The 72,089-nt window shown below is 41.7% G+C and overlaps 2 protein-coding genes across 3 annotated transcripts in view; one reads left to right on the top strand and one right to left on the bottom strand.

Moving 5' to 3' along the window:
• LOC139919904 (GRAM domain-containing protein 4) overlaps positions 1–13,372 on the top strand; it is a 55,810-nt gene extending 42,438 nt beyond the window's left edge. Inside the window, exons 13-19 of the mRNA XM_078282917.1 lie at positions 301–410; positions 1,182–1,336; positions 6,238–6,385; positions 6,662–6,755; positions 7,911–8,001; positions 8,098–8,166; positions 9,595–13,372. Coding sequence (XP_078139043.1) covers positions 301–410; positions 1,182–1,336; positions 6,238–6,385; positions 6,662–6,755; positions 7,911–8,001; positions 8,098–8,166; positions 9,595–9,702 — 775 coding nt within the window. The 3' untranslated portion in view covers positions 9,703–13,372. The remainder of the gene's footprint in view (positions 1–300; positions 411–1,181; positions 1,337–6,237; positions 6,386–6,661; positions 6,756–7,910; positions 8,002–8,097; positions 8,167–9,594) is intronic.
• Positions 13,373–35,936: 22,564 nt separating this feature from the next.
• On the bottom strand, positions 35,937–68,106 carry LOC139919907 (ceramide kinase-like). 2 transcript variants are annotated; one of them, XM_071909783.2, is made up of 14 exons: positions 67,863–68,106; positions 60,947–60,985; positions 51,822–51,962; positions 51,033–51,155; positions 48,324–48,449; positions 48,168–48,234; positions 47,373–47,518; positions 43,471–43,545; positions 42,242–42,394; positions 41,585–41,690; positions 41,270–41,352; positions 39,593–39,798; positions 38,390–38,607; positions 35,937–36,024 (listed from the first exon to the last, which is right to left on the bottom strand). In XM_071909783.2, exons 1-14 carry the CDS (start codon positions 67,993–67,995, stop codon positions 35,937–35,939), a joined length of 1,704 nt encoding a protein of 567 aa, XP_071765884.2. In that variant the 5' UTR covers positions 67,996–68,106. The 2 variants fall into 2 exon arrangements, with proteins under 2 accessions (XP_071765884.2, XP_078139044.1); XM_078282918.1 differs by lacking the exon at positions 60,947–60,985.
• Between the last annotated feature and the right edge of the window lie 3,983 nt (positions 68,107–72,089).

The following is a 72,089-nucleotide window of genomic DNA, read 5'->3' as shown; positions in this document are numbered from 1 at the left end:
AAGTTAATAAAAAATGGGAGGTCAAAAACAATTAATGAAAGGTGATTACATAAAAGCAAGTACATAAAAGTGAATTTTAAGAAGTGCTTTAAAAGGTGGAACAGATGGATCCAGTCTCAGCTCCTCATCAGGTCCTTCCAGAGTCAGGAGGCCTGATGGGAAAACCACCGGTCCACTCACACTCCGCTTGTCCCGACCTGCTTTTTAGCCTCTTTTCCTGTGTTTATACTGTTCATTGATTGTGTGTGTGTGTGTGTGTGTGTGTGTGTGTGTGTGTGTGTGTGTGCGTGCGTACTCCAGCCTGTTCACGTGGGTGCAGCCAGAGATTACCCAGAAGCTCTACATCGGCCTGTGGGTGGCCTTCATCTCCTCCTGCCTGCTGCCATACAAACTACTGGGCTTCATTATAGGTAGATACACTCCACTCTATACCATACAAACTAATGGGCTTCATAATGGTTATGGACATATTTTCCTTTAAGATAATTCTGAAAAGTAAAACTACATTGAAAGCACCTCTCCACCAGGGAGCTAATTTTTGATCTTTCTTGTTTTTTCCTCTTTGTTTATTATTATGCATGTGCACTACACTGAAGGGAACTGCTCAGTCAGTACACAGCTGTTTGTAAGCCTTGTATAAAAGCCATAGTGGCCATTGAGGAGTGTTTTTTACTGCGACTACAGGTAGCTTAGTGCCACTGACGCCATTGCATCACCGTCATACCCATAATGCTCTCTCTCAGGTGTTACTAAAGTATTATCTCACCCCAATAGCAGATTTTAAGAGAAATAGTTTTAGATTCCACACTACAGGGTGTCCGGTAAAGTCTGAAATCAAAGGGAAACTAAACAAATTTCAAAACTACTCATTATTAGTGGGGTTCAAACCTGCTACGAAGCCCTGGTGCCTTAGACCGCTCAGCCGTCCCAACAGCTAGTGTGTGTGTGGGGAAAGCAAATTATTTTATCATCATTTAATGACAGGTTTCTTACATGAATCCAGAACAGGTTAGTAGTACAATCTGCATCCCATCAGCTTCCCTAAACACAGTTAACTATAAATGTTTCCTGCTGTCCTTTCTCTTATTCTGCCCATTTATAGTTTTCACAACTTTCATCATCTATGTTCAGTCAGAAACGGGCTGGTTCCTTCCTCTCTGAGTCCTCCTCTTCCTCCTCAGGTCTGTACGCGGGGATCAAGTTCTTCATCATCGACTTCATCTTCAAGAGCTGCCCCAAGCTGAGGGACAAATACGACACTCCGCACATCGTCTGGACCAGCTTACCCACCGACCCCCAGCTGAAGGAGCGCGGCAACGCCACGCTGTCCAGACGGGTGAGTTCGCACGCTGCGACGTTTCACTGTCGCCGGGGAAGTTCCAGTTTACAAGGAGAAAAACACAATGTGCATCATACACAACAGCGGCCAAACATCCAACACATGGACCAGTTCATTGGTCTCCAGTCATGCAATCTCGGTTTGACAACAGTGCCGTCTAGCAGGTGAAGCTCTCGGCCAGATAGCCATACATTTTTGCTCCGGAAAGTAACTTTGCGCTTCTGACTTGTTGCTTCCGTTTCAGTCCGGCACCCAACAACAGATAGAAAGTAAACACGGAGTTGACGGCTGATATTTTCAGCCAACTTCTGCCACAACTTTCCAGCTTACAGTCAATTGCAGAGTTTAAACCGCTGCAACGTCCTTGTTTAAAGGTCCCATATTCTCCACTGTCCAGTGTTTTATTTTGTGTCTTGAGGTCCATTCAAAGCTGTGTGTGTGGTGTCATGAACCAAAAACACTCTCAATCCATTTCTCCACGTTCATTTTCCAGCATCTCTCTGAGCCTTACCAAGAACAGGCTGTTTCTGTCGCCGTGTCTTTAAGGCTCATTAATATTAACGACCCCTCTGTTCCGATTGGCTAACCGTTTCGAGAGTGAAACGTGAGACGCCGCGGCCCGGCGGCTACAGGTAGGGAAAACTCTCCGGTAATAAACAACGACAACCGCTCGACCGCTTTGAAAAAAACACTTTGTTAGTCTATTATTTCTTACATAAATGATAATGAGCGAACCTTTGTGACGCCACAAAGTTACGGAAGTCCAAACGGCTCGTTTAGAGGCTCGCTTTTCTAATATGGATTGTGTGGATTTAGTTTTGATACTTTCACCATGTTTAGATAGACCATCCAACTCCTTTATCACCACAGAGGGAAGAAGAGTCCTGGTTTACACAATTTGGGACCTTTAAGGTCTTCATTAGCTAAACACAATATTTTTGCCTTCCGACTGGTTTCAGGGAGACTTGAATCCCCGCCTAGGCGTCTAAGCTCCTCCCTCACCAATCGTGATTCGACAAAGCGTTTGACTGCTGGTCCTGCCCTCTAAACCAGTGATTCTCAACCTTTTTCATATCAAGGACCCTAATTTAGTCCACATTAGGGCCACGGACCCCCATTTGATGAGATTTTCTCTCTCAAACTCAAATCTGAGAATATTTTTATTGTTAGATATGATTTTGTCCAGAACTCCATGACTGTCTGTATTGTAGATAGAGAGATAACAGAGAAACTATGATCAAAACAGTCATTCTTCTACATTCTCTACGAGCGTTAACTTATTGTAAATGAAATAATGGTGAAGTTTAAAAATTCATAAATTTGCTGCGGACCCCCTGGAACCCTCTGAAGGACCCCTGGTGGTCCCCGGACCCCACGTCGAGAACCCTCGCTTTAAGCAACCGAACGCACACGGCGGAAAAGAAAAAAAAGCTTTATTTCAAATGCAGATTCTGTCGAGAGACGTTACCAGTCGTGCCGTGTAGGTCCAAGAGTGTATGGAGTATGGAGGTTTTCATTCCAACCAAACACTTCACCAACTCATTCCACCTGTTGGTCCCTCCTCTGCTCGGCTGAAGCTGAGCCAGTTAGTGAAATGAGCTGCTGTCGTGACTGGGTGGAGTGAAAACCTGCAGACTCCTGGGCCTGCAAGGACCATGACTGGAAATATGAGTTCGCTCTGTCTAGTAACACAAACAAATAAGAACAGCATAGAAAGGTGCTGTCACCAGTCTGGTCGGTCTGTGCTCGTGGAGAGGTTGTGTGCCTGTCTGTGAGTGACATAAATCATAAATGGGATTTTTCATATTTTGTCAGGATTTCGCTGTGCGCCCAATTTCCTTTTTTTAAGCCTCCGCGCCGGCGAGAGCCGTGGCCGGAGGCGTTATGTTTTCGGGTCGTCCGTCCATCCGTACGTATGTATGTACGTACGTCCGTCCCATTCTTGTGAACGCGATATCTCAGGAATGCCTGGAGGGAATTTCTTCAAATTTGCCACAAATGTCCACTTGGACTCAAGGATGAACTGATTAGAATTTGGTGGTCAAAGGTCAAGGTCACTGTGACCTCACAAAATATGTTTTTGGCCATAACTCAATAATTAATACGCTAATTATGACAAAATTTATATAAAAATAGGATAAAATGATGAAGTGATGACATTTTATATCCAAAAGTTCAATGGTCAACTTCACTGTGACATCGTAATGTTTTGCTTACCACTGTAGCTGAGAAAACGATCTTGGGTCATTCTACAAAAACGGTGGAAGTGCTGTCACTTACTTTTGCAGACACCAAAATCCTTTAAGTTGACCTAATAATCACATTAATTACATATGTTCAATAAATAAAGACTGTCCTTGCAATGATAAAACAAAGTTTATTGGCGGAAGCATACAACCGCAAGGTGGTTATTTCTATCACATGCTGCCAAAAGGCATTAGCAGTGAAACCGTGAAAATGACCTATGAGGTTTTCTCCTGGTTTGTACTGAAGTGGACTGTATATCATTTAAGAGCCTTGATGGGTGTAATTTTTCTGGATATTAAATCTAAATCCTTGTCATGAACTTTGACCTTTAAAACACAAAATTAGTGACTGCTTTTTGCCTTTGTAGGGCAGAATACATAAACCTATACACTCATTTATGCATGCATATACACATACAGCACATACATAAATACACTTTACATTCACCCCTCCATCAGCTCCCTGTGAGAATATATTATAGAGACATACCATTTTTTTCCTCAGATTTCTGTTTGTTTGTTTCTGATGTTTCAGGTCAGTTCAGAATCAGCATCAAATCCATATTGATGACAACAAAGCGTTGCTGTCACCTGCTATTAAAAATGATTGACAGCACAAAATTCAACCGTATTCTGGTACTTTGTAAAGGAATAAGAGCTAACTGAAATCCTTAGTTGACAAAATAAAAGCACCTTTGCTGATTGGATCCTACATATTTGAGAGATCTTCAACTTCAACTTAGGCTTTAATTCCAAAATGGATATCGTAGTTTCGGAAATGAACGAATGAGTTAGACAAACTGGTCCCAGCAGCTGGACTGGTGTCTCTCCTCTGGTTTCAGTCATCTGAGTTGTTGTGTTTCTCTCTCTCAGCTCTCTGGCTATGAAAAGGTAGGATCCTCCTAGTGTGCACTTTGGTTTGACAGTGTGTGTGTGTGTGTGTGTGGGTGTGTGTGTGTGAGTGCGCATGTCCAAGGTGTGATGACCAAGTGTCTTTGTGAATCAAAGTGATCAGAATTTGCCTGTAAAGTTTTGCATCATTGCATACAAAATTTTACTCAGTTTGACATGCAGATTCAAAATATAATTCACAATGAGCATCAACCTCCTCTTGTTTTTGTGTGGCAATTGTTTTGGTCCACTTTCATGGAGACACGCGGCTGTTGTGGTGTGTGTGTGTGTGTGTGTGTGTTTGGATGTGTCTTGTGTTTATTGGAGTTACTGAAGGTGATTTAAAAGTCAGTAGCTTGTAGTGTAGTTAGTGATGTAGTGTTGTTGGTGAAGCCTTAAAGCAGAGCCATGCATAACATTGGAGCGGTCAAGCCCCCCAGAGGCTGCATCTATTTCTATGTGTGTACCGTATTTCCTCTAATATTGGCCCGGGCCTTTATTTACCTCAACTGCAGAGGGTACCAGGCCTTTATTGGAAGCAAGCTTATATTAGAGACAGGCCTTTATTTCTAATTCCCTCTGTTTGATAAGTATATTTGCTCATATTTTAGTACGAAGCCTCCTTGTTTTCTGATCTGCTTTTGTTGAGGTTCGTTAGGTAGCCGTTTTTTTGTTACTGCAATGCATTATGATAATTACGGTAATTGACGACGGCACGCTCCAGAGACTTCCGCCAGGCACCAGGAGTTTACCGGTATCCACCGTTGTTTTTTCCTTGGTGTTTTTTCCCTGGCCTGTATTTGGGGCCGGCCTTTATTTGTTCGTGTCGACCACGGCCCCAGCCATTATCGGAGACCCGGCTTTTAACTGACTACCGGCCACTATTAGAGGAAATACGGTATGTAGGTAAAACCCACCCATTTGGTGCTCCAACTAAATTAAAGGAATTGTTCACCCAAAAATGAAAATCTGGTCATTATCTACTCACCCTCATGTCAGTCGAAACTCTGGTGTAGTTTGTATGTCCACATAACAGCGAGTTTGCTAGCGCTGCTTCGTATCGGCCTTCTCCAAAAGAACTAAAGTGTCCCGGTCCTGGTTCTTTGGAGTTCCAAAAAGGTCAAAAAATGACCATAAAATAACTCCAAACAGGTCGTACAGCATAATTCAAGTGTTCTGAGGCCAAACAATTGCACTGTGGGTCCAAATGTCCAATATTCACCTCATTATCTCCTACAGAGCTCATTGTGTATTCAAGTACTTTTTAGTCAGAAATAACAAAATGGACCCTGAAATAAAAGGTGTTTGGTGACTATTTTAGAAACCAAGTATACAGATGCGGAGCTGCGTTAGCTAACTTGCTGTGTGTTATGTGGACATACAACTTGTTTTGACTGACATGAGGGTGTATTTCTATTTTTGGATGAACTATTCCTTTTAAAAGAACGGCACATAAATTATTTGCACATAGTCTTTGACCCAGGTCTGAACCATAAGAGACTGAGAGATGGGGGTTGTTCTTGAGAAGATTGGCAGTGTTACTTCACGCTTTGCACACCCGCCCAGCTCCACCGGCAGCCAGCGAGCAGCCGAACCCGCTGCACCGCTCACCGGCCGCTCGCTTCTCTCCAGGAGTGACACTGAGGATGCACAGCTTCTTCACCACCGCAGTAGCTCTCCCTGCAGCTGATTGGCTAATCCAACACGGTCAAATGTCCCTAATGCCCCGCCTCCCCCTGTGTTTCTGTCCATTTCCTGCAGGTTCCTGCAGCCGTGGCCCGCGGTAGCTTCGCCACGGGCTTGCCTTTGGGCATCAGTCGAGAAGAGGACAGCGGACGGGCCTACAGCACCAAGAAAGGGGCTTTTCACGAAGTCTTCAACCTGTCGGAGAATGAGCGACCCCTAGCAGGTAGGAGGAGGAACTACAGGGTTGGGATTCAAAAGCAACAGCTGCTTTTTTGCCTGTTTTACTTGTGATTTACTCAAATGGGATTTCCGAGCATGCAGCATTTAGAAAAAAGTCTGAAAAAAAATGGTTGAATTTCACTGTTTTCTCAAGTTTCAAGTTTCGAGTCTACATTATAGTTACCATAATGAGGTGTAGCAATAGGCAGTGTAAAATGTATGTTGACCAGGTTTTTTTTGTCTTGTTGTTTATTAATCTGTTGGCATTTCTCTAACGCAGTGTGTGAGAACGGCTGGCGCTGTTGCCTGATCAACCGAGACAGGAAGATGCCAACCGACTACATCCGTAATGGAGTGCTCTACGTCACTGAAAAGTAAGTCGCCTCCTCCGTAAGATGTATAAAACATCTTGTCCTCTCACTTTCATTTTACAAAAAAGGTTGTGCAATGTAAATGGAGATTAAGAAGGCAATAATTTGTGAAACAATTAATACTTACATGTCGACAGTGGTGGTCAAGACGGGCGTAACGCGATGAGCCGGTGCTTACCGGTTGTCGAGCCTTCAGTTTCACTTTCCTCTCATGATGCTCACACCTCTTCTAAAAAAAGAGGTGTGTGAGGTGTGTTTTAGCGGCTGGGAGTGATTTGTGCTCTACTTGTCCCTTAGCTATCGACTAGCAGCTAACCTATATCTCTCTAATGTCTCATTAAATGGTGCATTGCCTCCCTCATCCTCTTACAGCATATGCTTTATTCACAGTGCCGTACAGTACCATGAGTGCTACATTAGGAGCCTAGAAAAATTCCATGTTTTCTAATTCATTATTTTGTTATTGTGCTCAACGTTAGCCTTTGACACTGAGTGAATAGACTGGACCATGGACTTATTTCACCCCTGGCAGCAGCTTAATAACCCCATAATTTATAACTTGTATTTTAAACTGTGCAATACTGATTCCGGTAATAATTTTGTGCAGTAATTCAAAAACAAAGGGGAAGGAAAAAAGCAGGAGTGAAAGGCCCAGGTCACCCACCCACAAATTTCTTATTTTTCTTATTTCTATATTATTGTTGTTATATATTGCAGTATAATGCACATACTTTACATATTTTTATTTGCACATATTTTTATAATGCACATACGGTACTTTACATATTTTTATTTTATTGTGGTATAATGCACATATTCTACATATTTTTATATTTATTTCTTATTTCTATTTTTCTTACAATTTCTCTATGCCTATATATATTTCTGTGAGCAACTGCAACGAAACCCAATTTCCCCTCGGGGATCAATAAAGTATTTCTGATTCTGATTTGTGACAGTGGAGAAGGGGCCAAGCCTTGATTTGTTGTTGTAATGACATTGAACCACAAATTGTGAACGGTCGGTGCCGTGCTGTTCCCACTGAGATTCATTGGGACTTGAACCCCTCACCCTGGCAGTGTTGGTGCCGTACTCACTGAGCTATACAGGAATTTTCTGTACTAACAAAGTCTTCTTGTATTTCCTCCACCTCCTCAGTTACCTGTGCTTTGAAAGCTCCAGCTCCAGATCCGGCTCCTCCAAGAAGAACAAAGTCATCAAACTGGACGACATCACCGATATTCAGAAGGTACAGAGCATTATTTTTTATTCCCTTCTCTTTTTGTCCAATTACTTGACGACACATCAGAACAATGTCTTCTCTTTTCATCCCATAATGCCACAGTACAAAGTCTTATCGGTGTTGCCTGGATCCGGAATGGGCATCTCCATAGCCACCCCATCCACCCAGAAGGTATGAGCTCAACCAGAAAGATTTAACTTTGTACGGGGCGGCCACACTGATCATTGTGTCTGTCCATATACGTCATTTTCAATTTATTTTCAATGAGAGGAGCCCGTTGTCTGGACAGGTCTGATGACGCGACTCCGTCAGATTTACATCCGTTTTGACAGACAGAAAGTTCAACCAATCATCGGCCTGCAATCTAAATCGGACGATATTCACTCTAAATATGAGATTGGATAATTTCAATCGTTCTTTCTAAAGGCCGATAAGGAGAACCGATGAATGACGCCAACCCAAAACAACCAAAATAATAAAATGATATAATTTAGAATCGAGGATTGTCGAGGAATAGTTCACCCAAAAATTTAAATTTGCTTATTATCTACTCACCCTCATGTCAGTGTTAACACGGGTGATGTTTGTATGTCCACATAACACACAGTGAGTTAGCTGACTCAGCAACCATAAAATTACTCCAAGAGCTTTTGACTTTATAATTTAGGGAAAAAATTCTACTGCTACAGGCCTATTACTGCCCTATCTCATACAGAGGCACAAAATCAAAAGTTGGTCAGTGTATAGAAATTGATCTAAATCGATCTCTATTGCGCCTGGTGTGTGTACCATGTCATGTTTATAATGTGGAGATGAACAGGCAGCAGACCAGCAGCACTGAACTCAATCCACAGAGTCTCCCGGTGTGAAGTGAAACTTAACATTCCCCAATTTGCTCCAAACTCACCTGTGTTAGTAACGGAATTTGTAAACAGTAACTTAATAACTCGTCTTCTGCTGCCCTACGAACTTTAACGGTAGGTACCGTTATTACCTTGTGGTATTAAGTAATGTTAGTGGAATTAGGTGATTTAACAGATAACTGTGTCGCAGTGCTTCAATGCATAGAATTGAATTGATCTGACCACATGCACCGTGGGCCTGTACAGGATCTGTGCTTGGTTATATGAAGCAGTACCACTACGAGCAAAGCCTTCCTGGCAGCCATGTTTTCTCCTTACTGTACTTACTGTCTGCCTCCCCCACCACGTTCTCGTCCAAAACAACCCAACAGACAGAAATCTATCCGTCAAAAACTCTCTTTACAGCGCTGGCTTCTTCTTTTTTTCACCTGGAAGAGCGCAGTACTCCATGCTTCAGACGGGGCTGACAGCCTTTCAGCACAACAGCACTGCGCTCCAGACAGTGTCGTAGTTAATAGTTGCGCAGCGTCAGCAGGAGCTACTGATTGGCCGGTCTAAAGAGATCCTACACCCTCCTCCCCGTCCCGCTCCTTCCCTCCCTCTTTCTGGTTTGCTTTCTGTCATCTCCTACATACCTATTCACTTTTTCTCTGCTTCCTCTTTTTCACGTCCCTATCTTTTCTCTCTTTCCTTTTGCCTCTCTCCCCCCTCTCGTTCTCCTTCTCTCTCCTCTCAGCCTTTGGTGTTTGGTGCCATGATCCACAGAGACGAGGCCTTCGACGCCATCTTCACGCAGTACATGAAGATCGTCACCATGGCTGCAGCCGCCAACCCGGAGACCTAGTACCGCCAAGATGGCTGCCTTCACGATAGACTTGAAGCGCACCGTTACGACTGCCTTTATCTGTGACTTTCCCAAGTGCACCGGTTCGGTCGCTTTACTCAACGATAACCTCTTCCAGTGCACCGAAGCGGCGGCCGTCAGCGGCGACTCGGCCCAGACGGCCGTCTTCGCCATCGACTCCCCCTCACAGAGAGCGCTAGCCCACCCAGCGAGCAACATGGAGGCTTTTTTATTCTTCTCTCCTCTGGCGGTGAGGGAGGTTCAGACGCTGGCCTTAGTGCTTTCCAGCAGAGAAGAACATAGAAGCAACACTTTGATGTTAACATGTTTGATGTTTATCTGCTCTGGGGAAAGCAGTTGTTTTGTGTGTGTGTGTGTGTGTGTGTGTGTTGGGAGAGGATGGTAGTGGTGTTATCTTCAACACTGTGGTGTATTTTCAGGATGGAGGCTGGCTCTCCGTTCCTCTCTTGGCCTCCTGTTGCTCACTGTGTCCGTCATGCAGTCGCGTGCCTGATGCTTTTTGTTTTCGGCGTATTTGAGTCACTATATTTACCAGGAATATGATTCGTTCCCTCTCAGATGGAAGGGTGAGACTGTCCAGTAACAGAAAGGTCACAGGTATGATCCCTGCTCACTCTGGAGAGAGTCAGCTGAAGGCCTAAACTGTAAATGTACCAGGCGCCGAGCCGTTGAAAACCCTCCAGCCGTTCTGTCACCATTAATTATCATGTTTTTTAAGCTTTTTGGGGGTACAAAGATTGTTTTAAAAGCAGATTAGATTCTAATGTAACAGGAGGGATTACTGCCAAATTCAATAATTCACATATGTTTATCCCTGTTTGTGAAAATGCACAATTTTCTCCCACGTAATCTTTGCGTAGCACTTTGCGTCAGTTTGTGGCAACATAAATACATTGATTGATTGATTGATGGATTGATCAGGCGTTTGAGCTCAAAATTGATACTGACATGATGACTCATACTGATATTTTTAATAAAATTCCACCTAATCGTGCTGTCGGAAAACCGACTTTCCACTATTTGTAAAATGTGACACCTACTCTGACATATTATTGAAATTATCAACTATGATTACTTACAAAATAACTTTTTACAGGATGTAATCATCTGTGTTTTTAAATATTGACCAATGAACATCTGGCTGTTTTTCAGAATGGCTGTATAGTGTTTTAGAACGAACCCTTCTCTCCAATCTATTTTACTGATAAGTACGCAGTTAGCAGTGAAAGTACTGTATCATAACCATGCTGAGTGAAGACCAGTTTCTTGCCAAATGGCTCGATGATGATCAGAGCCAAACATGAATTGGAGATGTGGAGACTATAGCTGTCATCTGCATGTGATATCTTCACTGAAATGTAAATCTTAACAAGTGATTTTAACTTGTTAAAGTCTTAAAGTCTTAATTCTTTTAAAACAAGTGTTCAAAATATCTTCCAGTGGTGTTGGATAATTTCACTTTTTCACAATTGTGCTTTTTCAACAGTTTTCTCGAAACAAGCGGCAATATCTTTTAACATGGAATACTCTGCCTTTCAAAATATTGCAACCTGTTTTTAAAAAAATTCATGAAACAACCTGAATTGTATTAAGTGAAATTGTCTGATCTATTCTTGTCAGATATTTTCACTTGTCTTGAGGGATAAAAAGGACTTTAAGACTTCATACAGGATTAAATGACTAGGTTGAATGGAGATTTGTTACAGTGTTATTTGTACATGAACACGTGTAAACCTTGCATTGATTTACATTAACTGTGTCTTAAAGGAGTTATAATAAATTACATAGACGACATAACATCCACATAGGACTCACGAAGCCTTATAGTCAGCGGACATTACAGTATGTCATTGTTTTTTACGACACTCTACATTATAGACTATGGTACTACTCAGATTCCTCAGATTATAATTACATTCTATGTGGTGGTATTAGCTGTGTTTGTACTCTATATGAATGTCCTATAAAGGTTTTGCGTCCCTCCAAGTACGAATTAATTTTATTTGAAGTGGGGGCACAAACAGAAGCGGCACACCGGCCTGAAACACTGAGATGTTTTGTCTCATCTTGGTTTAGCTTCTCTTTTTAGTTTGACACTAAATGGGGAAACTACTTTTTAGGATGCAGGCTGAGATAAACAAGTAAATTAGCTAGTTAGCTAGCTGTACTTTTAACTTTTAATCTGCCAACTAACGCTGGTCTCTTACTCTCATTTGCCATTTGAAGCTGATGTGATGTAGAGGCCGAGGCGCAGAATGTACTAACTGTGTGATAATCTTATATTGCCAAATCGTTCGTTTTTTCCTTTGCAGTTTGTCATTTTGTTCCTTATTAAAAACTGTAGTGTTTACGGTTTCTCTGGGTAAAGTTTACTGTTTGAAGCCAGTTTGAAAACTGGCCCGTCTCCTACTGAGAACAGAATTTCTCCTGATTTTGGCACCCTGCTAAATTCTGTTATGTTTCATGATTTCAGACATGAGTTTCAGCACATCCTCGGCCTTAGATGCAAGTTTCATATTTGCCCAGAATCTTCTTTGATTGGCAGAAATGTACAAAATCCTTTTTTTTTTTTGTGTGATCCTACCAGTTAAACATGAGCCTGGGTTTGTCTTTGTGCATCTTCATTTGATATTTGTCTCATGTAATAATTTTTAACTAAAAAAAAGTGGATGTGGGGATTGGAAGCCATGAAACGGGCCTTGTGTTCAGAGCATCTCAGCCTCCTGGACCGACATCATTCAGTCCTCCCAGTTCATCCAGTCCAACATGCAGCCAGTGTTCCCAGTTTGGAACAAGACAACCGCACCGGAAACACTGGGACTGCGTTGCTCTGTGGGACGAAACACATTTTTTTTACAATCTCCCAGTTCTCCCAAGGTGAATTAAACAGTGAACTGAGCAAAAAGACAAAAAATCTGCTCCATTTCGCAAACAGCAATGAAGAAACTAATGATAAACAAACATTATTATTCATTCTTAAAGTCTTTTTCTTTAAAGAAATTGAGGAAAAAATTATAATTTGGTTGATGCAATTTCACTGCAGATTTTTGCTTTTAATTTTGAGTGTTTCTTATTTCATGATGTAGTCCCAGGATCTAGATGCTCACACATCAGTCCAACATGGCCGCCTCAGGCTTCACTGGTCCAGGACTGAATGATGTCATCTGAACCAGGCTCACTCCCATTAACCCTCCCAGCCAGTATATTTGTCTGTAAGACTGTCAGGCTGGTTATCGTCTCAGCTCAGACTCCAGCTTTGCTTTGCTCTCTCATTTCTGCCAAATCGATGCCAGTTGTTGGAAAACTTGTTGCCTCTTCTAAGGTTTTGTATTGGATTTGTGTTTCCTGACTGCCGCTGCACTGCCTGTCACTGTCCTAACAGACTTTCTTTTTCACTCAGAAAGTTCCTGTCGTTGTATTTTTCCATTAGACTTGGTAATCAGTACGTTTGTGGTTTTCGGATCTGTATCGTCTCGTTCACATTATAGCTGTGGACGTTTCTCTGTGACCTGCTGTGTCTTACTGACAACGGATTTTATACAATTGTGTAATTGTACAAATTGCTGTAAAGTTTTTAAAGAGAATGATGTCTATTGTAAAATGTGTTGTAAAACATTTTTTTTAATTTAAGTAAACAAATTTAAAAGTACTGATGGTTCCTTTCTTCCCCTCCACTTTTTTATTTTCTGCTGTTGCTGGTTCGGCCACTTGGTGTCAGTAGAAAACCACAGACCGTCCGGCCACATCTTCCTTTCTTCACCCAGAGAAGGTTTCCAAGGAGCAGTTTTAATTGATTTTAGTGATTGGAAATATCTTTTCTCTTACATTTCTACTTATTCTTGCATTTCTCTTTTTATCTGAGTTTATGTGTATATGTGTTTATATACATACGGTATATATATATGGGTTTTTTGACTCTGTTTACTTATTTTTTAGTTTTAGATAACCATTTGAATTGTAATAACCCTTTTTATTTGATGTGCTCTCGGCAGCATTGTAAACGAGGTTCCCCCCTCAGTGTTCACTGAGATTAAATAAAGGTTTGGATTGGATTGGAGATGCTGAGAAGCGGCCTTAGAGAATCGATAGCCAACAGTTGCTGCCTGGAAAAGAGAGCAGCCAGCCTCGTACGCAGAGTTCTCCTTTACCACGTTCATTCAGCTTCGCCCTGCGTCATATTCATACAGTCACACACAGTCAGACTGGGAGCTGCCCAGTACAACCACAGTCTTCTACTGGTGGCCACTGAGCAGCTGTACTGGTGTAGCTGCTCACAACGCGTTGACACTTCCCCTGATTCCCTCAGCCATCTTTGAACATTCAAAAAGAAAAACTCCCAAGGTTACCTCAAGGTTTCCAAGATTTGGTGCTAAAGCCTCAGTGTATCTACAGCAGAAGTTCCTTTTCCCTGTTAATGGTTTAGGAAACTTTCAGCATGGCATGTCGGCCTAGAGAGGCCGTCACATAACCAAAATAACCCAAAAGATCACAGATTCAGTCCAACAACAGCGTGTGTGTGCCGCTCAAACAGCATGTTTACTGTCAAAGTGTCCTTGAACAAGATGCTGAAGCCCCGCCTGCTCACTCAGTACGAGTTGTTCTGGGAAAGAGCGTCAGCTAAATGCCCAGAGTGTAGGAGAGACTCTGTTCTCTCGAACCTAGACAGACGAAGCTTCCGGCCTTTTGAACTGCTCGGGTCTCATGAGGCTTTAATTATCCTGGAAGTAAAACTGCAGAACTGGTGTTGCCATATTGAAAGTGTTGCTAAGTTCACTGACATCATAACACATGAATTCAAAGGGGCTCTTTGAAACTACAAGAGGTTTCTAACCATGTATTTATTTATTTATTTATTTGTTCCGCTCATGGTAATGCACAGCTCCAGGAATAAAAAAAAAAAAAAGCAATTCACAATCAAAACACAACTCAATTTACACATTCCATGACCGAAAAGGAACAGGGAGAAGAAAATCTTATTTTCAAGTTCAAGTTTTTATTTAACACTCATATGGCAGTTTTACATCCAGAAAATTGAAACGCATGAGCATTTACAATGCACACGTCAAAATAAAAGCATGGTAATTGAACCTTATTTTATAGTTTTTCATTTAAGAGTCTTATTAAAAAAGGGATGGGTGGCTTCCTGTATCTTTCAGTGTGCGTCTTGGGAATCAGTAATTGTGTGCTCCGTCTGGTCTGTCGGTTGGATATTTGGACTCTGGTGGGGGGGGGGGGGAGCCGGTTCCTGAAGGAGGAGTCCAGACGGCTCTGTGCAAAGTCCCTACACAGTGTAGTTCCTCTGTCTTGGAGAGTGGGTAGTGAAAGGGTTTGGAGTGCGTCCTGATAACTGGAATATGTCCTGCCAATAACGATCCGGCAGGCGCGTTTTTGGACGCGTTCTATCTGTTTGGACGTAGCCTCTGTTCTGTTTCCATGCCACACTGGAGAGGCGTACTCCAGTGTGGGGTGGACATATCCAGTATATATTGTTGCTAAGTCTGAGGTGGTAACACCAGACCTTTCTTGACCATGGCAGCAGTGTGATGGTTCCTCTGTAAGTCCGACTGCATCAGGCACTTCCACAGCATCACAGGATGGCAGCTGTTGGCCGGACAGGAAGAGAGGAATGGGGGTCGGTGCTTTCTTCATGAAGGTCACAGTCATGGTTTTGCACTTGGATGGATATTTTGCCTGCCCCTTACTCAAAACATAAATAAACAATAGAAATAGATGATCTGTCAATTACAGTTCAGCCAATACTTACAGTAACATGAGAAATAAAAAAAGAATCAAAAGCCATACACTATAATTCACCATCAACTAAGGAAGCCCATTACCTGACAAGTAGTGACAAGTGGCAGGTAATGTCAGTTATGATTTCAAATTGTGTCTATTTCACTTACTCCCCTCATTCAACAGAATTTATTCAGGTCTTTGTTAAGTTTCACTTAGATGTGGGTCAGATATTAATGCCACATCTACCGTAATGTGGCACCGACCATTACCCAGCCAGTGTAATTGCAACAGGCAGTTTGGTTTAAGGGAATATCCCTGTGGCTTTAGAAACTGACATTTTCAGCCAATTAAGCCTGGAATCCTTCCCTGCTTTGCCAGCTGTTGCTGCTAATTGCAGTGTAATATATTCGTAAAGTTCAGGTCACTTTGAGAGCCGTCCAGTGTTCTCACCCGAAGAGAGAGCCGGCCGGTAATATCAGGGCTCTGGCTGTCTGGAGGAAGGCTAATTGGGTTTAATGCCATGTTCAGCTCTGGTTGTTGTATACACGCTAAGATGCTGCTCAGTGTTTGCCTTTGTTTCTTCTGCATGTTTTAAAGCTCTGCCTTGTGAGAAAATAATGTCTCTGCTGCAGGGTTTCGGTGGGTAAGAATTGGATATTTTTTTCTTTCCCTTTATATTGTCTGGAACAATTTCTCACTCAATCTGCCAACCGTCAGCATTTGTCTTCCCAAGAGAACCTGCAAACACAAAACAACCTGCCAACTTTTTCACGGAGGAACTCCCTGAGGAGTTTATTTAAGCTGTGCAGCCAGGGAGCCATTAAGCCTCAAACTTTTCCTTTGGCCCAAAGGCTGTTTCCCATCCGCCACCTCTCCTTGCTTGTTTCAGGACATCCTTCTGTTGCTTCCCAAGGGACCCATTTTGGCTTAAACTTTTCATTTTGCCCCAAAGACCCCTTCCTGTCAACATCGCTCCCTCGATAGTGCAAACACATCTGTCCTTGAGGTGTCGTTTGCCTCCATTTCGGCTCATGGGATCGTCCTCAACGTTGATGAGCTCCCAGTCTGAGTTAGGTGCTCCAGAATAGCAAATTTGTCTCACCTATCAGCCCGTGTTGTCAGGCATCACAGCATGCATCGGTTCCTCCCCGGTCCCTTCGGTTCTCCATGCTGCTCCGCACAACAAAACAATGTGTGCCCTCTGTCAGTTCCTGGAGGTGGAACATCACTTCCTGCAAGTGAAATGCCAGCTTTAATCAAAGCACAGGGGAGGCGCTGGCTGCTTTCACACACTGATTTCTATTCATCCACATCACACAAACGTACCGTGTGCATGCATGTGTGTTTTTTCATCTCTGACAGCTTGTGGAGGGAGCATCACAGTATTTGTTTTCCCCCCTCAAAATCACTCCAGTAATGGCTGTGGTGTGTGATGTTTTGATGTTTTACGTTTTATATTATAGTTATTAGGCTAACCTCCTGCCACCGAGTGAAATTACAGCCACCGTTTGGCCTTTTTTTTTATTTATTGATAGATAGATAGATAAGAATCCCAGAGGGAAACTCAAATTGTTACAGCAGCAAGACACTTAGACAAAACAAAGCACAAATCCAGGTACATAATTAGGAGAATAAAAAATAACGAATAAATACCAATGCAAAAATAAACTATGTATGTACAACATATATGTGCAAATGTAGCCTATATGTGCAAAGCAGCATGTTGTACAGTATATGTGCAAATTGTTACATAATGTACATAAGTGTCTCTGGAGGTTATAATGCTGCTGTTAGGTTAGGAGTCTGAAAACCTCTGACGACTAACACTTCTCCATTTGAGATTTGTTCTTTACATGTGAGCAGCTCTGATAGCTGAAGAATTTAATTAAATAGCTGTGCTTGCTAGTCATAATTTAGTTTATCACCTTTTTCATGTTAGACTATTTAAGTCACCGCAGCCCTCCTGTCTACAGTTTCCTTGCTCTCAATTGTGATTGAAATATCTTTCAGTTAAGTCCATTCATAGGGTAATTTTGTCTATATTTTACGTTTTCAGTGTTTACTGTAGATGACGCTCTTATCCAGAGCGACTTACAATGGGTGCAAAAGTAGAATAAGCTTAAATTCCTTGAAATGTACAGCAGGTGCGCTTCCTCTTGTAGCCCGTCTGGCTGTGTGCTCTGCTATAAAAACATGAGGAAAGACATGAAAAACATTGGACAACGGCTCTCCAAAATAAAATGGTAAACTGAGACCAGGTCTTGCTGTTTTGGGGGATTTTTGGAGTGCTGCTATCCTATGTTTTTCTCCCATGTTTTTCTCCCATGTTTTTATCCCATGTTTTTGTCCCATGTTTTTCATGGCTTTTCTCAAGCTTAAATTCCTGTCACCAACATAACAAGCAACCAAAATGAAGGAGCGCAAGAGTCAGAGTCACAGTGCTCTGGAAGGTTTAAGATATTAGTTAGTAGTTAATACTTCAGGTTTAAGCCTCAAATCTTGAACGTTGAACACAAGAAGAGCCTCGATTTACTAATTAGATTTGTATTCCGATGTTTGACTGACTTGATTTTCGTTTTTGACTTTTGTTTTCTAAATAGCAACGCACTACGAAGCCAAAGCCCATAATTTTATCCCTGAAATGTCCTTAATTTCTCATTACATAAACATTAATTATCCATTAAAAATAACATAGCTTTAATGAAGTAAGGTTATTGTCATGGCTTTATAAGGGATTTATTCATGGGTTGATACGTGGAGACACTAGTAATTAAGGGAATTTTTTTTTATCCCTTTTGTGCAGGTTTACAGGGTTATTAATGAGTTATTAATGGAAAGTTCCTGTCTCCCTGAATTGTACATTAAATTAGAAAGTAAGGAGTCAAATATGAAGGGGGTGTTTAAGGTGTTTTTGAAGGGGTCTCCTCCATTAATAACTCCCTTAACTCATTTTGCATGAATTAAGGCGTGAACTAATGTAAATGTAAGGTTATTTTAAGGGATTACTGGCTCGTAGAGATGTGTGAGGGCCTTTGCTCCACATTCCTAGATGGTCACTATTAAAAAGCAACCGATAGTGTGAAGTGCACCAGTCAGCCACAGCACCCAGACAGCAGCTGCCCCGGAGAGAAAGGAGCTGTGTGAAGAAATAAGAGCCGTGGACAAAAAGCTCAAAAGCCGCGATGTGAAGCGGCGAGCATGTGGCTGACATGGAGGTGCGCTGTTGTGTTGGAGCTTTACTATATGTTGTCGTCATTGTCTCTGGTTCGCCATCTGGAGGGGAAGCGAATCGTCCATTAATCACCCACCGGGCTCCAGAGGGACGTCATTAGCCAATCCACAACGCCGCACTTCTCTAATTCATCCCTTGGTCTCACTTCCCCAGCCGCTCGCCACAGCCTGACAGTAACTGTACTTGAGCTGCTTCTCTGAGAATTTAAATATATTTCTTTATGTATTTGCTCCTCCTTTTATTAGAATTAAGTTTTACATTTAGGATGCACACCCCCCCCCCCCCCCCCAACTCCCATCATGTTCTGATCAGTTTAGCTAAAGGAGGAAAGACTGCAGAGTTCAGATAAACCGATCGGGGTTGTTTGTTTGTCCAGGTGAGATCGATGACATTTGAACTCTGGTGGCACCAAATAACAGCATGAGACACCTGAAAATGCGAGTCTCGGTCCTCTAATAAGAGAACTGCAGTGCGGTTCGTTAGAAGCGAGAATGTAATCCAACTAAAGGAAACCAAAAACGCAAAGGATTATGGGTAGAAAGAGACGGATGGAACAGCTCCTCATGAAGGCCCAGCAGAACAGGGCTGATGCTCATATTCAGTTATTTCTTCATATGTTCTTAACTGGTATGAACACCAGAGAAGAAGAGACAGGGACTGTAATCTGCATCCCAGAGTCAAACATCCAGAGTGACCGGCGTGACCATACACCACCTGACCACCGGGTGGCAGTGTGTCCACATGAATGAACACCTGGAAAAGCTACTAGCACCTCAGCCTGTAAAGGTTAGTAAGCAAAGTGTTTTATCTCACAAATCTAAGCAGAAGCATTTTTATATCATATCAAAAGATGAAACTTATTTCTATCATTACCCCTAAGTATGACTTGAGTTAGTTAGGGTTACGTCCCGACTCAAGTTTTCATTTATTTAACCATGAGCAAAAACTTTAACCAAACTGTTTTAGTTGTCTAATCTTAACCCTTACCTTAACCTAAGTTGTTTTAGCGACAGGTTCTGCTGCTGGTCGTGTGTCGGTATCGTATGAATCAAGGCTGCATAACTTTTTATTTAGATATCATATGAATGTTGTGTTGCATTTAGCTCATATTCATCCCTTCAGTACCATGTAGACACTCAGTGAGTCTGACACACACACACACATGATGCAGGGCCAGATAAATACTAAATACTATTGATAGACTATCAGACCTGGGTCAAATGGTATTTACAAATGAAGTCCCACAAGCTACTTATCCATTTTGGAGAAAAAAAAATCATTACCTGATGTTCTTCATTTAATATCTCTGATTTAATTTGTAAGCTCTAGTCTGTTATCGTGTTATCAGTCAAAGGCTTTTACTTGCCATCCTTTAAAAAGTACCAGGGTTTGTTTTAATTCTGTGTATAGGCCTATTTATTTTGTCAGAGTAGATGTCTCTTTTTCACGCTTCATGATATCTCAACTCAGAATACTTCTTAGTGTTTGTGCGCCGCAGCACCGAGGACATAAAGCAGTGAAACATGAGAACAGCAGCAGCGTCCGTACTGTAGGACAGAAACATTTCAGCCCATGGTGATGATGTGTGTGATGTCTCCGTCTCCTGCTGCTTTTTGCTGCGAGCTTCATGTTTTACTGGTTTTATGTTCTTGGTGCTGCGACAAACAAACACTAAGACGCATTTTAAGAGTTTTGGTCCGACATGAGAGATCCTGTAGTGTGAAAAAGAGACTAGTTTCCCTGTAGGAACAATACAGCTCATCTCATCTTGTCTTGTAAATTGACGTTCAGATACTTCACTGTCTAAACTTTCTTTTACTCATATTGTTGGGTATTGGAAACCCATCTGGTGCAACAGAGGCTACAACAAACTGTAAGTTATATTTGTTAATACTGCTCTGCACTATCAGACCAGTTTCACAAATACTGATTAAATATATTATTCAAAATTGCCTTCCAAAGTCGAAATATGGTACATACAAGTAAAGCTATTTATGAATGGTTTTAGTTGCATAGCAGTGCACATATACTGTATATGTGTAACTATTTAATATGACAGTTTACTCAGGTTAGCTTCTTCTTATTATGATTATTATTATTATCATTATTATTGTTATTATTATAAACAAGTACATAGACGCTATACCAATAGTTTTAAATCTATGGTGCTGTAAAAGCCTCCAACAGTTGGTGTTACCACTTTTTTACAGACAGTTTTTTCTGTAGGTGTGTGGCTCAGAATCAGAGTTGTATATTGATACTATAGATCTCTGTCAACGATAAAGAAAAATCCACATATAATCACTTTAATGGTGATGTACTTTGCATTCTTGGGTCCATTTAGTTTGTTGTATTTTTCTTCTTTGTGGATAACCGGCCAATCGTAGATGAGGTGGCGTGATGTCCAGATACTCCCAGCAGCTACAGTGGAGTTTGATAGCAGAAAATGTTGAATGCCGGTGCAAAATGGCGGCTCTAGAAAGAAACCCTCGTTCTTTGATTGTGAGGGACTGACACCAAAACCTGATGTTTACTGTTGATGTTTTAGATCGCTGAAAAAACCCATCATAGAAGAGGCAGAGACACTTAATTTCTCCACCCACAGTATCAGGAAATATACTGCATAGAATGTACACTTAACCCTGCAGCAACAAGACATGTTGGGGTTTAAATAAGGGGATACTCTCACTTTTTCTCTCACTCTCTAGCTGTTACTAAGGCTAACACTATGCCACAATATCATTAGGCATTCTGGGAAATGTAGGAAATCTCTAACTGAAGTAGAAGTAGGCGAGGCAGGTTGAGGGAACATCACAACTGATAAGATGTCAGTGGAGGAGGAGCTGAGGATCCTTCAGTTTCTCAGTATATTTCTTCAGTATTTGTGAGATCATACGCCGGGTGTCTGACAGGTTTCAAGGGCCCAAGTAAGCAAGCAGTGTGCAAGTAAGAAAAAGGAAAAGCACCACAGTTGCAGGCATGTGTTTTTCCCCGACAGCAGAGAGATATTTTTGAGCACTCACACTAAGCACCGGCCTAATTTTCAACACGCTCTCCCCTTAAATGAATATGTAAGCCAACTGGTTATAACGGATTACACAGTTTCAAGCGGTGATCCATTTTTATCTGCAGTATGTACTTTCATTAAAATAAACAATTTGGCACAAAGCATTGTTGGCAAATATTTTTTTTTTTTGTGACAGGGAATAAAACTTTTTTCTTTTTTTACCATAGAAGAGCGCACTGTATTTCTACTGCAGTTCGTCAGTGACAGCGACAAATTGTTCTTTATGAAATTCTGTGCTAGCTCCACTTTTGAGATTTACCAACCATGTGGAAAAATGGAGGCTTTTCCAACATTGGTGAATCAGAGCTCTTCTTTTCCAGGCTGATATATCCAAACACATGACATGGGTGTGGGGGGGGGGGGTCTAGTGGTGAGAGGGACCGTCCTGTGACTGGAGGCTCACAGGACAGTCTCTGCAGCACCTCTGTGTCACTCTAGATAAGTGTCAGCTAAAATGTAAAAATATAATAAACACATAAACTTCCAGAACCACAAACATACATGCAAATAGTAGCACTGATATCTTGTGATTTAAAGGAAAAAAGTTAAAGCTGCACTATAGGCAACTTCCCACATTGGCGGCTCCAAATGGCAGCAAGAGCTAGCTAACTGTTTAAAAACTGTTTTGACTTCATTACCCAGAAACTCTGCGGTGAGCAGATAGGAGTTTTGAAACATCTTCTCAGGGCAGAAACTGTTGTGATTGGTTCAATCAGGCGACTAATTAAAAAAGAGAAGAGGCGGGCCAATTTGAAACGTCAAGCGGGACCGGGACCGGCAGAGCTGGCACTGTCAAAAACAGAGGTTAGCTAACACAATGTTTTTTTATTTGTAGGTATTTCATTCACAATTCCTATTAAATAGAAAGAGACATGTTGGCTATGTAAACAAGTTAGCTGTTAGCTAGTAGTTGCTAACGTTAGCTGGTATGGTCACAGCTGTAGAGATCAGTTAGACATAGCTAACTACATATTCTTTGGTCACGGCTTGTGTGCTAGCTAACGTTAGCTGGATACATAGCATAGTTAGTTTTGTTTAACTTGTTTTAGGCAGAAATAAACCAGACTGATCTCACAGAAAAACGTGAAATGAATACGACTTGTTAACAGCAAATTACGTGCTGGTGGAACGTAAAGTGTTAAATTTACGTTTTCCCAGCATGAAACGGTTACATGAAGGAGACACGACTATAAACAGGAAGTAGTGTGACGTTGAAATAAAACGGTGGCCAGTAAGGGTGTTGTGGGCGGGGTGGGGCGGGGCGGGGCGGGGTGGGGCGGGGCGGGGCGGGGCGGGGCGGGGTGGGGCGGTGGATGGCCGTATATGTTTGCTTTCGACGCTGGTGACCGGGTTTCGATTCCCAGCGTTTTCAAAGTACATTTCAACCGTAAGTCACATTTAAATTTTTAACAAACGTTTTTCTAATTTAACCATGACCAATCCATTTCTCTAACCTTAACCAAGTTGTAGTTGCCTAACCATAACCTTAACCCCAACCTTAACCAAGTTGGTTTACTTGCCTAAACTTTACCATAACCTTAACCAAAGTCGTTTTACTTGCCTAAATTTAACCGTTAACCGACCTTGGGGACATAATTCAATTCGTGGCGGAGAAACGTTATTTTCTCATAATACATGTCCACAGCACGTAAATCGCCGTTTTAGAGATCGTGTTCATTTCACGTATTTGTGTGAGATCACGTTGAAATAAACACCTTCACCTTGCTTCCCCCGGTGTGTAGGAAGTCTTGTCCCATCAGCCCGAGCACAGTGGGCTGTAAGACTCATGCTTGTTCTGGGGCAGATTTATTTTCTGTTCTGTTCCCAGGGCAGAGTTAAACTATTTTTCATTCAATATTATTAAGCAACAAATGATCTGTACTGGGATCAGCTGGCACCGCGGCCATGATTGCCTTTCATAATTAACCGGATGTTTTCTAATTAGCTTGCCAGCTAATGTGTGGGCTGATGGCCTCCAGGAGGCCGGAGCCCCGCCTCCTGTGGGTCGGGACTAAACAGCAGGTTAGTGATGTCACTTCAGCGCGCGACGGCGCCTCAACATGAGACTTCAACAGTCATTTGGCCGAACTCTGAGAACATTTCAGCACCGCCGCAATTGGGTGTGTGTGTGTGTGTTTGTGTGTGTGTGTGTGTGTGTGTTGGCAGTGACAGATCGTGGAAGGATGTGTGTGTTGTTTCCATCAGGGAGTCTGTCTGTGACATCTGGACTGGATCCCAGAGCCTCCTGCTGTGGGTTTTTGGCTGCCATCAGTTGAGCGACTGGTTCCCCCAAATCCCCAGCTGAACTGAAAGCACTTGTGTTGTGAGCGCCACCTGCTGTTTATTTTGGGAGTAGACTGGATCAGTTCAGACTCTGTGACCGGACTCGTTCACTGTATATCAGTGGAACCAGACAAATGAAAGCTACCTTGATGTTTTCTTTAGATAACAGTAGATTGTGAACTCAGTGATGATTTCTATACAGTAAGAGTGATGACATCACCAGAAGACAGACTTAAGAGGTTTTTAAACGGGTCCCTTGAAAGTACTCTGAGTTCCTTTTATTAAAGAGTAACTTATGTCTACCATACATTAGAAGACATTTAGTCTGACAAACTCACATTAACAACAATCTGTCTCAAGTCAGGAGTTTTTAGTCCAGAAAGTTTCTCACATGTTAAGATTCTGTTAAGACTGAGAATCAGGCAGCATCACACATTAAGACTCTAGCAGGATGTTTCAGAGATCTCCAGTGATCTCTGTGATGTTACTCCAACTTTGAAAATGTGTCTAAAACTGAAATCGCTTCAAATATCGTCTAGTGTGAGGTCAGCATTAGTAAAGTAACTAGTTACTATTTAGGGCAAGTAATAACGTGAAGTAACTAGTTCATTTCAGAAGTGACTTACCCAGCGCTGGTTGTTGTCTCTGACCTCCAGAGCTGCTTTGGATGACGTTTCCTCCTGGATTTGATGTGGTTTTTGCTATCCCATTACAGTCCGCTGAGCCGGGACGCAGGTGAACGCAGGTGGGAAGGAGGTTCTAGTTGGCTCATATATTGAAAACAGAAATGTATTTTGGTGCCAGGCCACTTGGAGATCTTGAAGTCGACCCTAAAGCTAAAGATGCTAAATGTGTAGATGAGCGATCAGCTGATGGTCTGCTGCCATCTGCAGAGCTGCTGCTGCTGTCCTTGAGAAGCCTCTTCATGGCTGTCTTCATAACCTGAAACTGCTTTACAAGTCAATAAATAACATTCAAGTATGATGAAATATCTGTGTGTGTGTGTGTGTGTGTGTGTGTGTGTGTGTGTGTGAGGTGAAATGGGACACTCTGCAGATGCGACAGTGAAAATGACCCTGCTTCATTGTCATGCTGGTCCAGATAGCGCTGTAATGTATGGCCCATATTATAACAGTGAGCAAAGAGAGAGAAAGAGAGAGAGAGAGAGTGTGTGTGTGTGTGTGTGTGTGTGTGTGTGTGTGTGTTAGGTGGGGGGGGGGTTCACCACCATGCCAGAGGCAGGGGCATAAAAGTGTTTGCGCAGCTTTATTTTTCTCCCGACTGTCATTTTTATGTAATGAGGCCATTAAACCTGTGGCGTCTCATTTGTCTGCCGCCTCGCCAAACGTGTTTGTCAACAAAATGGGGCAACGTGTCGCCATTTTGTGTCGTTGAAGGTCCTTTAAGATGAGAGGTGGTACGCTGTGGTTTTATGTCACCATTATAATATCAGTATTGATTATAGAAGGCTCATACACACACTGTGAGCCAGAGCTGTGATTTAAAAAACAAACAAACATCATCTTGACATCAAGACATCTTCTCAAGCTTTCTGTGATTGACAGCTGCAACTAATTTCTGTCATTACCTGCAATATGAATGTTACAGACATCATTTTTATTTGTTTTTTGTCCTATTCTTAGACGATATCAGAGTGACATCATCTTATTTTTGTGCTGTCAGTCATTCTGTTAGAGTCTTTTTTCAAATTGGATATTTGATGTTGGAACAAAATGCACCAGATGCAGTGTTGCTGTCTGTGGAGTGCAGTATCAGAACCTCTTATTGACAGACTGCTGTGGTGTCGAACATTCATTTCAACTCTTCAAACTCTGAACCACTGATGACTGTTGGTCCAACACTTTCCTTTAGACTTTTCTGTAGATTGCATTAAAGCGAAGCCCTGACTCAGTACATGCGGGGTAAGATGTGTGCCGATTTTGCACATAAGGCACTTCTCCGCCGAGGCCAAATTCAATTTCCAGTCCGACGGGACGCCCTGGTCGCAGGACCCGGCCACCGGCGAGGCCTCGGGGTCCTCAACCCTCTCAGCTGACTGACTGCACAGACGCTTAAATCCACAAGGACGACAGCTACAGGACTGCAGTCCAGCACCTGGACTTCATCAGGTTTACAGACTCTGTCATAACGCTGCTGATGTTTCCTGAAACCATATTATTATTCACACGTTATTTTCATACGTGTGTTTTCAAATGTGCTATGTCTTAGGATAAGAATAATGTGCGTCATGTCAATGAAGAGTTTAATTTCCAAAATGAGATATATCTAGGGCTGGGCGATATGGTTGAAATCAATATCACGATAATCATAGGGATTTTTCTCTATATCAATATATATCACGATATGGTTCACGTATGCAAAATCACGTTAAATAATCAAATTAATGTTCATCTCATTGAACCGAATGGTGATGTTAGGCGTTATGTCAAACAAAACAGAAATATTCAAATAATATTCCTACCATACCTCATTTTATCAGAGTTTTTAAGTAAAATTTGCTTGTCATCATCAATTTAGACAGCAGAAATGTGTGTCGCGATATTAAAATATCTTCATTTCATCACGATATGATTCCACTGAAAGACGATAAACGATAATATTGAATTATCGCCCAGCCCTAGATATATCTATTTGAAAAACTGACAGTGATGGCCGGCGTGAATATCAAGCACATTATGTTACTATTGAAGTTATGAGTTATGAAGTTATGAGCTTCTTGAATCTGGCCAGATGAAGAGGGGTTGTCAGTTTGGGTCTCATGAAAACACAAAAGTAAAGGTTCTGCCTGCTGGATGCCCAGAGTTGTGATGGAAGACTTTGGGTTGTTTGTAAAGCTTTATTTTCTCGTCCATGTCGTCTTCTACTTCCTCTTCCTCTTCTTCTTCTTCTTCTTCCGTGAACCCTTTACAACTCTCCCTGTACAAACAAAATACAGAAAGAAGAAGTCCAGTTTTCCACCAAGAGCCACAATTTGGAGGCGGAGTTCACCTGCGAAATGTCTCTGAAACAACACAGAGGATTTTTGAGGCCGCGACCTGAAGAAGCTTCATTCAAACTTCTGGCTGCCGTTTCATTCGTCTCGCCGACGGTCGGCCAATGTCGGGCCGTCGGTAAGCGTCGGTGTCCCTAGTTTTTGCGGTGTGTCCCGCACCGTCGGCACTAGTCGGACCCTGTCGGCGGCTTTTCGGCCGATTGAGCATGTTGGCGTCGGAGCCGTCAGTGAGAGAGATCACTCTGATTGGTAGTTTGTGTTTTGCCTCTGGATGATTGGACTGATAAATTCCTTCAACATGTGGAACTGAACAGGAAAGAGCCGAGCGAAATTTTTAAAATCGGAGGTTTCATTTATCTCCAGCTCTCGACACAGGTTCGGGAAAGCCCCTTGAGCCTGTCGCTGGAGTATCCATGATTTCACCCATTTAGTGCGGTTTCTCCTTATTTTTCGCCTCTGCCTCTTCCTTTCTTCTTCCACAACCAAAAGACCAAGGGCTGACAACGCCAGTGCCATTTGCAACTTCTTATCAGACATATGGTATGGAGAGTTATTTCCCCTCACGCAGGCGCAGAACGTACGTGGTAGTTGGCCGTCGGCTGTAGTCTTTGCGGTGTGTTCAAGTGCAACTTTTTGGACCAGACGCAGGTGAGGTGAGGCGACGCAACAGTCGGCCTTCGTCGCCGCTGGTTCTTTGACGTCGGTTTGGTGTGTCAGGGCCTTTAGGAACCGGTGTAACGGTGATGTCATGGGAGAAGTTGAGCTGCGACCTAATGAGGGAAAACACACAGAGCCAAAACTCTGAACTTCACTCTGCATGTTGACCGGTGCAGCAGCATGCCTCATTAAGCCATAAAGCACCGCCATGCTGCGGCTGGGGTTTACACTGCGCTAACAGCAGCGCTGAATCGACATCACACGAAAAACACACATCCCTTGACTCCGCAGGGGGCGACCGCAGAACCCCCCCCCTCACCCCCTCCTCTCCTACCTCCCTCCTCTCCTTCTGGAAAAATGGCCCCTTTGACAGAAACAAAACACACTGAAACCATCGGGGAGCATTTTGCCTCTGCTGCCGTCAGCAACTTTTGTTCTCCCACACTAGAAAGCGGGGAGGCATCAACGCCTGAAAACCCCCTGCAGCTTAAAGAAAGCACAGCAGCGAGGGCATGAGCGCCTCCCGGTTCAGACGGGACGGGACGGGCCCGGCTGGCTGCCTGGCATCACACCATGCCGTCGACTCCGACTTCAGGAGTCGGGGCCGGGTGCCTGGTGTTGTGCTGGCAGATTAAAGGAATAGTTCACCCAAAAATGAAAATTTTGTCAAATTTCAGTAGTAGAGTAGCCAAAACAACTGAAGTCAATGGGGACCAGTTCTTTAGAGTTCCAAAACAAAAACAGCCAAACAATCACACTGAATAGAAAGACCTATACACCATTATTTGTTGCAAATCGATCAGCTGTAGTTAAGATTTGCACTAAATTATGGTGTAAATATACTGTAAGTCTTTTAGGAACTCTGAAGAACTGGTCCCCACTGACTTCAGTTGTTTTGGAGAACTGGTCCCCACTGACTTCAGTTGTTTTGGAGAAGGCTGCTATGGAGTTGTGCTGCAGCCTCCCTGTGTGTTATATGGACAAACTTCACCTGTGTTTCAACTGGCATGAGGGTGAGTAGATGATTTTTGGGTGAGCTATTCCTTTAACTGGGAGTGTTTCTGCTGAGCTCCGGCATCTTAGGGATGGATGGGAGAATCCAGTCCAGCTGTAGTGGGAGGTTCATCGGGGCCGGAGGGGATTACAGATGTTGGATGCTGGAGTAGAGAGGCAGGAAGACTGTCAGAGTGTCTCTAGCAAGGATGTCAGTGTTGTCCCTTGTTGGCCATTGGTTGGGAGTATTTTCAGATAGAGTTCCCGCTTCTGATCGTATTAAAGCAGCACACACAGAAGCTCTACACTCTTAAAGTTGCTGCAGTTCAGATTTTACTGCAGTCGTCTTCTAAACCAGTTAGTGTGTCTGCAGCAGAGAAGACGCTACAGATCAGACCGGCCGGGGCTGCGGCGATTTACTGACGTCACCTTACAGGATTTCTGGGTATTGAAGTTCAGTTTTCAAACAGTTCAATTTCAGTTTTCAAATAGTTACACTACCAGTCAACAGTCTGGACACACCTGATTGAATGCTCTATGTTTTTCATTCTCTTAAAGCCGTTTTGATCTAAAGGCTTCTGCTGAAATGCTTGAAATGAGTTCTGAGACAAATATAAATAGTGAAGTTGATCCTATGTATGAATTTCTTTCCAAAGCCTTTGCCTTTCCATCAAGGCAAAGGGCGGCTACTTTAAAGAATCTAAAATATAAGATAGTTTTGATGAAACAATTTTTTGGTCGCTGCATAATTCCATTTGTGTTATTTCATAGTTTTGATGTCTTTACTGTTATTCTAAAATGTGGAAAATAGTCAAAATAACGAAAAATGTGGTGTGTCCAAACTTTTGACTGGTAGTTTACCAGCTTGAGACTTCATGGACAGCAGACAGCCTCCCAAAGCCTAAAAGTAACGGGCACACAGAACTTCTTTCACCTGAGAGGTTTTCTATTGAACTTACTGTATGTCTCCATTGGGAAGAAGCTGCTGCCTCGTAAAACACAACGTATTTCTATAGCTGAGCTGACTCTCATCCTCACAACCAGCCAGAGGCATGGCAGCTTTGTCATTCCTAAAGTGAGAAACATATTGTTACTGTTATATTTGAATATATTTGGTACCGTACAGATTTTACATTCTTTTTGTCCCGATAAGTTCTCCTGCTGCTGCTACTTTGCACAGCATCTCAAAGCTGCAATCCATACTTTTGTCATTCTCTCAACCAAATGTGTGTCCATATTGTCCATTTATTATTTTCTTGTTTATATTCTGTTTTTCTTTGCTGCATCCTATTAACATTTGCAGCTGCAACGGCCCAATGTCCCCACAGGCATCAATCAAGTTTCCTCTTACAGTATGTGCTCAGCATTTGGAGAAAGAGACACATGAAAATTATTTAAAATAGCACAAAATAAAACCAAAGTGTGGTACTGTTTTTTTATAGGATAGTAGGCAGCTTAATTTTCTACTTGACAAAATGATGTAGTATTCTGTAAAGTCTTTTTCCAGAGAACCAGGAAGTGACTGGCTCTCAGCGAATCAATCCCAATCCAGAATGAACTGCGGTCCAGTTTGTTTTTCATAATGTGAAAGACCCTCCATCTTTAATGAAAGAAAAGAATCCATAGAAAACAGAAAGAATAAATTGATTCCTGTAATGCCCATTTATAATTTCTGTAATTTATTTTTGGGATATTGAGTACACAGACAGACAAACGTTACAGAAACAAACCAGAAGGAATGAAAGTTCGATCGCACCGTTTGCTGATGAAACGACAGAAACCTCCAGTCTCCTGACACACACGCTGGACCGGAGCCAGCAGGGAGGCAGAGGACTCTCTTAGCATCTGATCTGATACTGGTGTCAGAACTGCTCAAATGTTATCATGCACTGTATCCCACAAAGACAAAAGATTGCATTGAAAAGCAGCTCAGAAGTGATTGATAGACAGGGATCGGCCTGATTTACAGGCAAAGACTCTGGACTGCTGGTCAGATTGAATACTTCAAGGAAAAATCCACCCTAAAACTCTTTAACACGGTTTAAAAAACAGCTATTGGTGATGTACTTTGCATTCCTGGGTCCATTTAGTAGTTTGTTGTATTTTTCGTCTTTGTGCACACCTGGCCAATTGTCCAGATGTTTCCAGCAGCTACAGTGGAGTTTGATATGAGAAAATGTTTCAGGATGTAAAACATCAGCGGTAAACGTCAGGTTTTGGTGTCAGTCCCTCAGAATCAAAGAGCGAGGGCTTCTTTCTAGAGCCGCCATTTTGCACCAAGAGACGTTCAACAATCATACAGGGAGAAATCCATCAGAGAAGAGGAGAGAGACCAGTTTCTCCACCACAGGAGCAGGAGAGAGACCAGAATGCAATGCAATGAACCAGTTAGCCAGCCAGCTAAATTTATCTGCCCGTACGCCCACCTTTGATTGAAAGCAACAAGTTCACACCCCTTCTCAGGGGGGTTGTTGAAAGGCATTCTGGGAAATGTAGGAAATCACTAACTGCAGTAGAAGCAGGTTGAGGGAAACTGGGTTCACCAGAACAGTAAATTATAAGACTTCACAGGGTGGATTTTTCCTTCAAGAGTTTCATTTCTTAATGAGATATCCTGAAAAAAAGTGACACAGACTCTTACAAAATGACAACAAAATGAAAACAAACAATTTTTAAAAGGATAGTAGGTAGCTAAGTCCTCGAGTGACAAAATGACAAAAATTTAACAGACTGGATGCTCTGGATTTATAAGATTTGGATTAAAATGTTGGCTTTAAAGCGTTACTTGAGAGTTTTTGCTACAAGGTTCAGACTGTCGGTTCCCTTCAGTCTTAGAGAAGCTACGCTGTTCCAGAGACACGTTTATGTCCCAACATGCATCGTGACGTGATGATGTTGGGTTTTGAAATTGCATTCCACAAAATAAACTGACTCCTCTTACAGGAAGATTGCTGGCATGAAAGTAAAAAGGACATTAAGAGTTACTGCTGAAGTCTTCTGCTTACAAAACTGTAATCTGTTGCTGTTCAGGACAGTTTTCCAAAATGGATCTACAGCATTTTGAAATGAAACCCCTCAACTGCACTTTTCTGAACACAATGAGCCGGACTGGATCTTCTTACTATAAACTGTGACAAGATGGGTGTCAGATTTTGTCTAAGGCCGCTAATACTGTCCACTACATATTCAGTGTTAAATCACTTGCAACACCATTTAAATTTATAAGCTGCAGTGAAAACATCTATGCCTCTTTTAAATGGCACAAATAAACTGCCATCCCTGTTTTGCCCAATAAAGCAGTGATTTGCTCATTTGAATATTTTCTAATTGTTGATTGTCTGTTGTTGAATTGTTGTTGTCGCTTGATTTAAACTGTTGTACAGCTCCAGCAGAGAGGTAAAGATAAATTACAGCTTAAATAAAGAACTAGAAGTCGACCGATTTATTGGTTAGACCGGTTAGTTTTCATGATCTGTAACTGCGGATGTGAGTGCAGATTATGGCAGATTACTATGGTGTTGAAAATAATAATAATATTCACTGTTAGCAGGAGTGGGTTTGCAGTATCAGAGGTTTAAACTGGAAGAAACAGAATCCTTCACTCTGCAGGTTCGTCTTGATCTCTCACAATACTACAAATATTCTATCATGATTCTGGTAAGTCTATTAGTAATTCTAGCTATTCAATTATAATCGGTATTATTTTGGCCTAATTTTGGCTTTACTTAGCACACATTCTTCAACTAGGATGTTTTACATTTCAGTCAGCGCTGCCGTAAGCCTATGACAGTATTAAAACACAAATACATTTCATTAATTAGCACTGGCTAAATCTAATTAAATACAGTTTAATTCTCTCCTAAATAAATACCGGTATCAGCCTTTAAACATCCATAATCAGCCGACCTCTGCACAGATCATGCTTCTCTTTATCAGGTCTGTTTCTCTGCTCCTTCGTTCTTCATAGATCAACATTAAAACCAGCAGAAACGCTTCTACACAGTTATATTCATACATTCATACTCTGAATGATTGTATACTGGTGCCACACAATATATAGGGTCTTGGCGTGTAATGCTACCTGGCTGGCCTACCTGCTATAGTTTACTTGTTAGACAGACAGGCAGACAGACAGGTACAGCACTCGGACATCAGCACAGAGCCACAGCAACAGCATCAGATCCAGATCTCAGGTATTTGGTGTAGCTGCTACCGCTCCCTCCTGTGTGTGAAGACCAGCTGACGACACTGAGGGAAACTCTGGCTTTAGTCTGGTCAGTGAGTTACAGGTTTGGACCGAAAGCGATGCAGAGCAACGCTAGTGCAACAAACACACAACACAACACTACGTGGTAACAGCTTCCTTCACCGCGGCCTCACTCCAGTGTGCTCACCGCAAAAAGTCTCCTTAACAAGTCATTTAGTCTATTATCGAGTCCTAAAGTCGTCATTTTCTGCCGTAAAATGCTGTAAAATTCTTCCGGTGGGGCTTGATAATTTCACTTGTTTCCAATGCAAATCAACTTGTTTCAAGAATTTTGTAGAATCAAGTGTCATTTTCTGTGAGTGAAAGTGAAACTGCATTATCTCACCTCATTGACTTTTTCTCGTTTTAAGAGAAATAATGTGTGATGGCTGAATATGAGACTAAATGACTTGTTAACATGGATGTTTTTTTTACAGTGTTAACCTCTGGAAAAACGACTGTAGGTTCACACTAATGCTGTGTGAAGCGAATACATAATGCACTTTAAAAAGGGCGTAACAACACAACAGAAAAGTAAAAACACAGTTGTCACACCCATATAAGTACATTATGTTAACAATTAAAGAGTAACTTAACACCAAACCCAAATCTGTGTAAAGCCTGACATCACAACCTGTTGTGCTCCATAGAAGGTGACATCACCTGGCACCCAACATCAGCCAATAGCAGATGGCAATTTCAGTAGCATGCTTTTTACCATTAGATGTCAGGCTTTACACAGATTTGGATTTGGGGTTTAGTTCCTCTTTAATGGAAATATCCGTAACACAGTATTATTGTGTACTTGCATGACTTTTCCACAGGTCGATACACGGGTTCACATGCATAAATAAGGCCATGGAAAAGTAAATCGTTGCCCCGCTATTATTATTTTTCTTCTTGACAGCTACTTCAGACATAAAAACATCGCTATGGAATGATATTGCAGCAAAACCAGAGCGAGACTGGCTGGTTACGTTTCCACCTGTCAGTCTGCCCTGCTGCACACAGCTGGTTTACTTTGGTTAGACCAATGTTGATGTTAAACTATCAGGTGACAGGGAGTCGATCTTCCACAAAGAGTCACTTGCCTATTCGCTGCATCTCTACAGACTGTAACCCCAAACACACTGAATATCTAGAGAGACTTTTCACTAAATTATGAGCTTCACTTGACACTCTGCAGACGTTTTAGTGACACATTTTAGTCGCTTGATAGGAAGTTGAGTATCAACATTGGACTGTCCAAATAAAGTACGACCATACATCTTCTTGTTGATTAACACGTGCCACTGCTCCCACCCATCTGCACCCTGCAGCTGGGCTGATTCACTTCCAGTTCGGTCACTTCAGTCAGTTTAACTGTCAGTAAAACTGCTGCAGCAAGCAATGCCAACATGTGACTCATTGTTTAGAATGGTGCCAAATGTATTTTTATTTCCTCTTTTCAGGATATTTGACTGGTGAATTTGTTGTGTGTGAGACGTCCCATTCTCTGTACTGGTCTTTCACTGTGAATCTCCTCTGGGACGACTGGCAGCATCAGATCAGGTTTCAATACAGGAAGTGTGTTTTGACCTGAGTGAGGCCGTCATCCACCTTCATAAGACACAATCTGAAATGACTTCTCCATAGAGGAACAATGAGCTCGAGTTACTGAACTGAAAGTGAAGTGACCCCTGACCCCGCTGTGGTCACATGACCATGGAATGATTGGCAGGTGTCTGGTATCCCTTTATCAGAGGTTTGGTTTTGTGCATTAAAACATGTAACAGATCATTTCAAATGCATGCAATAAAAAAAATCTACATTTCTCTAACAAAAGTGCAAAGAAACTAGCAACATTCCTTTAATGACATTTATTAAAATCTACTCATCTACTATACTAAATAAATAAAATACTCCTATTCTTGTCTACAGGCAGTGATACACAGGGCAACTTTTTGGGCAATGATCAAAGGCAACTGTGGCCACGTTGCATTCAACTTTCCATCCACAGAAGCTGTTGGGTTCTTAAATATTTAACCAGTGAAATCTGATTTTTCAGAATTGGACTCTGAACGATGACTGTCAAAGCGACAAACTTACAAACCTTTTGTTTCCCTGAAACCTGCGTGCTGCATCACCTGAACAGCTGCTCAGTCTTATCATGCTAAACTGCTAAAATGTCTGTAAATACTAACAAGCTACACACCTCAACTGTAACAGGATTTACTTATAACAAAAAAGCAATAAGGAAGTGGGAAGACTATTACTGCTTTCAGCACCAGACCTTGGTGAAATAGTATTTAATACAATTTAGTGTTTGTTTTACCCTAGTTGGAGTACCACATGGGTGGAGTTTACTGCATCAGGGCAAATCACATAGTGTCATATAAGCTGCCAGTCAAAAAAACAAAACAAAACAAATAGCCTCAACTTTCAGGTACTCACTGTGTTGTCCTAACTCCACCCACCTGGTACCCAAGCAGATTAAAAACAAACGCTCAGAATTATTTGCAAATCCTATCTGACCCAAACCTGTTCAGCAGCATTCACAATATTCTTCATAACTAGGCAGGTTTGGCTTTACTCGACCTGCGGAGCTGCAAATCAACAGCCAGCCTTTACATAAATAAAGTTCCACATCTGTGGATTCACTGAGTGCAAGTCCTACACTTTTTATTTGCTTGTTTTAATTGTTAATTCAGTATTGAAAATAAGTGGGATACCAGACACCAGGCAGCCATTCAACCTCACCAACCAAACCAAACATCAGCTGCAGCAGTCTAAACAAAACCCAACTCTTCGGCACAAAACAGAAAAGTTGCGTCAGTAAAAGGAAGGAGAGCTTTTCCTCTGCATACTGTTACTGTTCAACTCCCATGTCTTCTGTATGGGACACGATCCTGACCCGAGTCACAAGGTCACGTCGAGTCTCCTGGTGACTTTGGAAATGCAGTGAGACGGTTCCAGTGTCTGACAGGGGGTGGGGGGGGGTCGGGGTCTATATTGCACATGGGTTGGTGAGATCCTCAAACACCGCCGGCTCTTCAATCCCTCGTGCAAACAGCTTGATCAACTGGCAGTGCACTCTGGGAAAATAAAAAAACAAAGGAGACTCTTTTTAAAGACGAATTCAAGCTGGGTTAAAATATCCAAAGCTAATTAAGCAATATGGGACGAAGCCTGCGGCCGAGTCACAGCCGTGCTGATATACAGTACAGCAGCACGACCTCGAGTGTGATGTTGCTTTTATACAACAGTTGTATAAACAAAGCTATTCATCAAGTAATGGTTATTTGAGACAACAGATTATTTTTGTCTGTTATTTGTCTCCGCCAACAAAAACAGTTCCCTCAGGATTCCACTACCAAGTGTTGCCAAGCAACAGGTAAACTGTTTCCCGACTGCAAGCTAGCTAGCTACTTTGAGGGGGGTCATCCCTATGTTCCCTCATCCCTATGTTCCCTCAGCCCTATGTTCCCTCAGCCCTATGTTCCCTCATCCCTATGTTCCCTCAGCCCTATGTTCCCTCATCCCTATGTTCCCTCAGCCCTATGTTCCCTCATCCCTATGTTCCCTCAGCCCTATGTTCCCTCATCCCTATGTTCCCTCATCCCTATGTTCCCTCAGCCCTATGTTCCCTCATCCCTATGTTCCCTCATCCCTATGTGTTTAGGCAAGGAGCTCGTATGGTTGAGGTTAGGGTTAGGGTTGCTTGCGGTCGAGTGGTTCCAGGGCAGATGAGGTGGTCGGGTTGAGGCATGAGGTCACTGAGGTTAAGGTTAGAGCAAGCTTGCGGTCAAGGCTGTCAGAAGGTAAGTTGGGATAGGGCTGAGGGAATTAAAGTCAAATGTATCCATATTTGCGTTGTCGCTACTAGGTGTGAATGAAGTTAGAGTTTTGTGTGGACGTGTACTGGGAACATCTGGTAAGCATTTGTTTGTTGCACAACACTGTATTGTCTGCTAGAAGTGCTAACCAGCTGGTTAGCTAGCAGCTACTCAGCTAACGTCAGATGACGTTGTCGTGATCCGCTTTTTATTTCTCCTCACAAGAAGCTCCAGGCAGAGCTTTCTCCACACAGAAAATCTCTATGTGTGAACGCACCTGATCAAGGTTACATTAGAACAGCTGTGAAGCGGAGTGATACATACAGTACAGCGTCCCAGTACTGTTATACTGTATATCAGCACTCATGGAATGCCTCTTGTCCAATCAAATTGCTCGACCGGAACTAACTGTTGTATAATGTACATTTTAATTTTAGGCATTTAGGGTTAGGGTTAGACTCGTATCCAGACTGACTTACAGTAGAATAAGCTTCAATTCCCAGATCACTGATATTACAAACAACCAATAAATAGTAAGAGGGTCAAGGGTCAAAGTCACAGCACCCTGACAGCAGATCTAATAAAATATTCCCATGACTTTAGAATGATCACATCACATGATATAAGTGCAAGAAATAAAAGCTGAGAGGACGAACAAACAAAGCTTATGTTGACGCTCCATGTTTGTTCACCCAGGAAGTCCAAGTACCGAATTTCCAACCAATGAAGGAACTGACGGCTCTCATGTGACGAAATGCACGAAAATAACAAATTCGGACCAAAGTGAATGGACTTTAGACTTGAAAACGCGCAAAGTTCGACTCATCGCTACTGTTGAGGAAGAAATGGAAAAGTACCTCCTATTTGCTCACTTAATATGTAACTTTTGACCCATATTTACACCTTAAGTGCCTAAAACTCCAGAATACTGAATCTGCTTCACCATTATAAGATTAACCTCTAAAGTAACATCTTGTCTGTTTCTCACTGAACTGTGAGCCTGGAATGTGTAAATGCCCAAATTTCATAGAAAACATTGACAAAATAATAACATGTCTTGTAGAACAGTGGTTCTCAACGTGGGGTCCGGGGACCACCAGGGGTCCTTGACAGGGTTCCAGGGGGTCCCCAGAAAATTGCTGAATTGTTAAACTTCATTATTTCATTTACAAGAAGTTAACACAGTTAGAGAATGTAGAAGAATGACTATTTTAGTCATAGTGTCACTGTTATTTCTCTATCTACAATACAGATAGTCATGGAATTCTGGACAAAATCATATCTAACAATAAAAATATTATCAGATTTGGGTTTGAGAGACAAAATCTCATCAAGTGGGGGTCCGTTGCTCTAATGTGGACTAAATTAGGGTCCTTGATATGAAAAAGGTTGAGAATCACTGTTGTAGAAGAAGGTGGTCATCTCTTCTTCATCTCCTTAAAGTGCTACAACTATAATTATCATTGGTTGTTCAGTCTTGTTCTTGTTTTGACCAACAGCTTTATTATATTCTATCTGTATTAACATAATCATGAATATTCAACGCTATAAGGCCGGATTTTGAGTTCCTTGGCTCCCAACCTGCAGATTGAATAAACTGTCATTCTTCTTCCGCACTACCTACCCGACTTCGATGGCTGTGTGGGTCAGGATCTCGCCGTCGCAGTTCCAGCTGCTGTAGGCGGGCGTGCAGCCGCAGGCCGGGTGGTCGCGGCAGATCTGGCTGAAGAGCCGCTTGCCGTTCTCCTGCAGGTCCAGCCGCAGGTCCGAGTCGCTCTGGCAGTGGCGCGGCGTGAAGCGGAAGCGCCGCACCCGGTGCACCTCCACGAAGGTCAGGTCGAACTGGTCGGAGAGCGAAGGAGGAGGAGGAAGAGGACGGTGAAGGAAGTGCGGAGATGTGACGGGCATGCAGGGGAACAGAGTGAAATATGATGCGTGCCAGAGGGAAGCTCGATTTATGAAAAGCAATTCTTCGTCACTGTTATCATACCAATTCTTTTGGTTATTTGCGTCGATTTGAAGACATCAAAAAGGTATCAAAGATTCAGTGTTGGATTCATACAATAAGAACTCAGATTTTCCTCTTGTCTAACGACATTTTACTGAAGAAATCAAAGGAGCACGGTCTGATTCCAGTTAGAACATTTGCACGTTATCTACTTTTCTAACAAAAAAGTATTTACTCTGTTGACACATACCTTCACTCAACAAAGACAAGTATAGAAAAAATAAAAATAGGTATCAAAATTTGAAGTATCAGTACTGCCCCCCCCCAAAAGAGGGTCAATCTCTTCTTCAGGGAACGACCTTAATAGAGGGCTGAATATTTGGAAAGTGGCTACGAATAGTTACGAGGGACACGCCACCATGTTGCAGGAGGGTTAGTACAAAACAGTAGACAGTAGGTTGGACTCAAAATTTCTTTATGTTCTTAAAAATGTGTTTATGTGTATGTGTATTGGCACACATTGTACAGCCATGACTCCAGGGAGGAAGCAAAAGGAAAAAAGCGTTGGACCGCTTCAAATCAGACGGGTCTGTGTGTGAGACGGAGCTGTGTAGGAGGAGTGTAGTTCAGAGGAACAAGGTGAGAGACGAAACAAGTCCAATGTGCAAAAACACATTCCAAGCATGCCAGTTAGTGGAATGAGCTTGGAATGAGTTTTTTTTATTTTTTTACATTAAGTTAATTTTAATGATCCTGGTAACAGTTTGTGTTCTGCCATCTCTTCACACTGTCTGGTTTCAGAACATTCATACCATTCACCTACAAGCTTGGATAATAAATAAATAAATAAATAAATAAATAAATAAAATGTAGGGGTACCTGGTCGTCTTTGCTGGTGTGGCGGAGCAGGTGTCTGAGGAAGTCGAGGCGGGAGCACTTGCGGACCAGGATGAGGTCGGTGGTGCCGTCCGCCAGGTGAGCGGCGGGGGAAAGACCTTTGGGGCTGCGAGGACAAGCGCAGCTCATACTGGCAGCATTGATAGCCAGGAACTTCCCCCGGAGCGTCCTCCAGTCGCCGTCGCTCTCTGAGAGAAAGACGGAGCACCGGTCAGAGGTTTGCGTGTCCGTCCGCTAAACCTTCGTCACGCCGGGCGGTGTGCGGCTTCTTCACAAAGATTAGTTCTGGGATTACCCAAGAACTCAATTACTGCTCTTCAAAGAGTTCAGAATGCCGCTGCCAGAATAATAGCACGCACTAGACTGAGAGACCGCATTACACCCGTTATTAAATCTCTTCATTGGCTACCTGTATCTTCCAGATTCTTATTCGTTTTTAAATGTCGTCATGGTCTCGCCCCACCCTACCTTAGCGATATGATAGTGAGATATGCACCATGTAGATCACTTAGATCATCCAATAGGAACAGGATGCTGACCATCCCTAAAATTAGGCTTAAGAGTGGTGAGTCAGCATTTAGCTACCTTGGACCTAAACTGTGGAACTCCCTCACAGGTAAGTTAAGAGCCACTGATACACTCAGCACTTTCAAGAAGCATCTTAAAACACATCTTTTTACCATTGCTTTTAATTAGGTGGTGGTAAACTGGTTTACATGTATTTAGTGTTTTTTTCTTTTACTTCTGTGTATTTAAATTTTATCCTTTGTTGTCCTTTTTACTATTGTTTTTATTGTTTTACTCCTTTTATTTCTTTGTTTTTATGCCTTTTTATTCTGTGAAGCACTTTGTAAACAGTCTTGTTAAAAGGTGCTTTATACAAATAAAGTTATTAAAGACCCTCTACCCTTCCTGTAACATGCTACTTTGAGAAAAGTCTTCAGCATCACCACGTTCATTAAGCATAAATCATGAAAAATTTAATATCTTTGCAATTTTATCAAGGCGAGGCACCACAGGTGAAAAGGGCGAGTTTGGCTGAATTGGTCAATTTTGAGATAATATCATATTTTATCATCTGTAAAAAAGATATTCATTGTATTAAGTGTTTTCTTAGATGTTATTCATGACAGGAAAATGTATTTATATCTTAATATTTGTCACATTAATAGACATCACGTTTTTACAAAGTGAAAAACTTTAGCGGCCATAAACGGTTTTAACTAATGTATAAATCTGCACATTTTTAAAAGGAAATATTGTCCAAATTTCATATGGTAATAACAAAATATATAAAAGTCATAATACAAAAAGTGGTTGTATTTGTGACCTTATTCATAATGTAAAGTTTCATTCTGAGAGGATGAAAGGAATTTTTTTGTCTTATTCACCTGTGGTACCTCACCTTAAGAAAAGTTCTGTAAAAAACAGCTGTATGGATAAGAGAGTGTCTACAGCATCGTTGGCAGAGTTTGACTGAGTGACAGATGCATGAGTGGTTGAAATCTTCGGAGGTTTGATGGGAAATGTAGTCCAAAGAGAACTCAACAATGTAACTTTCTGTTGAACGAGACAAGCAGCTGGGATTGGAGGAACACTGGACAGAAAAAGGCCTTTGGGAGCGAGAGTCCAGGGAGGCTGAAGACCTGGAGAACTCACCGCTGTCTGACGCCTCGTCCGTCTTGTACTTCTCAGCTTTCTCTTCCAGATGCAGCTGTCCGTTGTGCTGGCATATCAAGCAGCTGGAAGTTTCAGATGGACTTATGTTATTTTAAATTTTAAAAGACAACACACCGACACATCGTCACATCATGTAAGAGTTCTTCCAAGCTCTGTGCTGTACTGCGCTGGGCCTGATGGTACGGTACCAACTCAGAATCGCTTTTATTCAGACACGATACACTTGTGCAGTGGAAGAAAAACTGAAGGTATGCATACTCGAGGCTGAGGGGGGTTTGGTTCAGCAGCTCTTACCCGGCTCTACACTTGGTCCGGTCCCTCGGGGTTCCCAGCACGCCGCGGGCCGGCAGGTAGGACACCGTCCCTTCATAGTAGTGATGGGTCAGAAACGTCTTCAGACCTGCGGGGGGTCGCAGCGCGTCAGCACACAGAGTAGCCTGTTCTTTAATCTTTATTTGTGCAGGTAATTCTGCTGAGCACTAAGCTTGGGCCGATATTTGATATCATCAAATATTGCGATATTCACGAAATATTGCGATATCGAATAGCGCAATGCAGGCTTTTAAATGTATAAACCTATAATCTAGTAGTGGTAGGACAGTAAAAAAACAAAAATAATTATAATGGTAGTGAATGCTTGAATAGTAACATCGATAGCCTAGAAATTCTATGTAATTTAGAAGAAATAAAATTAAATAAAAAAACCTTAAAAAAAAAAAAACCTAAAAAAAACCAACAACACGCGAACGGCGATAATATAGCATATTGCGATAGTTTGCCGGGACAGTATCGCAATATAAAATTTTGGAAGTGTTTTATCAGCCAAATAATCATAATAATCAATAATCAACAGACAGTCTCCAACAAGTTGCAACGTTTCGACTCGCTTTTTTGTCATCGTTTACTTGGTCATAAGTAAACTGTGCTGATAATGACAGTTCATTTATTTACCTGAAAAGTCGTATCTGGCCGGGCCCATCCATCGCTTCCTCTCACTGTCAGTCAGCACGTCGCCATAGAAACCGTATCCCAGCAGCGAGATGGAGTAACGCAGGAAGGTGTTGTTGTGGTGAACCGAGCACACATCCATCGCCTGGGAGTCTCCTGGAGAGACGAGACAAGGCAGAGATGATCCAGGGATTCAGGATTCAGTGTGTGTGTGTGTGTGTGTGTGAGTGTGTGAGTGTGTGAGAGAGAGAGAGAGAGAGAGAGAGAGAGAGAGAGAGAGATCCGCCAAGCTGTAGCAAAGGAGATTTTATTTATGCATGTTGTTAAACTGATTTCCTCCTTGTCGAGTTTTATCATCCTCTTACGTGTGACATCATACTTCAGCCCAAATAAGGGATTCTGGCCCCGCCCCCTTTCAGTCTAATGTGAAAATGAATAGAAGAGTAAAATGATGTTAACGCCTTTAACCGCTTCCAACACTAATATTGACTACTTCTGCTTTCAGGTTCCTCTGTTCTGCATTTCTTTATCAGATTAGCAAAATAGTTTTTTAAAATTCAGTAATGTGTTAAAGTGTGTAATAACTTTGTCATATGTAATTTATTCTAACATTATTTCACCCATTTTAAGAACAAAACGACCAAAAAAATCCCATTTATTTTCAACATAGGCAAAAAAGATTTTTTTTAAATTTTGTTTCCATCAAGTTCACTGCCACTGTTCAAGTTCATCTTGGCTGTTTTATATAAATATATCTTTAAAAAGGTGAGATGTTATTTTTTTTATAACAATCTGTGTTTGATGCAAATCACAAATATATACTTTTTAAAATTTTTTTATAAATACCTCCTTTTCATACTCCTCAACAAGGAAACTTCCATGTGAGTTGCACATTTTGATTTTTTGTGTAGTTTTTTTTTTGTTGTTTTTTTTTTTATCTCAGAAAGTAGTAGTAGTAGTAGGCAGATGTACTGTGTGTATTAGAGTGTAACTAAAAATACAATTCCTGCTCTTTAATTTAGGGGAATAACAGTGTAATTTTTATCTCATTTATATTTCATTGAAATCAGTGGCATGCAAAGTAAATGATGACATCAGCTGTGTTGTCCTGTAATATTAATTCCATCTGCACATGAGCCATTATGCTTTTCCATCTCTAAAGGACAGCGTATCAGCAAGTGTTTAAAGTGTGTGTGTGTGTGTGTGTGTGTGTGTGTGTGTGTGAGACTCACCCACTATGATGTGCAGGGCAGAGGTCACGGGGTCGTTGGCACCTACAGTTGCGAAGCAGATGCAGTCTGTTGAACCTAAACGAAAAACAACGACGCCTTCTGTTAATAAACTGGAAGAGTGATGGAGGAGACAAGCCAGAGGTTCGTTTGTTTGTTTTTCCATGCAGTGATAAAACATAGAAACACAGCAACAAAAAAAACCCCACAGTGATAAAACATAGAAACACAGCAACAACAAAAAAACCCACAGTGATAAAACACACTGATATAAAAAGAAACAAATAAGAAATGCAAATTACTAATTTGAGAAACTCCAGGCGGCGTAGAAAATATCTCACCTCAAAATAAACAGAAAGAAAAAAAGCACAAGACGACGAGCCGAGACGCGTAAAGCTGCCGTCTGCCTCCTGAGCTGCGTCTGTTTCCTGTGCAGATGCATTGTGTTGCGATGCAAATGTCGCATGTGTGGGATTTATTACGCGTATGCGCTGATTGCGTCTGTGTGAATATTGGTTTTTACCCCCTTTCCTGCCAGCTGGGATGTTTTTTTGTGATGAAACATTTAAAGTTGCCATGAAAATGTATGTAGTAAAGCTGCCTGATCAGGTCAGGTCCAAAATGTTCCAGTCACAGGATCCTTGTGTGGAAGTCTGTGTTGATCACAGATTAAAGGGGCAGTAAGTTTGACTTTCCCTGCCTCATATCACTAACAGACCATAATATATCTTGATATCTGATTGGCTTGTTGACAATGCAAACGACTCCGAGACATGCGTGAAATTTCCTCTCAGACATGCGTGTGATAAAGGGCTAAATAAATAAACTCAATGATAACTGGGCCAGCTGCTCGGATTTCTAGCTTTCAAAACTCACTTTCCGGCCCGGGCTCTGTTCTGGTTAACCCCCCCCTCACACACACACACACACACACACACACACAACAAAGCAGAGAGGGGTAGAAGCAGGCAGTTTTTTCCTTCATTGTAAACCGTGGTTCTGTTCTAGAGGGGCGCTGCCATGTTTTCTGCCTCAGACGGTGACAGACAGCCAATCACAGCTCAGTGTGTGTTCATGCTCCAGTATCTCATGTGAGAGGCGTCACTCTGCTGGAAGAACCTGCACCGCTCTCCGCCTGCTCACAGACATGTTGCTGTGGACTGCAGCTGTCTGTCAGTCTGCTGCCCAGTCAGACCTGTTACAGACATTTCTGTCCACATTTTATGTTCTATTGTCCGGCTTATGTTCATCTAAGAGACGTGTTGTATTGCAAAATGACTTCCGTCTTTATGAATTTCTTCTGGCTAGATGATTATGAAAAACTTGAACTATGTTTTAGAAAGGGCAGATTCCATATTGCTCGCTTCATTTGTAAAGCATGGGAAAAAAGTAGGGCTGAACAATTAATCGAAATTTTATCGAAATCGCAATATGGCCTACTGAAATTTTCAAATCGCAGGAGGCGCAATATTTGTTAAAGGCGAAATGTGTCAAAATACCATTTTAAATGAAATATTGTGGTGCTGCAGAGATGTCCTGCCTACACATCATGTTCTACAGACTTAAGAAAACATCTTTGTTTGGTACAGATCCCCGCAAGAATCACACCATAATCATTTTAATACGTTTTTCAATGAAAATGAGAATAATGATGTAGAAATTATCATTCCCTCTAATATCGCAAATCATATCGCAATTGCAATATCAGTCAAAATAATCGCAATTAGATATTTTTTCAAAATCGTTCAGCCCTAGAAAAAATGCTAAATATTTTGTTTATGTGATACCTGAGTTTTCCCAATCTTTTTCTTTCCGTTACTATTATGTTGTACACCCATGTAACTAAGTGACATGTAAGTCCATGTGAGCTGGGCACCGATCAATCCACACTCATCACAGCTAATAGCAGTAATTTTGTCTTTCCATCAACTTCGATTTTAAGTTGAATCACAATGCTGTTATGTAAGTTATCTTTCATGAAAATTTTAACTCTATTTTATGATATCGTATTTTATTGATTGCCAAAGTCTAACAAACTACAATTTTGGTCGCATGTTAGCGCGTCATCACACAGCACGCTTCTATCTCTCGCTCAGTCGAGCTGCGTTTTCAAGACCCCATGAAGCAGCATCTTTACTGCCTTGATTTGATGTATTTCCTGTTTAAACAGGATGTTGAGGGCGGGACTTAACGCAGGGAGGGATCATTCAAAAGTCTAAACCAATGAGAGATCAGTCAGGAACAGAAAGGCAGTTTTATTGGATGGGAGGGGCGGAGGGGCGGGACTGTTCTAAAATCTGTGATGTTTTCTTGGTTATAAATTTATATTTAAGCCTCCTGGTGCAGCATGATGTCACCATTAAAGACACACTGTTTTCCAGAAAGTAAAAGTAATGGGAGTTCAATTGATGGGGACTTTAAACTAAACTTTAAGCTAAATCTGGCAGCAGCAGGTCTTCACTTCTTCACTGGTTCCTGTCAGTGGGCGGATGTGTTTTCAGGAGAAGAAGAGGATTCAGAGGGGAAAGTCTCTGCGGCTGCGTTGGAAACAGCTCGCTCCTTTGATGCGGCTCTCGCGACTGAACGGCAAGTTATCTGATTGGCCGACGCATTGCTCCGTAGTAGTTTTCTGGCCGGAGACAGCAGACTGGCCCACACTTTAATACCCTTCATTTATTTGGAGAATATCATAGTTTTTGAATTATACTTCATGTGTTTACACCCCAGCGGATAACGCAGGAACGATCTGCAGCGCTACACCCAACTAAACTAGAGCAGCTGTGGACGACATGAAGCTGATGAGGAGTTTCCCCCGGGGATTCACTTCCAGCAAACCCCCCCCCCCCACACGCCCCACTACACACACACACACACACACACACACACACACACACACACATAATGCTTCTTTAAGTGTGATGGTGGTGTTAGACTGTGTCTCGGTGCCACTCCTCCCACACTGCCACCCACCAACAATCAAAGCAGCAATTAATTAAATTGGTTCACTGCGTCTGCTCTGCTGTGGAGAAAATTTATGTCTCCCCTATGACTCTGTACTGGAGTGTGTGTGTGTGTAGGTGTGTGTGCGTGTGTGTGTGTAAAACCGCCCGATATACAGTCAAGCCAGGGTTATTTATAGAGCGCTTTTAGCAAACAGGATTCTCACAAAGTGCTTTACAGAAAACAAAGGACACAAATACAGACGAAAACAAGGACAAAAACAAGAACATCCCAAACTCCAAGAAATGGGGCCACAGATGTGTGTGTGTGTGTGTGTGTGTGTGTGTGTGTGTGTGTGTTGCCTGTACCAGCACACAGGGTATATGAGTGGATATGAATTTCAGGGGTGGAAGTAATAAAAGTTAAATGATAAATTAGATCTGATAAAAATGCATGTGAATAGAAGAATTGAGTGATAAATGTGATATAATAAATCAAAAGATGATTTGATCAAAACAGATCTGTTAAACAACAGAATTGCCATTTGTAGTTTAAGGCCCAGAAGAGCGGAAGTAACAAAAATTAACTGAAGGTGATGGAAATGAATGCGAAATGAAAAACAGTGTGATGAAACTGCATGTGAATTTAAAGAGAGTGATATATTGTCAAATTACTGGTTTCAAATCTTCCTTTCATTCATCACTCACACTACAAATTTGACAGTTATCGTTTGTCGACTAAATGCCCAAACAGTAAATTTAATGTAGCTCTCTGCTTCAGATGAATGATAGATTTCAGCGTCACTGACAGAGAAGTGACAGCTTGTGTGTCTAAATCCTGTTTCACAGCTTCTACCCTGCCAAGGAATTCAATAATTCAGGGGGAAATGCGTTGGCTTTTTTCCCCCCAGAATGCAATATTCATAAGTAGAATAAGAAGCAGTGTGGGTAAGAGTTTTCTCCGACCTGCAGGTATGATGCCGATGCGGAGCGAGCAGGGCAGCAGCGTCTCGTCCGGACAGTTGTGATCCACGCCGCCGTCGCTCTGCGTCCTCCAGACCAGACCGTGGACGATCTCGCTGAACATGCCGTCCCCGCCGACGCACACCACCCTGAGCAGGGGGTCAAAGGTCACACAGCAGGGGGTCAAAGGTCACACAGCAGGGAGCGAGAGGGTTATAATGAAAGGTTAGCATGAGCGCAGAGAGCGAGTGAGAGGGCGTTGGGTGAGATGTCAGGGCGAGTCTAGGTGGGTTTAGGTGTACGTGGGTGCAGGTCTGATCTGTGTCATCGGACCACACAGACCTCCCCCTAAAACATCCAGGTTTCTACACAGATCACCCTAAATAACATGAAGCACCGTTACATCACATCCCTGCCCCAGTTTTAAAAACAAATAGAGCTGCAGAACAAATCTTCTTTTACTGCAGTCGGGTGGATATAGTATAATATTCAGAGAAAAAAACTCTGAATTTCTGAGATTAAAGTCAGAAATGTATTATCCCCCCTCCCCCCGGTTGCGTAACTTTTTTTTCATCAATGGCCCTAATATGCCGTCATAGATTACGAAGCAATTAACATCCCATCATGCTTAGAGGTTGTGGTTTCAGGTATAATCTATATAGCCAAGGTGCAATGAAGCTTTACCTGGCAGGTGTTTCCTTTATTTTGTCCATTAGCTGTATGTTATGTTCTGGTCAAATGACATCACACGTCAGACGACACCGCCAACAGTTAGAACGTATGTAAACTAAAACTCACCCGTCGTACTTCTTCAGCTCCGCCTCCGTCCTCAGGTGGTCCCTCGCATGGTTAGCATACTCCGTAACTATGGCGACAGACAAGAGAGCCTTTGATTTTAGATTGTTATTGCACAGGAAGTCTGCGGACAGGAAGCCGGCGATGCGGGAGACTTACCGATGACGTGCGCCGAGACGCCGGCGCGAGCGAACAGCGGAGCCACTTTCTGCTCGTAGATGCGCTTGCCTTGCTGTTTGCCGCCGTACGGGTTGATGTACACCAGCAAGTGTTTGGGTCTGCTGGCTGGAGGGGGAGGGGGGAGGGGGGGGGGGGGGGGGGTGGAGGAAGAGAGAGAGTAATATAGACCTTAATCAGCTGGGGGGGGGGGGTCTGTGGGAAGCCTTTTGAAGTAGTCAGCATTTTACAGCTGTACAGTGTCATCTTTGATGGATCGCCTCTTAAAACACATTCGTACAGACAGACTGTTACATCATTTGTTTTAATCTTTTTTTATTCTCACGGTTTTATTCTCCTCTTTTAATTCACTTCCCGCATTTCTTATTATTTATCTCTTTGGCTTTTATTTATTATTGTTTTATTGCCTGTAAAGCACGTTGCAAATCCATTTTAAAAAACATAATGAAGTTATATTATTATGTATTATTATTATAGTCATTATCAGTTATCTCATTCACCAGATGTCCTGGCTAATTCCTGAGGCTATGTTAATGACGAACATAATGTCATCCATATAATATCACTTGCAGCAGCTCTATGGCAGCAGTATTACACTGACCTTGGCCAGGCTCAGTAATGTTAACACTGAACGCTGACTCAGTTCACTGAACATATGATCATATCACTGCAGCTGGAGATAGAAACACTTAACTGAAACCTTCATTGAATTTTTCCATGGTCACTTGAAACCTGTTAAAAATCACACTGACTCATTTCAAAAGTAAGTGGAAAATAACCCTGAGAAAATGAACATTATTTTGTTCATTTCTGATGTTTTGCAGACGTGGGCTTTTCTCTGAAATGGAGATATTCTCTGATCACCAGGTAACCCACGGTAAACTATGGAGTGAATGTTGTGCAAATACTAAGATTCACAAATGTGAATAAGGTTTGGGAGTGAAAAAAAAAAAACACTTGTGATTGAAGATTTGTAAACAGCAAACAAAATTCAAAAATTGTAAATGTATTTCCACAAATGCACATTGTTGTGTCTCACAACTACAAAATCTGCATTTTCACATTTGCCTCATCCTGTCAATACAAACTGATGCAGAGACATGAATCTTTTTTGCTCTGTTATTCTGTGGGAAGTGGGGGGGAAATCCACATGTGCTCCCACCAATCAAAAGTAAGAATGTATGATTTTTTTTTTCACTTCACAAAACTTTATTCACATTTGTGAATCTAAGATAACAAATAGTAATAGTATTTGCACTATATTCACTCCACAGTAAACTGTTTAGTCCACACATGGCATCAGCATGGCAGCTAACCAGAAAACCTTTTGTAAACCAGGTGGTGATCGGATGTGTCAGATGAGTCAGATGTGTCGGATGTGTCGGATGTGTCGGATGTGTTGGATGATGTGTCGGATGTGTCGGATGATGTGTCGGATGTGACTGAGGATGTGTCGGATGTGTCAGATAATGTGTCGGATGTGACAGGATGTGTCGGATGATGTGTCGGATGATGTGTCGGATGATGTGTCGGATGTGACTAAGGATGTGTCGGATGTGTCGGATGATGTGTCGGATGTGTCGGATGATGTGTCGGATGATGTGTCGGATGATGTGTCGGATGTGACTGAGGATGTGTCGGATGATGTGTCGAATGTGTCGGATGATGTGTTGGATGTGTCGGATGATGTGTCGGATGATGTGTCGGATGTGACTGAGGATGTGTCGGATGTGTCGGATGTGTCGGATGTGTCAGATGATGTGTCGGATGATGTGTCGGATGTGACTGAGGATGTGTCGGATGTGTCGGATGATGTGTCGGATGTGACTGAGGATGTGTCGGATGTGTCGGATGATGTGTCGGATGTGTCGGATGATGTGTCGGATGTGTCGGATGATGTGTCGGGGATGATGTGTCGGATGATGTGTCGGATGTGTCGGATGATGTGTCGGATGATGTGTCGGATGTGACTGAGGATGTGTCGGATGATGTGTCGGATGTGTCGGATGATGTGTCGGATGTGACTGAGGATGTGTCGGATGATGTGTCGGATGTGTCGGATGATGTGTCGGATGTGTCGGATGATGTGTCGGATGTGACTGAGGATGTGTCGGATGATGTGTCGGATGTGACTGAGGATGTGTCAGATGATGTGTCAGATGATGTGTCGGATGTGTCGGATGATGTGTCGGATGTGTCGGATGATGTGTCGGATGTGTCGGATGATGTGTCGGATGATGTGTCGGATGTGTCGGATGATGTGTCGGATGTGTCGGATGATGTGTCGGATGTGTCGGATGATGTGTCGGATGTGACTGAGGATGTGTCGGATGATGTGTCGAATGTGTCGGATGATGTGTCGGATGATGTGTCGGATGTGACGGAGGATGTGTCGGATGATGTGTCAGATGTGACGGAGGATGTGTCAGATGATGTGTCAGGTGTGTCAGGTGTGTCAGATGTGTCAGGTGTGTCAGGTGTGTCAGATGTGTCAGGTGTGTCAGGTGTGTCAGATGTGTCAGGTGTGTGTGGGGTGTGTCAGGTGTGTGTGGGGTGTGTCAGGTGTGTCAGGTGTGTCAGGTGTGTGTGGGGTGTGTCAGGTGTGTCAGGTGTGTCAGGCGTGTGTGAGATGTGTCAGGTGTGTCACGTGTCAGGTGTGTGTGGGGTGAGTTTGTTCCTGCAGACTCGTACCCAGCGCTGCCAGCTGCTCTCTGATGCAGCTGACCCAGCGCTGACACAGCGCCCCCTCTGGACAATGGAAGGTGACGTCACTGCACCGCCAGCGGTGCTGCCGCGTCCGCTCCACATACGACACTGCAGAGAGGACACACACACACACACACAGACACACACACACACACACACATCTGTTTGTTCACTTTGTTTTTAATTCATATTCATGTCCATGTTGCTCAGTAAAGCACTTTTGTGAAGACCTTGTTTTGTTAAAAGTGCCTTTAGCAACTGATAATAACGAGCAGATAATGAAATAACTTGACAACATGTACTAAAGTGTCCCTCTAAATGGGTTGAAAATGTTAATGTAATAAATTCCCACATAATGAATCAGTTATTATTACTTTATCAGGGGTGTCACATATTAAAACATATTAACATATTGAATATGTTTATCTAGGTGGGTAAAAACTAATAAAGTTTATATTAGTTTTCCGCTGCTGGATGTGAAAACTACTGTCTAATATCTTATATAAATTTATAGAAGAATCATCTTAGAATTTCTCAAACTCATAATGTATTTAAGATTTTGTGTGTTATGTGTGTACTGTTCCAGAGTGTGTGTGTGTATTGTTCCAGTAGTGTGTGTGTACTGTTCCAGAGTGTGTGTGTACTGTTCCAGTGTGTGTGTGTACTGTTCCAGTGTGTGTGTACTGGTACAGCAGTGTGTGTATGTACTGTTGCACAGTGTGTGTGTGCTGTTCCAGAGTGTGTGTGTGTGTGTGTGTGTGTGTGTGTGTGTACCTGTGAATGCGTGCTGGTGGACCTCTGCTGCTTTCTGAGGCATCTTCTGCCACCTCCCGTCATTTTTCGGCCTGCTGCTGTTTTCCACCTCCAGCTCCCGAACCGCTATGATCTCTGATACAGGCACACTGTGGCACACACCTGCTTCACACACACACACACACACACACACACACACACACACACACACACACACACACACACACACACACACACACACACACACACACACACACAGGAAAATGAAGATGATTATGAAGCGGAAGAGGTTTTTCTGCCAGAGGATTCACCAGAATCTAATCCTGGGCCAAAACATAAATCCTGTCTGCCTCCACTTTTGGCTTTTACTTCTTACTTTTTTTTTCCCCCAGCACTTCTCTATCTGACATGATCATTCAGTCTACTGTCTGGGTGCTGTGACCTCTGACCTTTGACCTCCTTACTGTAATGTGGATGATCTATGAACTGAAGCTGATTCTACTGTGGACCTCATTAAAGTAAACTGTTCTGGATTAGAGTGTCAGCTAAATGCCTGAGGTACTAAAATGTAAAATGTAGACAATTATCTTATTTAATATTTCATAAATATAATTTAATGGTAACAACTAATTGTTCATTGGTTAATTTCCTACATTGTTTACTAATTAATAGTAAATGATATCGTGTACATTATTTAATCATTAATTCATGGCATGTTAATAAATCAATTAAAACATAATGCTTATTCAAGTCTTACAAATCATTTGTTCATTTCCAAATGCTTCATTTAATATTTAAAAGTCTTTAACCTGGATAACAACTGACTGTTAACTAAGCCAATCAAAAATCATTGATTTCACTTCTTAACAGTTCTGATCAAATGAATAAACCAGGCAACAGTAAACATGTCCCTCTGGGCCAATCAGTGACAAGATGCATCCTCCCTTTAAGTTTCATCAAAATCAGACCAGCGGTGTCTGAGATATCAGTTCAAAAATGGACCTTTAAGTACAGCGCCCCCTTTAGGCCAGTCAGTGTAATCTGTTAAACAGCAGAACACAGAGCAGCTGTCGTGATTTAGTGATTTTGTTAAAAAAAACAAAAATAGATGTGAGTGTGCAGGATTTACTGAGTTTGAGTCTGATGAAAGGTTTTGATTCACGGTCCAAAGATTAAAACTCCTTGTTCACAAATCCAGTTTGGACCAAACTGTCTCTGAAGAAATTAATTGCAGCCTCTGCAGTTTGGAAATTCCAGAAGTTTATATTGCGATTTACATTTTTTCCCCCCCATTAACTGATCAGCTCTACTTCAAATCCCAGAAGACAGAGATTCAGAAGACAGAGATCCAGAAGACAGAGATCCAGAAGACAGAGATCCAGAAGACAGAGATCCAGAAGACAGAGATTCAGAAGACAGAGATCCAGAAGACAGAGATCCAGAAGACAGAGATCCAGAAGACAGAGATCCAGAAGACAGAGATTCAGAAGACAGAGATCCAGAAGACAGAGATCCAGAAGACAGAGATCCAGAAGACAGAGATTCAGAAGACAGAGATCCAGAAGACAGATATTCAGAAGACAGAGATCCAGAAGACAGAGATTCAGAAGACAGAGATCCAGAAGACAGAGATCCAGAAGACAGAGATCCAGAAGACAGAGATCCAGAAGACAGAGATTCAGAAGACAGAGATTCAGAAGACAGAGATCCAGAAGACAGAGATTCAGAAGACAGAGATCCAGAAGACAGAGATCCAGAAGACAGAGATTCAGAAGACAGAGATCCAGAAGACAGAGATCCAGAAGACAGAGATTCAGAAGACAGATCCAGAAGACAGAGATCCAGAAGACAGAGATTCAGAAGACAGAGATCCAGAAGACAGAGATTCAGAAGACAGAGATTCAGAAGACAGAGATCCAGAAGACAGAGATCCAGAAGACAGAGATCCAGAAGACAGAGATCTAGAAGACAGAGATCCAGAAGACAGAGATCCAGAAGACAGAGATCTAGAAGACAGAGATCCAGAAGACAGAGATTCAGAAGACAGAGATCCAGAAGACAGAGATCCAGAAGACAGAGATCTAGAAGACAGAGATCCAGAAGACAGAGATCCAGAAGACAGAGATCCAGAAGACAGAGATGTGCAGCAGTGAAGTTTCTCCCTGCAGGACAGCCGGCTGTTGTTCGTCCAGCTTCCACCGTCCTCGGCCAAACGAGGCTCAGCAGCCTGTATCAATTACCACCTTGGATAGCTTTGCACCAATAAAGTTTAATGTGATGAGATGGGAGCTGTAATGGAGCAATTAACGATTTGATTTGAGTATGAAGGCGGGTCTGCCGAGGCCGGCCGGGAGCGGGAGGAGCCGGGCGAGCGGTAAACAACAGTCACTTCTTCTGAGGGAACCGGAGGGAAGTGCTTTCATCAGATGGAAATTAAAGAGCTAAAATAATGACTCAAAATATTAATCACTGGACGTTAAGGGCAGGGGAGGGAAACGACATACTGATGCCTGATGTTGGTGCAGAATAATTACTGTAGCAGGCATTAGGGCTGAGGGATCAATGGGGGAAAAAAAATAAAAATCGTAATATTACTGCTATTTACAGCATCTCATTCTCCCATAATCACACATCTGTTTGAACAATTGTTGCACAGTAATAAACAGTGTCCATAATATTTCAATTCTTATCGGAAGATCATTTTTTTTGCCTTGCAAACTCCTTCAAAATCTCAAAATCTTTTTAACTTAGATTTAGTTAATGTCTTGTCATTTTATGAGTTGATCATTTTAGAACGGTTGTTGTCACTGACAGAGTCATTCCTATGGCTGGACTATTTTTGATTTTCCTTGAAATTTTAATGTAATTTTAATGTAATGTATGGTTTTAATCCATTTACTGTTTTTAATCCATTTACTGTTTTTGTTCAAAGTCTTTTTTTATTAGGTTTTTTAGGTAATACAAAATATGTCATACAGTTTATGATATATTTTAACAATCCATTTACTGTTTTAATCAATCTATTTTATGTAAAGCACTTCTATGTATGAATGGTGCTATATAAATAAACATATTATAATTATTATTATTATAACATTCCAATCCAAAATCTGACTCTGCACACACACTTGTTGAAAAGCTCTTGTAGATAATTGTTTGATTTATGGGTCAAATGAACACTTCCCACTCTCATACCCAGAATGCATTCTGCTTGTCGGCCGTAACTAACAGTTATGAAGGACAGCTGAGTGTAAACTGTAGTGTTGAGCGTTTAGAACAGGGGTTCTCAACGTGGGGTCCGGGGACCACCAGGGGTCCTTCAGAGGGTTCCAGGGGGTCCGCAGCAAATTTATGAATTTTTTAAACCATTAATTCATTTACATATGATATATTTAATTTACAATTTACATATTATTATTTCATTTACAATAAGTTAACGCACTTAGAGAATGTAGAAGAATGACTGTTTATCTCTCTACTTACAATACAGATAGTCATGGAGTTCTGGACAAAATCATATCTAACAAAAAAAAAATTCTCAGATTTGAGTTTGAGAGGCAAAATCTCATCAAATGGGGTCCGTGTGCCCTAATGTGGACTAAATTAGGGTCCTTGATATGAAAAAGGTTGAGAATCAGTGGTTTCATCTCTTCTTCAGCGATGACACACTGGAGGAACAGTGAGAGCAGCATCAGCAGCCTGTAAACGCCTTTCAGCTTCGGCCTTCGAGGCATTCCTTCAGACGGCTGTTTGCGTCTTTTCCCTTCGCACAAAGCCGCCTCCTGGCCCCGGTGTGCAGGCGGACTAACCGGGCTAATGATGGTCTCTGGGGGGGTTCAGGTGCAGGGAGCCGGCGGCGCCCCGGCCCGCGACGTGCGAATAAGGAAACGCCGGTTCAACCTTGACAAAACGCTGGGATACAGTCACCAGAGAGCAATTAATGCTCTCACCGACGGGAGGTCCAATCTGTTAACATTTAGGAGCGGCGGGTCTTACGCTGTCCTTAATGCTCAGGCCTTGAAGCAAAAACACACACACTCTCAAACAGAATCCCCTGGTTTCCCCACTGACTTTGATCAGTTTTTTGAAACCTTTATTTATCCAGGGAAGAGTTACTGAACACCCACGCTCTTTTCAGCTACGCCCCGTTTCACATTCACAGGTTTAGACAGATATATCAGTGTGCAGGTATCTCAGGCCAATACTGACCTTTTATTAAGAAGTCAGCCAGTCAGTGTTGTTCCCCTCTGATTTGATGAATATGATGCGATTTGATAGATTATTTGTATATTTTTTGTAGAATTGGTCACCACTGGTTTTCTATCAGAAGCCCTTAACCTGAGTAGTAGTAGTAGTAGCAGTAGTACTAATAGTAGTAGCAGCAGTATCATTACTATTATTATTATTATTATTATTATTCTGGGTCTCAATGGAGAGTTTTAATGTTGTTTCAGAGGCTTTTCCCCCCTGACAAGAATACAGTTCTGGGGGAAAACACTGAATACTTAAAAAAAAAAAAAACTACAAGCAAACTACAAAAACCATCAGCAGCTTCAATCCAAAAATATCACCTACTGGCCTTCAAAAACCCATATCAGTGGAGCCTTAACAGATTTACATTCACAACCTCAACACTACTGCCACCACGAGTGTGTGTGTGTGTGTGAGTGAGTGAGTGAGTGAGTGAGTGAGTGAGTGAGTGAGAGAGAGCGAGAGAAGGAGAGAGAGAGGAGTGTGTGAGGGTTTGTGAGTGAGAGAGTGTGTGTGTGTGTGTGTGAGTGAGTGAGAGAGAGAGAGAGAGGAGTGTGTGAGTGTTTGTGAGTGAGTGTGTGTGTGTGTGTGTGTGTGTGTGAGTGTGTGTGTGAGAGAGAGAGAGAGAGAGAGAGAGAGAGAGAGAGAGAGAGAGAGAGAGAGAGAGAGAGAGAGAGAGAGAGAGAGAGAGAGAGAGAGAGAGAGAGTGTGTGTGTGTGTGTATGCACATAATATTATACAACTGAATCAATATTTAGAACTTCACACTGCCTGTATTCATCGTCCCCGGTATAAAACGGGGCATCGTTCAAATTCCAATTCATTTTAATAGGAAGCCATCCTTCCCGTCTCGTGGCTGTGAGCCTGGACGGGTGCAGTGTGTGAGTCACTGAGACGAACCAACAGCTTACATAACACTCTAACCCTGAGGGGGAGCTGCACAATGCCATGAACACACTGTACAGGAACAGGAACAATAGGGAAGCAGTAATGTATGGATCAATTTTCACGGACGGAGAATAAAAACCTGCTGAGATACACTACCAGTCAAAAGTCTGGTTCTGTGTTTTTCATTCTCTTAAAGCCATTTTGATCTAAAGGCTTCTGCTTAAATGCTTGAAATTAGTTTCTTAGACAAATATAAATAGTGAAGTTCATCCTATGTATGAATTTCTTTCCAAAGCCTTTGCCTTTCCATCAAGGCAAAGGGCGGCTACTTTAAAGAATCTAAAATATAAGATAGTTTTGATTTGTTTAACACTTTTTTGGTCACTGCATAGTGTTGATGTCTTTACTATTATTCTAAAATGTGGAAAATGGTAAAAATAAAGAAAAATGTAGAGTGTCCAAACTTTTGACTGGTAGTGTACAAGGACTTTTATTTTGTAGTAAATCACAGAGAGGCTAGAGAACTTGAAAGGAAAGAGAAAAAGGGCATAAGAACAAGGGATGATCGACAAAATCAACCGCTGAATCGACTGCATCCTCCTTGCATTAGCGACACTATGCCGGTACAACTGCGGTGAAGATGCTTTAACGTTCAACTATTTAGTAAACGCCACCAATAAGGACGGATGTGTTTCGCCTCTGCTCTGTTTTAAAGAACCGACAGCGGACTGAACATGAGAACACCTGACACCGGCGGACGCCCAAAGGCACCGCATCCTCTCTGCACAATCTGGGTCAGGTCAGCGCTAACAAAGCAAACGGGTCAGGGGGAGAACGCCGCACCGCACAAAGTCACTCCATCTTTCACTCTGACATTGGAACATGTGGTCACTGCTGCGGAGAAGAGGGTTAAGTAGGGCCAAACGCTTTATTCTAAACATGGCGGCGGGCCCATCAGATCGTGCCTGATAGCAGATCACAGCTGCCGGGTCAAAACTGTCTGAATGTCGAGCAAGTGTTCAGCAGGCAGTCAGCGCTCAGGCAGAGGGAAACTGTAGGGCCACGGAACATAGATATATTATAGGAACATAGAGATATTATAGGAACATAGAGATATTATAGGAACATAGGGATATTATAGGAATGTAGAGATATTATAGGAATGTAGGGATATTATAGGAATGCAGGAATATTATAGGAACGTAGGGATATTATAGGAACATAGAGATATCATAGGAACATAGAGATATTATAGGAACATAGGGATATTATAGGAACATAGGGATATCATAGGAATGTAGGGATATTATAGGAATGTAGGAATATTATAGGAACATAGAGATATTATAGGAACGTAGACACATTATAGGAACGTAGGGATATTATAGGAACGTAGGGATATTATTGGAACATAGAGATATTATAGTAACATAGGGATATTATAGGAACGTAGGGATATTATAGGAACATAGGGATATTATAGGAACATAGGGATATTATAGGGATATTATAGGAACATAGGGATATTATAGGAACATAGACATATTATAGGAACATAGGGATATTATAGGAACATAGGGATATTATAGGGATATTATAGGAACATAGGGATATTATAGGAACATAGACATATTATAGGAACATAGGCATATTATAGGAACATAGGGATATTATAGGAACATAGACACATTATAGGAACATAGACACATTATAGGAACATAGGGATATTATAGGCATATTATAGGAACATAGGGATATTATAGGGATATTATAGGAACATAGGGATATTATAGGAACATAGACATATTATAGGAACATAGGGATATTATAGGAACATAGACATATTATAGGAACATAGGGATATTATAGGAACATAGGGATATTATAGGGATATTATAGGAACATAGGGATATTATAGGGATATTATAGGAACATAGGGATATTATAGGAACATAGGGATATTATTGGAACATAGAGATATTATAGGAACGTAGGGATATTACGCGGCTATAGGAACATACACTCACCGGCCACTTTATTAGGCTCATGTGAGGCAACTAGCCTGCTCCTCCAAACAGCTCAGTAAAGCACACAGACATCGATCGAACATTAGAATGAGCTGTGAGACCTGGGAGACTTTGAGCGTCTGGCTGTTGGTTCAGCAGCTCAGAAACAGCTGCTGCCCTCCTGGGATTTTCACACTACAGTCTCTAGAGTTTACAGAGAACGGTGCGATAACCAGAAAAAAAACATCCAGTGAGCGAAAACAGCTTGTTAATGACAGAGGTCAGAGGTCAGAGGTCAGAGGAGAACGGGCAGACTGGTTCAAAGCTAACAGAAAGGACACAAATGCTTCAGTAACCGTCTTTACAACAGTGGTGTGCAGAAGGGCATCTGAACACACAAGCTGTTGGAGATGATATGGCTATAGGAACATATGGATATTATATAGCTATAGGAACATATGGATATTATATGGCTATAGGAACATAGGGATATTATAGGGTAAGTAAAACAAGTGCGGTGGATTAGGGCTAGGTTTACGGCAACTTTTATCAGTAAGGCAACAAATTTATGACACCGTTGCCTGTCATCATTTCTGTTGACATCTGAACTGGACTTCTGTATAAATGCTCACACTGGATTATAGCACAAAGGATTGTAATGTCAAATCCTGTGTTTTGGTAAATTATGTGGTGAGGAGTGACCTTACATAATCTGAAAACACATGATTGTCAGTGAAAAAATAAACATCTACTTCTTATACGCGTTTTTTACCCGACAGCAGTAATATTTTGTATATATCATACTTACACACTGTGAACAAACTGCAGCAATTATGACAAATATGCCAATTCAGCACAGTGCTACTGATAATATTCAGCAAAAATCCACAACACACTGCCACTAGACTCTACTCAGGAAAACATGTTTCCGTTGTATTTGATGTTAAACGGGGACAAGGTCCTTGCCATTGATGACGCAATAAGCAATTACACTAAATTAAAATACATTTGCACATACAAGCTTCACTTGGAGATAGAGCATAAAGTCAACTTTTCTGAAAACTTATGAGTTTTGTTCCAAAATGTCAAGTCCACCCTTTGAAAAAAGCGACACCTACTTGTACAGAATTCAATGAAATAATGACAAATTAAGTCAATTAAAACAAATCTGTTTTTAGAGGACAGTGTGTAACTTGGATAGTAAGTCACTGGTTGACAAAGTAGTAACACTTTTACAGAGTTTCTTTATTGTAGAGATTAATGATGGAACTTCTTTTTAATCCCAAAACAGATATGTAGCATTTTGGAAAGAACTCCTCATTAGGGTTGAGAACAGAGACACGGTTCTGTTGAGGAACCGGTTCTGTTTCCAGAACCGACCGGCTCAACGCGTTTGCCCATCGATTCCTGTTACCGATTCCCAGTTTTTTCCTGCTCTTTTTTTTAAAATAGAACAAAATGTGCAATTTTTCATTCACTAATGAATTTTCGAACTCTCCATTCTCCCTGGTCTGTGAGGCTCAGACAGCACAGTGGGTTCAGTCGGGGTTTGTTTGAAAGTGAGGCTTATCATTAAAGCCTGTAGTTTGTCCTCATTGTCGCTATGCTGAGATGAACTTCAGTTACAAGGCAACTTCTCCCATGCCGCTAAGAACTGAGTCAAGGGTATTGTGAGTGGCACAATAATAAAACAGTATAGTAAGAAACATTAATAATCTTTCTATTCATTCTAATTTGGGATTGGTAGCTGAATTTCAATCAATTCAGTTACAGACTCAGTATTTTTGGGGTGGTACAAAGGGAGAAAACATAAAATAATGCAACCGGTAAAGGAATCGAATCTTCAAGAAGGAATCGTTGATGAATTGACTTTGATAAAATCTTATCAATTCCCAACCTTAGTCTACATTGTTTAGTAATTCCCATCAAATACAGCTGGCAGAAGCACCTTAACAAATTTTGCGGAGGTTGGCCCACTGCATTGTGGGAAAGAGCTCCTACCTGACTGCGGTCTGCGAGGGAACTTAACAACACAGAAACCTGCAGGAGAACAAGAGCGTTACTGCAGAGGGACAGCGAGCGGCAGGAGAAACTAAACACCTGACCTGCCCAGGCGGCGGCCTGCTGTCGCTCGGCGGGCAGAGCGAGGCACCGACGCTGCCGGGGCGGGGGTTCAATTCCCACTGGGGCCACACATGCTACACATACAGTCATGCTGCTCCACGGCACTGTGGATAAAAGCATCCACCAAAAAGCAGATGTTCCACCATGACAAATCTTTCTTTCTAGAAGATAGATTGAAACGCACAGCAGTGTTAGCAGGGTGCTCGCCCACAGGGACAAAGACTCAAAGTAAAAAATACTCTGACGAAGACCGTGTTGCTGTCGAAACGTTGGTTTTTTAAGACAATAAATAGGTAACACTTTAGATTAGGGAACACATATTAACTATTAATAAGTTGCTTATTAACATGCATATTAGTAGTGTTTTGGTTCATTATTAGTCATTACAAACCACTTATTAGCACCTTATTCTGCATCGTATGCAGAATCGTTTTCTACAAGTATAGCCCATTAACTATAGCTTTTCCCTCAAGTATCCTAATTAGTGCTTACAGCAGTCAGTAAAGAAGTTTTTGCATATGAATTGGGCTTCTAGTATGCTTTGCTCAGTATGGGGCTTATAAGGTGCTAGTATCACATATTATTGAGAGAAATTATTAAACTATTGAGGGAAAACCCATAGTTAATAGTTAATATGTGTTCCCTAATCTAAAGTGTTACCAATAAATAATTCTGCATCAGAGCTATGGGAGTGCGGCTACAATTCTTTACTTTAAATCTTTCTTTCTAAACACCTCCTGTGCTTCATCTGCAGTTCCTCAAATGAGAAGGAAAATTTATTTAAATTGAAGTAGACCGGATCCTACATCGCATTTTGTTTAGGTCACCAACCATTTTTCTAGTACAGCATAATAAGCATTTATTGAACATGCATTTAGAAACGAGGTCATTTGATCAAGTAATTTAAGAGTGCAAGATGAGATCTTGTGTCATGTAACTTATTTCAGCCTGAGAAAAGAAGTGAATAATCTTAAAAAATGTGGGAAAATCCATTTAACCCCAAAGGCCTAGAGAACAAGAAAAATTATTATATCTGAAACTCTCATTTCCCCTTTCATCTGCGGAGATGATTATCTCACTAACACTTCTTGGGATTGCTCATTTTTCTGTCTTGGGGAGAAAAAAAAATCCATTTTCTCCGTGGCTCTCATGTCTTTCCCTCGCACTTTTCTATAACACATTATCATTCTAGGGTCAGAGGAATATTTTGTTCCATCCAATGTCACAGCAATATAGCTCTAACCCTTGCACTCTTTACTATGGAAAACATGTAATACTGCTGATCTAGGAATTTTATCTTATTCTGCTGCTGCGGTCTTTGTAAGTCGCTCAGCCTGATGCCTGAAATGTAAATGTGAAATGTCATTTTCGCAGCTTTCTGAGATATCCAGATATCTGCGAGGTGAACACCGCCTCTCAGCTTAACGGGATGAACCGGCTTGAAACCAAAGTCCATCCATCATGAACTAAACGGAGAGAGCCGGCCGACAGCTTCAGATGCTGGGTGGCAGATAGCGGGCTGTGAGCTGGGCGGAGCGGGAGTGTGACGGGCTGCCGGAGCGCTAAAGGCCTGTTTATCTGCAGGCAGATATACAGTCTGCACCGGGCTGCGGTAAACACAAGCGACAGGGTAATTTCACTTTGTTATGGTTACATTAAAATCAACCGCCGCACCAGCAGAAGCGGAGCTGATACAGATCTTAACATTTCACTGTAAGCTATTGGTCATTTCCAGCCGTCGACAGAAACGGTTCCACAGTTAGAGCTATAATTTGTCTATTTTAGGGAGTCACAGTGTACAGTAACGGCACCGTCTCAGGGTTTTTAAAACCAAAGGCCACAGTGGAAAATCCTCTTTGTCTTTTTGTGTTATCCACGATAAAATTTGAGATGCATTGTTTGAGATACGGCTGAAAGATATTGACAAAAATCTAATTGCGATTATTTGACAGAATATTCAAATTGCGATTTAAGTTACGTTTTTCTTGTCATACATTTTTTTAGAGCTTTAAAATTGTATAAAGAAAGGTGTGCAGGATTTACTGAGTTTGAGTCTGATGAAAGGTTTTGATTCTAAAACTCCTTGTTCACAAATCCAGTTTGGACCAAACTCTCTCTGAAGAAATTAATTGCAGCCTCAGATTTGGAAATTGCAGAAGTTCCTATTGCAATTTATTTTTTTTTTCATTAATTGTTCAGCTCTAGTTTGAGATTCAAGTTTTTAACACATTTTAAACATCTTGCTGCTAATTAAATAATCTTTACATAATGCAGAATGGGTCAAGGATGATTAAATCTACCATTTGAAATAATAGACACCTGCTCTTATAAGATGACTGGTGATGCAAAATGAAAACAAACTATGGTACTATGGTCTGTATGATAATATATGGTGGTGAAACGCGCTGTTCCCTGCCTCATGTCGCTGCTATATTCTAATATGAAATGGGTCTGAACAGAAAGTAATTAAGTCCTTAGTTTAAAAACACTTTAAAGGACTGGATCCTCTACATTTTAGAGATATTGAAGGTTGAACTTCAGGCAGCGTTTCTCAACAGAATTCTTCATATTCTTATAGAGCAAAGTTTGACTCTGCACTTTCCTTTTTTAGTCATTTTTAGATGTTTTGCTTGTGCACACTGTTGCAGGTCGTTTGTCTACAACTTTTATGTTTACCGTGATCCAGCTTTCTCAGCCAGGTCTCTCTAGACGAAGAAAACACTAAAACGCTGGAAGGCCAAACCTGCTTACGGCTCGACCGAATACAGCAAAGACAGATCCAACAACAGGAATAAAACCTTTACGTCAGACAATTTTACACGTCAAGGGATGAATAATCCTGCAATTAAAGGAATAGTTCACCCAAAAATAAAAATTCTGTCATCATCTACTCACCCTCATGCCAAATGAAACACAGGTGAAATTTGTTAGTCCATATAACACACAGGGAGGCTGCAGCACAACTTGGTAGCAGCCTTCTCCAAAACAACTGAAGTCAATGGGGACCGGTTCTTTAGTTCCAAAACAAAAACAGCCAAACAATCACACTGTGAATAGAAAGACCTACACACCTTTATTTGTTGCAAATCAATCAGCTGTAGTTAAGATTTGCACTAAATTATGGTGTAAATATACTGTAGGTCTTTTTGGAGCTCTGAAGAACTGGTCCCCACTGACTTCAGTTGTTTTGGAGAAGGCTGCTATGGAGTTGTGCTGCAGCCTCCCTGTGTGTTATATGGACAAACTTCACCTGTGTTTCAACTGGCATGAGGGTGAGTAGATGACGACAGAATTTTCATTTTTGGGTGAACTATTCCTTTAATGTGAAATACAAGACCGAGTCCAATAACCTTTTTACTGACCCACTTAGCTGACACAGAACCTGCTGCGGTGTCGCGTTACGATGGAGCGGCTGAATGTGAGACAGGACAGTGTGTGAGTCAAGGAAATGGGTCAATAAAATATTCACAGGCACCTAAGAAAGAAACAGCAACAATAGCTGAAATTGAATGTGGAAGGGGGGTGTGTGTGTGTGTGTGTGTGTGTGTGTGTGTGTGTGTGTGTGTTTTGGGGGGGGCTCATCACTGGGTCAGTGTGTCGAGTCTCTGTCTGCTAACCAAAATGAAATGAATGTCTCATTTTACATAGAAGTGGTGCTTAGATGCTTTTACACTGGCATCCATTTCCAGGCTTTGTGTGTGTGTGTGTGTGTGTGTGTGTGTGTTCATGCCAAGGACGGTGAATAGTTTTGTTCAGTTGTGTGTGTGTGTGTGTGTTGAATACAAAGTCCATCAGCATCACCTACTTTATTTCTAATACTTATTATTCATGTATTTTGCTTCTGTATGTATTTTGTTTTTATGCTTTTCTCATCCTTGTTGAGTTTTGCTCGTCTGGTTTCTCATAATCAAACTCATTTATGTCTTTATTTTTGTTATTAACAGCATGTGGTTTCTTTGAGTCATCTGCTTGGTTCATTTTATTTTCTTCAGGTATTTAACTGAAGGTAGTTCAGTTTAGTTTAGTTTTCTAACAGTCTGGGTCATCGTTTAAATCCCTGAAAAAAATCCCTGCTTTTTTTTTTTTATAGAAAAGCCCTTTTGTAATTGTTTTACTTCACTCACCTTTTGTGTTTTTTGCTGCTCTTATTTCTTTTATGTCACTTTTGGTTCTGCTTTTATTTGGCGTCATTCCAATTGTTTTGTGCTTTTATTGGATTTCTTTGTCTTGAGCTTCTGCCTGATCTCATTGCCTCTGTTTTACCTCCTTGTCTCTGTAAAGCACTTTGTAACTGTCAATAAAGCAAAATCCTCTCTAACATGCGTCTCCCATTCACTGTCAATGGAGCTAAATCCTCTCCACCTCTGTCCTTAGATCTTATTTCCTCTTCTCGGGTCACAGGAATATTTGTTGGACTTTTATATACCACAACGCCTTTTCACTGTGTACTATCGGCCGCTTGTAATGATGCAATCTAGGAATTTCAGTCTGGGTGACGGCATCAGCTGAATGACTAAAATGTAAAATGCTCCCTCAGCTTCTTGGTAATCTGAATTATTTAAAAGGCATTTTGTAGTTGAGCGGCCAGAGGAACAAAAGGAAATCAACTGTGTGCAACACAATCTGTTAATGATCCCGAGTCTGGGTGATGATTTAACGAAGCTCTGATCTCTCTCGCTTTATTTTTAAACTGCAGTCTCTTCCCCGGCCCGTTTGAGAAAGTTAATCCTCAACCTGAGTTTGATGTGCTGATACTGCAGAGTGCTGTGAGGACGAGGCGACCCCGGGGCCGGAGAGTTCACCTCCTCTCTGCTGCTGCTGATACTGCTTTCCTCCAGGTGCCGAGGCTGCTTTGAATATTCAGAGAGTCGGTTTGCATCACCAGGCAGCAGGTCGGCCTGAGCAGGCTGACCTGCTGTTTCCATTAAAACACGTAGAATCCAGATACAAGACGCCACAGAGGCAACAGTTTAGTTCGTCAAATTATTTTAAGTAATAACAGTGATTAAGAATTAAATTATCGTTGTAGCCATAATCGCTCAGTGTGCCTCATGGCAGCAGTAGTGGAGGAAAGCAGTTGACTCGACTTTTCTTATGCTAAAGCTACTAAATTAATTGTCGGCCTAAATTAAAGGTGTTACTTGTATCATTTTGACATCAGTAAATCATCAGCATATTAATTTAGAGACATCAGTATAATTACAATAAACAGCCTCTACTCTGCATCCACTGTTTCTCCACCTGGTGGATCTGGAGGGAAATCTGCTGGATCGCTTTACGGCACAAAACAGGAAGAGGTTCTGTTCTTCCAGAGCAGACGGAGCTAAAGCTGAAAGAGTTTCTGGCAGCAGATGGTGGAAGGAGGGAAAGGAAGATGGAGAGATCACTTCCAGCATGTTGTCTGCTTCATCTGATTATGACCTTACTCCTATTAAGATAAGCAGATAAAGGCCTTTACACGACAATGTCAATAGTATCGCCTTAATCGGGCCAAGATCAGAGTGCATGTAAAGCTGTTCAGTGTGTCAGACAGCTGCTGAAAACTGTTGGAAGGTTTTCAGACTTTCCCAGGAGCGTCTGGCTGATTCAGCACAGAACAAAACATCAAGTCACAAATCACTGCAAACTTTCCACTTCAGTCTGCTAGAGGACAGAGACCGACATCAGCATCTATATGGACGATATCATGTTCTATATTATGCTCTATATGGAGTATATTATGTTCTATATGATGTTCTATACAGACTATATGAACAAAATTATGATCTGTATGTTCTATATTATGTTCTATATGGATTATATTACATTCTATATGTTTTGTATTATGTTCTATATGTTCTATATTATGTTCTATATGGACTATATGAACAAAATTATGATCTGTATGTTCTATATGGACTATATTACGTTCTATATGTTCTGTATTATGTTCTATATGTTCTATATTATGTTCTATATGGACTATATGAACAAAATCATGATCTGCATGTTCTATATTATGTTCTATATGGTGTTCTATATGGACTATATTATGTTCTATATGTTCTGTATTATGTTCTATATGTTCTGTATTATGTTCTATATGTTCTATATGATGTTCTATATGGACTATATTATGTTCTACATGCACTAAGGCCTATGTGTACTACATCATGTACTATATATACTATGTGTAGCCTACTGTATTATGTACTACTGTATACTGTATGTCCTATATAAGGCTTATGTGTACTATATCATGTCCTGTAGCCTGTGTTCTATATCAGTGGTTCTCAACATGGGGTCCGGGGACCACCAGGGGTCCTTGAGGGGGGGTTCCATGGGGGTTCCCAGGAAATTGATGAATTGTTTAGAGAATGTAGAAGAATGACTGTTTTGATCATAGTTTCTCTGTTATCTCTCTACCTACAATACAGATAGTCATGGGATTCTGGACAAAATCATATCTGACAATAAAAATGATATCAGATTTGGGTCAGAGAGAAAAAATCTCATCAAATGGGGGTCCGTGGCCCTAATGTGGACTAAATTAGGCGTCCTTGATATGAAAAGGGTTGAGAATCACTGTTCTATATTATGTAAGCTTCTATATCATGTACTGTGCCTGTATGTATTCTATATTTTATTTCCCGTATGTGCGTGAACGTAGCGGAACAACACAAAGGATGTTGCTCCATGTTAAAGGCCAGAGCAGCTGTCCTTCACACACACGCACACACTCACACTCACACTCACACACACACACACACACACACACACACACAGACACACAACGCACGGCAGAGTAACTTACTGAGTCTGAACGGGTGGTAAACGGCTCCAGAAAGCCGTTTCTTCCATGTCAGCAGCAGCCGGGACAGACAGACTTCATACTCGGTGTTTTTGATCCGGAGCTCCGCCGACAGCAGCCGGGCCTGTTTCTCCATCTGCTCCCGCCGGAGGACAGACACACTCGGTCCGCAGGAGGTTACCTCTGTCCGGGCATCTTTCCGCGACCTTACCGGGGTAAACAACCGAACAACACCAACGGTTTTGTCTCGTACTAATTCTGGATAGCGGTTTCTCCATTCAGGATGTGGGACGGGCTTATGCTGCCTTCAGGTGCTTCCTGAAAGCTCGTATTGCTGAGTTTCCCAATGAAGGCGCGAATACGAGTTGTTGGTGAAAGTACAGCAACAACAACAACAATAATAAACTTAATTTTAAAAACAAAAAGGTACAATAATAACCTGGATTTTTTAACAAAAGTAGTTTATTGGTGGCTGACTAACACTTGACCATCATACAGCCGAAAATGACACATCAGATGTTGTATTAAATAACAACTATGTGACAATTAAAACTTAAAGAGTGAAAATAGAATCATGCATAAAAACATGCATAGACCTGTAATGCCAAACATTAACATGCACAATAGTAAAATACATCATTTTACCATTGTTGGCTCCATCCATCACATCTCATCATATGGTTTCCAACCCTGAGCCATGCAGGCAGAGAGTCTGCAGGGTTCATACTAAACACTGCAGCAGCTGGTTCACTGATAGGTCCTCTCTCTCTCTCTCTCTCTCTCTCTCTCTCTCTCTCTCTCTCTCTCTCTCTCTCTCTCTCTCTCTGGTTGAAGCAGTGTTAGTCAGTGGAATCAGCTGCTGTAGTGTTTGTTTGGAGATAAAACTCTCCATGACAGAACGCAGATACTGCTGTCACACAAAAATCACACTTTTCACAGTTTTCTTTCTATCTCTTTTTATCTCTGTTGGGCCGTTCATGCGCGCAGAACTCGCAATTCCAATATTTCTGACAGCATTTGAAGGCAGCAGTAATCTCTTACGTATGTCGTCATCGCGTATTCTAATTCATCCGTGGAGGTGGAAGCTCCTCTTTCCTCTCTGCCGGAAACAAAAACACTTTTCATATCAATAGCTGCCTGAGCTATTTAAAGACAGCAGGAGCATCACGGCGGCGTCTTCACTCAAACAGCTGATATCTATTCTGTCTCTCTGTGAAAATCTATTTTACTGTTGCTATGACAACTTCCCTAAAGAAAACCCACTGTAATATTCCTAAAATATTACTACAAGGACTTTGAGAGTGTCTGTGATATCCAACAGTAAATTCATAGTGACCTTATCATACTTTATGGCATTTTTATCTTCTATGGTATCACTCTAATTTTCCTATAATATTACTGTAGGGACTTAATGTCTCTGTGCTGTTCAATAGTGAGTTTATACTGATCTTATTGTACTTATTTTTATCACTATAATATTTCTATATGGGGAATCATAGTTTTGCTGCAATATTTGTATCGTATCCTTCTGAAGTATATCACAGGACTGCTATAGCTCTTTTTCTTAATAATATTGTATTATTATTATTATTATTATTATTATTATTATTATTAATAATAATAATAATAATATCCTAATAAACTTTATTTATAGAGCACTTTTCAAAACCAAACTTACAAAGTGCTTCATAACAAGGAACAAGTGCAAGAAATAAACAAAATGTAGTAGAGAAGAAAACTAAAAAAGCTAAAATAAGCATAGCAAAGAGATACAAAAAAAAGATAAACAAATGACAATAAATAAAATAAAAAGACAAACAAATGACAATAAATAACACTATAGAAAACTGAAAATTCAATAATGAATGCGGACAAAATCAGACCAGAATTAAAGGAAAGCTTTTCGATATGTTCTTAAGAGAGTCTTATTTGACTTTATCACTTTTCACTGTATCTGATTTAAAAAGTATATATATATATATAAAACCATATACTGTGCAGCTGTGTGACCCTCCGGCTGTAGAGGCGGTGTTGCTGTTGATGTCGCTCTCCTTCAGCTTCTTCTTCACTGATTTGAATATTCAAATCGGCCCGGTGCCTCTGACAAGCTGAGCCGCTCTCCATGTTCTGACAGGAGAAACACACCGGTCTGCTTCTGAGACTGAGGCTGTCACAGGAGCTGCAGGCTGTTCACAGGCCACATCTGGACTGATTTCATCTGAATCCTGATGTGATTTGGGAAGTGGAGCTTCAGCACAGCGGCCTGCAGCTCTCCACTCTGTAAACACTCAGTCTGTTTTATCAGCTGTGTGCCTGCAGGTTAGTCTCTGTCAGCAGGTAGAAGTGAGGAGCGGAGCAGCTTCATCTGCATATCACTGCAAGTCAAACTGGTCTGCGACAGTTTCAGCGTTCCCACCGGATCTCCTGGAAATCCTGGAATATCAGGCAATTCTGAGAAGTGTATTCCAAACAGGGAAAGTCAGGGAATTTGATCAATTCTCCGGGGAAGTCAGGGAATATCAGGGAATTTTACAAACAGGACACTTTACAGGAATATAGCAGAGTATGTTTTCCAACTGGTTTCACACATTCATTGCATTAGCTGGTTTTCAGCCTGAAAAACAACATTAAAAATCTGGAAGGAACAATTTGGCTTTTTAGGTCATGGAAGCGCTCCAACTTAGTCATGGAAAGTCATGGAAAAGTCCTGGAATTTGGTGAGTGAGTCCTGTTTATTGTACAATGGACTGTCAGAGAGAAACAAAGTCAAATGTTCTAAAGTTTTGATTGACATACGTTCATGACAAACAGCAATGCTCTTTTTCTCCCCACACAACTTTTAAGTTTCGTAGAGAAAATCTGTTTAGAGTTGAACCTGAAATACTGAAAGCTAATGGGTGGAAGGAGTTCCAGCAGTTCCTCATGCTTGGAAATGAAGTCTGGACTGATGCTCATATTCAGCTATTTCTTCATATGTTCTTAACTGGTAAGAGCACCACAGAAGAAGAGACAGACAAGTCCATCATGCTGAGATAGTTACAGGAAGTCTAGTCTCTAACCTGCAGGATGACAGGTTGAAACTGTCCAATAAACAAGCGGCTTGTGACTCCATGTCGCCCCCACAGTTCACACCTGGTATTACAATATTAAATTGTTTTAAAAGTTTGTAACACCGGTTATATCTGTCTTTCACCAAAGCGTGTGTGTGTGTGTGTGTGTGTGTGTGTGTGTGTGTGTGTGTAGCCATGCATGTGTGTATGTCTGTGTAGATGAGCAATATCGTCGCAGATGAAATGAACCTTTACATCATAGTAAAACTCTTCCGCTGTTTTGTGCCAATTCAAATTTACAAAGACAGATTTGCAAAGTGTGCTAATAAAAATTCTCCCTAATTGGTTGTGATAAGATCCAGCAGTCTGCAGTCAGACTGTCTGTCTGTCAGACTCACAGATGGCGGCGGCCATATGCTCCCAGCAACAGAGCTGCTTGCTAAACACTTTCCTCCGCCGTCACACAGCCTGCCGGCTAATTGTCTTCATCAGATGTCGACTTTTTCCAAGCGCTCTTTGATCAAAATTCAAATAAGGGGAGCTTTCATGCGGCGACCTCTGACCTCTAACCTGCCCGCTTTGATCGAGTGCAGCCTGATGGGAGAGCCCCCCCCCCCCCTCCGCCCCTGCCCCCCTTTCATCTGGCCCACTCGGCTCCAGTTACTGTGTGGAATGAATACAGAAAGCCAAAGTTTCTACTCTGAAAGTTGAGCAGAAGATCAGCAGAACCTTCTTCCCTCTGAGAAAATCTTTGTCCTGCAAGTGAAATAAAACACAAATCCAACCAGCTTGTCTTGTCCTCCACAGTGAAGACAGCGCTGTGAGGAGACCACATCTACCTCTTCATACTGCTGACCCCTTTCAGTTTTCATAGCTGTTCTGACAGCGTTGTTTTTCTCACCCGTTTCATCTGGCCGACTCAGCGTAGTTGCCATGCTGGCTTATTATAAACCAGTATTTGTTTTCAGAAAGTTGCTTGAAAATATTGGCAGCGGTGGGTTGCAGTTTTTTGGGATTGTTTTCAAAACGTTCCTCCTTTTTTAAGTTTGTTTGTGTTCAGCTGCCTAAATCCACATTTTTTCAAGTCCATTTTTTTTTCCTGGTAACAAACTTTGTCAGATATTAGCTTCATCAATTCAGTTTTTCTCTGATTTTCTGTGTAGGAGAGACACGCAGGCCG

This window comes from Centroberyx gerrardi, chromosome 4, assembly GCF_048128805.1.
Source record: "Centroberyx gerrardi isolate f3 chromosome 4, fCenGer3.hap1.cur.20231027, whole genome shotgun sequence".
Taxonomy (NCBI): Eukaryota; Metazoa; Chordata; class Actinopteri; order Beryciformes; family Berycidae; genus Centroberyx; species Centroberyx gerrardi.
Note: the sequence above shows the minus strand (reverse complement) of the source record. Positions and strands in the feature narration are given on the sequence as shown.

Coding starts and splice junctions, on each gene's coding strand:
- LOC139919907 (XM_071909783.2), bottom strand. CDS start 67,995: ATGGAGAAACAGGCCCGGCTGCTGTCGGCGGAGCTCCGGATCAAAAAC. Junction 60,986..67,862: donor TTACCACCCGTTCAGACTCA/GTAAGTTACTCT, acceptor GTTCTCCTGCAG/GTTTCTGTGTTGTTAAGTTC. Junction 47,519..48,167: donor GAGCTGAAGAAGTACGACGG/GTGAGTTTTAGT, acceptor CCCCCTGCTCAG/GGTGGTGTGCGTCGGCGGGG.